This window comes from Cyprinodon tularosa, unplaced genomic scaffold (assembly GCF_016077235.1).
Source record: "Cyprinodon tularosa strain WSP-4 unplaced genomic scaffold, ASM1607723v1 ctg41, whole genome shotgun sequence".
Lineage (NCBI taxonomy): Eukaryota > Metazoa > Chordata > Actinopteri > Cyprinodontiformes > Cyprinodontidae > Cyprinodon > Cyprinodon tularosa.
The window spans coordinates 229404-291995 of NW_024039130.1; the positions used below are offsets into that span (position 1 = coordinate 229404).

General features: G+C 37.4%; 2 protein-coding genes across 3 annotated transcripts; one reads left to right on the top strand and one right to left on the bottom strand.

The window, feature by feature from the left end:
* The first annotated feature begins 10193 nt into the window (after window positions 1-10193).
* On the top strand, window positions 10194-51696 carry ptgir (prostaglandin I2 receptor). Its single transcript, XM_038298596.1, has 3 exons — window positions 10194-10390; window positions 10543-11548; window positions 49182-51696. Exons 2-3 carry the CDS (start codon window positions 10739-10741, stop codon window positions 49422-49424), a joined length of 1053 nt encoding a protein of 350 aa, XP_038154524.1. The 5' UTR covers window positions 10194-10390; window positions 10543-10738; the 3' UTR covers window positions 49425-51696.
* Window positions 51697-52738: 1042 nt separating this feature from the next.
* On the bottom strand, window positions 52739-59960 carry LOC119792114 (4F2 cell-surface antigen heavy chain). 2 transcript variants are annotated; one of them, XM_038298594.1, is made up of 9 exons: window positions 59821-59960; window positions 58659-59035; window positions 57174-57329; window positions 57004-57098; window positions 56853-56930; window positions 56713-56768; window positions 56429-56624; window positions 54676-54780; window positions 52739-54518 (listed from the first exon to the last, which is right to left on the bottom strand). In XM_038298594.1, exons 2-9 carry the CDS (start codon window positions 59023-59025, stop codon window positions 54129-54131), a joined length of 1443 nt encoding a protein of 480 aa, XP_038154522.1. In that variant the 5' UTR covers window positions 59026-59035; window positions 59821-59960; the 3' UTR covers window positions 52739-54128. The 2 variants fall into 2 exon arrangements, with proteins under 2 accessions (XP_038154522.1, XP_038154523.1); XM_038298595.1 differs by lacking the exon at window positions 59821-59960 and adding an exon at window positions 59121-59188.
* Window positions 59961-62592: the final 2632 nt, after the last annotated feature.

The window sequence follows — 62592 nt, forward strand, 5'->3', positions numbered from 1 at the left end:
ATGTGAGGCAGAGGAAAGTGTCCCCTGATTTCTTGTTTTAGAACTGTTTCTGGCACGAATTCTATTATCCAATCTAATAGTCAAACGAATTAATTCTTCGAGAGTTGCTGGTTCGTCGAGGGTTGCGAGCTCATCCTTAATGTGCTCATTTAAAGCCATGAAATAGGCTCCCTTCAGAGCGCTTTGGTTCCATCCGGAAGCTGCCGCTTTAACCCGGAAGTTGATGGAAAATTCTGCCACAGAAGAATTTCCCTGTTTTAAACTGAAAAGAGCTCGAGAGTCAATAGTTTGATCAGTTTCCTGATTGAAAACTTGAGTAAATTCGGAGATGAAATCAGAGTAATAGCAATTAAGGCTATCGTCGGTGGCAAATCTTGCCTGAGCCCACTCCAAGGCTCTTCCTGTTAGCTGAGAAAGGATGAAGGTTATCTTTTTGTAATCCGTGGAAAGGCTGCCTGGAGAGTTCTGGAAAATCAAACGACACTGAAATAAAAATCCTTTGCAATCTTTCATGTTACCAGAAAATCTCTCTGGAAGACTTGGGCGGAACTCGGATGACGTCACCGCTGGTGACCTCGGATGTGGAACTGGACCCGGAAATGGTTGAGGTGCCGGTGCAGCATTAGCGCTGTTCAGGTAGTTAGCATAGCTCTGAAGCATATGGTTATGAGTATCAACCAAGCGGTATAACTCACGGAGCGTTTGGGTTTGTCCTTGAATTTGGGCATCCTGCTCCTCCAATCGACGGGTGAGATGATCTGCTGGGCCTTGAGTTTGGCCGCAGTGTTCTTTTCATGATGGGTACTCTAAGAGCGACCCAATTATGCAGAACACCACTGACGGACACAGGAATAAAAGTTCAACAAGTTTATTTGAACACAAGCACACTGATAATTCTGGTTCTGGTTCGGGCCTGGATACTGGTTCACCGGAGTCTTGAGGGTTCTTGAGGTTAGCTTTGGGAGGGTCACTGTTGGATCTGGAGAGGAGTTGATCAACAGAGTCCGCTTGCTGCTTCAGCGTCTTACGTCTAGAACTGAGCAGACCTTGGTTTTGGGTTTTCCAGCTCTTAGTCCTGAGCTGCATGGAAGTTCACTGTGGTTCTTCGGGTTTGGCTCTGAGGGTCGGCTCGGCAGGTTTGCTCTTCCAGAGCTTCACAGAGGAGACACTGGTTTCCTGGAAGATAGAGACAACGGTTAGAATCCAGGCTGGATTCAAAGTCACAAAGATACACTGAGAGTCTAGGCTTAGGCGCTGACCAACTGGATCAACACTGCGGCGTTGAGGCAAGGTCTGAAGACAGCTTATATAGTGGATCCTCTGATGATCTTGATGGGCTGCAGCTGTGCAGGGGGCTCACTCAGAAGGATCCACGGCGGACTCTGCTGGAGAAAGATGGAACTTCTCCAGCTCCCAACAAATATGATCAAATGAGGCTGCCTGTAAGCAAAGAAAGTATGGAAAGGTGTTGAAATGTCCTTTGGAATTTGGCAAGATTTTAAAATTCAAATAACCTTACTGGTATTCTTCATAGTAGCTTTGTTGCAATTAAAACCTAGTGTTAGCAAAACATTTGTGTGTGTGTGTGTGTGTGGGGTGGGGGTGGGGGGCGTGGGTGGATGGTTGAGTGGGGGGTTGGAGAATGTAACCCTCCAGGACATTGTGATATGCAAGACTGAAAAAAAAAATACATCTCTAATAAAATCATTTAGTCACTAACATTCTGATATAATTCCCATAGTTGATGCATTCAGTGTAATTGGAAACAGAGAATAAACAACAGACAAAGTGCTTGAAAAATAAAGTAACTCTTTTGCAGTGAAGCCCTAAGCGATGGCGTTGACCTAGACAATTCTCGTCCAAAACAAACATACAGCAAACAGAATTCCTCAGTTTCACTGTAAGACAATTCTCAGTGGATCCATATCCATCCAATATCATTACAAACACTCTGAAAAAAAAGAGACTCAGTATATTACACAACCCGGGTCTCGACCTACTGATATCACTGCACCACCATAGTAATTATGACTTATAAAGAAAAACAAGATGTGGAGACTCTTCCTGAAAATGATTCTGACATCATAAATTCCCTTCCCTCCGGCTCCCATTGCTCATGTTCACAGCCCTCCATGCATGATTTAAATGGCAGATTTCATGGGGAATGGATAGAAGCCCAGTTAGTTCTGACACTCACATAAAAGAGGAAATGATGCACACCAGACCATGAGTTTCCATCAGATGACGAGAAAAATTCGACTCATGACTGGTGTCATTTTTCGAATCTCCTTTGAAGTAGCAGTGTGATTTGCGACAACTGTATTTAATACCTACAAAATCTAAAAGCCAAAATGCTGTCCAAACGCCATTCATCTTGACTAAGATTTTGTATTAGCTCTCACTGTCGGGACACATCAAAGGAATCAATACATTTTTAGATCAAAGATTCTGATACTCACTGCGGTTCTTAAACCTCTGATTTAAAGTAAGTCTTCGGCATCTCATATTCAGGTCAAGGGTTTGAAAAAATTTTTCTATTTTTTCACCCTTTTATGTTTGACTTACTTAAATCCACATCAGGGCCAATGTATTTTATGGTCCCAATGAGGCAAGTAAGAATTTAAATTCATCCCAAATAACATACTTTATACACACATCTTTTATTGTAAGGTAGCAATTTGTCAAACACCATTTTCTCCCATCAACAAATTAAACATTTGTATTTCAGGCGCCTCCATTATCTTTGGCCTGATTTTCCATATGGATGTTATTTTGAAAAGTGTTTTATGACAGCTTTTAAATGCTTTCATTTTGCTTAAGGTGCAAGAGTGTCTTTATTTTTCCCTTAAGTGATCTGATTATTATTTGCCAGGCTCTCTAAATCTCTTTCAAAGATGTCCTTTGGACTTTGCCATCCACTTCTCTTATTTTATTATGTTCAGACACTAAACTCCCTCAAATCATTTTGTGATGAAAATAATGGTTGTGCTGCTTTTTATTGAAAACCCCTAATACGGTAATAACAGTGTGATTACATTTTATTGAATAATAAGTGTACAACATGAAGCGGTTTTATAGAAAATTGTATTGTAGAAATGAAAGGGTGATTACCAAACAGTATTTAGCTAAAACGGGTTTTGTAAACTTTTTCCGGTCAAACCTCCACACTTTTTTGAGCCATTTTTTTTAATAAAGTGAATCCAGAAAAGTTCAAAAACAATCAACTGGACTAATTTTCCAAGGTTGAAGACATTAGGCTTCCCATCCAGGAAGCTTTTTCAACTCAAAATGTCAGAATTACCATTGAGTTCGAGACTTTTTAGAGTGGACCATAAAAAAAGTCTTGTTTTGACATAAAAAAAAAACATGCAAATTTAACCTGAGGAATGGATCAGCCTCTTACGAATTGGGAGTCGTTTTGATTCTTTGTTGGCCTGCAATGCTAGATACTGGTCTATGCCTCTTAAAGGGGTATTCGTTAGGGTAAGCCTGGCTGAACAGGCGAGATGTTCTGGTCTCCTGTATGGGGGGTTGCGATGATAGCGATAAGGAACCAACTCTATTGCTGCATTGTAGGTTTTTGAAAGCTGAAACCTGAGTCAATCCCTCTATCTAAGGTTGTTTTTCTCTCTTAACATAAATGGCTTCCTTCACACCCCTTTCAAACCAAATGTCTTCTTTGTCAAAAATGTGAACATTCTGGTTCTCAAAATAATCTCTTTTGTCCATAAGTTGTAGATGTGTCGCAGAGTCTTGTCCGGGGAGGCCGCTCTTCTGTGTTGGGCCATGCGTCTGTTTGGTTTCTCCAATATAAAGATCAGATCATTCCTCACTGCATCGTACTGCATTCACCACTCCGCTCATATTTGGTCCGGGGTTTTTTTGCTTAGGTTGCACTAGCTTCTGTCTAAGGGTCTTGATTGGTTTGAAATGTACTAGGATTTTGTGTTTGGAGAAAATCCTTGAGTTTTTCAGAGACTACAGTAACGTATGGGATGGCGATGTTTTTGCATTTAGTTTTCTCACCGTTATGTTCTACTGCGTGTCCTTTGGATTTCCTTGCTGATTTGACAAATGCCCAGTTTTGGTATCCACAGGTTTGGAGAGCATCTTTGATGTGTTTCTGTTCTTTGTGCTTCCCTTCTGTTTTTGTAGGAACAAGCTCGCCCTGATGTTGTAAGGTTCTGCTGACAGAAAGTTCGTGTTCCAGTGGGTGGTGTGAGTCAAAAAGAGGATACTGTGTCATCTTAAGTGAATGTAAATTTTAGATATCCTATAATTGTTCAGCCTATTACAATGGAACCAGGGAAAAAAAGAAATGGAGAGGTGGAATAATAGATAGTGACTGTCCCCCCCGCACATATCCACTTGGTGCAAAATGTAGCTGCACGCCTTTTCACTGGAGTACCTAAGAGGGAGCACATAACTCCCAGATTCTTTAATTTGTTTTTAGGTCTTTAACTGTCTGGGCCCCTCCCTACCTCTCTGAGCTTCTCCACCCCTATGCTCCCACTTGGTGCTTTAGGTCAGCTGCTCCTGGAGGTACCGAAATCCAAACGGAAGCTCAGAGGAGACAGAACTTTTTCACCTCATGCTCCAAAATTGTTGAATGCTCCCCCTCCTCATTAGACAATCTTCTTCACCGTCTATTTTTAAAATTTTGTATTAAAACCTATTTTTATTCTTTGGTTTTTAAAACAGAATGAGAGTCGATTTTTTTTTTTTTTTTTTTTTTGATGTTTTATTGGGTTAAATTAATTGATTTTATTAAATGTGTTTTATTCCTTTGAAGTTCTATGCTGTTTTTATAGAATTGTAACTTTACCTGATATGTACAGCACTTTGTTTTTAAGGGCTTTATAAAGAAAATTGGGTTAAGTTGAGTAACATGAATGGCTGGCTGAATGGATGGTCAGTTACAAAATTTGACAGAAAGGTAAAAAGAAAAACTTTTATTACCAAGTAAAAATCCTTTAAAAAATACAAGAAAGCCTTACAGTGATAAACGAGGGCCAAGTCAACACGTTTGCACATTTATATTTACACCAATATTTTATAAATCCTTACCATCCATACATGGATTACTTTGCTATTCATTCTCCATCTCTATCATTAAGTAACCTAATTCACCCGAACAGCAGGTTTGACCGCAAGACAAACAGCACTGCCTTTCTCATGTACAGAAATTCCATTGTTTTGCTTTAAAGCAAGCTTTCCATGCATCATAATGGGAGCTTGTGTAAATTTACTAAGCGTCATGATCCCTTTCCTCATTTGGTATGCTCACAAATAGATCTACTGCTTGGGGGAATAAGTGTGCTCATGGCAATATTTGTTTTGAGCTCCTGTGTCTGCCGCTTATTTAAATGTGCCACCTTGGTTTGTTTTATGGGCAGTGAATATGTAAACTCCCTGTGTGGCATCCTCATCTTAGAAGCGCCTGTAGTATTTAAAAGTAAATTAGAATCATGCCTACCAGACAGGGAAAGGCAAATAGTGCAACTGACCAACATTAATTATTGTAACCGACAATACGTTTGAAATGTTGAGATATTTTGTTATTCACTTCACTTATGGCAGAATAAACCAAAACAGCTGTATTTTTAATTCTATACTTTTGTTTATTTGTTTTTTTTGTTTGTTTTTTCAGAAGGAGCAGAAAAATAAAAAGGCTGGCTGCAGAGCTCTAATGCAAAGTATGAATCAAAAACATTCAAACATACTAAGAAAAACAAAGCAAAGAATCACAGAGCCCTGATGGATTTAAACAGCAATTCAAAAAGGAATGAAGAATAACACAAACCCCGCTTTCATAGAAGTAAGCAAGGATAATTGGCCGTAATTAGATTTATATTTAATCAAGTGTGCTGTCTCTTTTCTAAGCTGAGATGTTGGAAAAAGTAGACTGAAAGGTAAACCAACGAGATCAGTTTGGAAATGAAAGGAGATGTTGCCAAACAAATGCAGCTTAAAAGGCCTAACTGCTTTATATTTTTTTCCTCTTTTAGTCAATACTTTCAAACTTTCATTTAAAAAAATATTTTTTTTTTTACTCAGTTATGTGCTCCAGAGGCTGCACAATGCTGCAGTGGGTAGCAAAGCCACCTTGAAGCAAGAAGGTTCCTGGTCTGATATCTGGCCCGGGGTCTTTGGGGCGACAGTGGCGTCGGATGTAGGAGTTTGCCCTGAAATCGAAGGATTGACGGTTCAAGCCCCGGCTCTGACTTTTAGTGTCATTGTGTCCTTGGGCAAGAAACTTCACCTGCATTATCTACTGATGTTGACTAAATGTAGTGTCGAGTCTCCTGACTTGAATATATAAGTACAAACCATTTACCATGTTCTTCCTGTGCATGCGTGGGTTCTCTCCGGTTACTTCATTAGCTTACTTAGGTGTGAGTTTGTGTGTGAATGTTTGTTAGTCCTGTTTATCTCTGTGTTGCCCAGTGACCTGTCCAGGTTGTACCCCGCCTCTCACTCATTGACAGCTGGAGAAAAGCACCAGCAGGTATGGAAGAAGGATGGACTTTCCCAAGTACTTATTTGCTTTGAAAATATGTTATATAATCTTTTTATGATACTGTGGCTTATTATCTACCTTTATGCAGCAAACATATGCATATAAATTACAAGGTTTGTAAATGTATACATGCGCTAATGAAGGGGAGCAAAGGGAGAAAATATCTTCAACCACAGTATTTTATTACAAAATAGGATAATATGAACAAAATGTTGATTAATTCCAATCAAAATTTTATTGACATTTTTAAATTTTATGATTTATTAAAACCCCAACTCCAAATGAATTTAAGGTGACCTGTGAATACCTTGTAATTGGTTGATGGACCGGTGCCCATATGGTTAGGTTTTTTTAGAAAGAGGTGTCAGAGGTTGTTCCTGGAATCTGCTGCAACCACTTCCTTGGTTCTGGGGTCAAACCCTGCAGTGCACAGATGACAACTTGCACCATGAGGCCTTGAACTGCCCCCATTTCTATTTCCTTCTCATGGAGTCCTTGGTATTTCTGGAGCTTGTCGTGTTCCTTCTTTTTAATGTTGCTATCCTATGGGATTACAAAAGTTCGATAAATACTCCAAAAAAATATACAACTTTGTTCTTTTTGTCAGGGCCACTACACCTTCTTTTATATTCAACTCTTGACAAGAACCCAAGTGTAGAACTCCTTAGAAGTCTCCCACTGCTCCACACCCACTTCATATCTTTTAAGCACAGTGTAAGAAAAAATCTTCTGCCCAGAATATTTGTGAGTGACATGCAACATGATATCCCAAGCCAGAAAAGAAGAAAGGGAGAGGCAAAAAAGGCTCCTTCAGTCTCAACTAATGGCCTACAGAATAAATGACTTGTTACCACAGAGTAAGACGAGGTAAATTTCCTGTTGGGCAAAACAAATGAGCACTCTCAAGACAAATGAAAGATAAGTCTTGCAAAATTTGCCAATGTTATTGGATACAGAACAATCTTTGAAGCAGTGACCACTGATGGGGCTAATAACTATTTAAAAAGAATGTTGATAAACCCCAGCCATGAGAAGATGTTCAACGCCTGAGTAGTGAAAATGATTTTCAGGAAAGTTGACAAGGGGAGGGTTCATGGAGAGATTTAAGAAGATCTGGAATTAGTAGAAACAACACTTGCATGGAAAACAATATCTAATGGATTATACCACCATGACCTGTATGCTCATTCACCACACTGCTGAGGAAGAAGCATGCTAAAGCACATTTTATAAACTACTTTTAGAAAGCCTATAAAATATTGTCAAAAAATGAGGTATTTGATTGCCTTAATATACACTATGTTGAGGAAGATAAAAGGGATGAACTACACCCCTAAACCACAATCCCAACAGCTAAACTTAAAGGTGGAAACATCATGGAATGGGGCTTGTTTCAGCCATTAACAATATATACCTAGACGCTAATCTACTTCACCGCCATATTGGATGGGTCTCCCAAAGCAGGGAGAGAACAGCTCTCCCTGTATTTTGCGTAGTTTCAGCTGTGATAATCGGTGCAGTATGGAAAGTAGACCACATGAGATTACCTTCCACAAGACACTGCAAAAAATAAAATCTAAATAAGTCATGTTTTCTTAAAATAAGTGCATTTTTTTCAATCCTTAATTCAAGAAAAAACACACTTATTTTAACTTACTTATTTTTTCAAGAAAAAAATGCAGTTATTTTCTTAAAATAAGTGCGTTTTTTCTTGAATTAAGGATTGAAGTGAGACACTTTGCCAATGGAACAAGACAATTTACACTTTAAACAAGGAAAAAACAATTGCATTGTCTTATTTCAAGTGCATAATATCTAGGTACCTTATTTTAAGAGTAAAAATACTAATTCCATTGGCAAATCATCTTATTTACCTGCTCAAATTAAGGGTAAATATACTTAATTTAAGACATTTGTACTCATTTTGAGATTGTTTTTGCAGTGAAAGACTTAACAATAATTTAGGACATTTGGCAAACCATAATATCATGTCATCGTAGCTCAGATTATTTGGCAATGGATGAAATACCAACAGCAGGAGCTGGGTCTCTCTCTCTCTTCTGCTCGTCTCGATTCTTTCTTTGTATTTCTCCAGTTTCCCAGTTATATAGAAAATTGTTGGTCATAGGGTTTTTGTTGTTACAGTCTTCTTGTCATACTCCTAGGTCTGGGTGCAGGCTGTTTTTTTCCTTACTCTCTCCTCAGCAAGGCTGGACGGGCAGGTGCTTTTCATCTGAGTTGATTACCGCCCTTCATAAGGAGCTGGAACCAGGAGGAGGGTGTCAGTTCATTAGTGCTTCTGCGTGGTACAGACTGATCCTTTTCCTAGCCTTGCTTCCTCATTTAACCAGATCCTAACCCCACTCTCTGTTTGCTCCTTCATAGAACCCTGGATTCCAAGCCTGAGATGATTCCTCAGAATCACTTCACTCAGAACACTCGCCAGAGACGCTCCCAGTCTTCCTCCAGGAATTCATGAGGCCACAGGTCTCTTTTCTGCTTAAAGCCCTTACAGAGATTTCTGTAATTCATATGTAAAGGAAGGAAGTTTACATCAAACTTTATCAAATATGTTTTTACCATCTGATCAGAGTCTACAGCAGGATAAGCTGGATGCAAAGAAAAGAGCAAAGAGCCTCATGAGCAGAGGTGTCAAGTAACCAAGTACGAATACTTTGTTACTGTATTCAAGCACACTTTTTAGATATCTGTACTTTACTCCATTACTTATTGTTCTTCCTACTTCTGTATTCTACTCATTACATTTTCACACAAGTATCTGTTCTTTCTATTCCTTACATTTTTAACACAAACGTTACTCGTTGCTCTTTGCTTTGGTTTAATGTTTATAAATATTTACCAATGCAGATCATTGGCTCCATCCACATCTAGTGAAAACTAGTGTAATTGGATGAGTCATATAACGCAAACACTGATTGGTTAGCTAAAGGAAATCATCAGAAGCAAGCAGATGTTCTCCAAACTGCAAAGCGAATTGTCTATGCCATGCTACAATGTGGGATTCAGAAAAAAATGTTGAAATGTCTGAGAGGTCAGACACAGGTGATGGAGACCAACAAGACCTCCCTCATCCTTGGTCCTATCTCAAAGAATTTTTCGAAATAGTCGCAAAATTGAGCTTTCAATTCATACAGTGGCATCTGGCTGTTGTTTTTTAAAGGTTACTTTATACTTTTATACTTTAAGTAGTTTTTGGAGCACATTCTTTTTCACTTTTACTTGAGTAAAGAGGTCAAGTTGATACTTCAACTTTTACTAGAGTGTTTTTAAACTGCAGTTTCTATACTTCTATTTAAGTAACAAATGTGTGTAATTTTGACACCACTGCTTATAAAGGATCTAAAGTGAAATATATTTTTTTATATCTCTCTCTCTATATATATAGACAGACATATATGTAGATAATGAATACTTGTTCCTCTGCATTTTCCAGTATTAGCAATTGCCATTTATTTTAACTATACTGTATGTTTAGCCTACAAAAGTTTTCATGTTGATCTGCTCTTTTGAACAATTCACTCTGAGACAGGTATAATCCACTGCATTGTGTGAAGATGTTGTTTAGTGGGAGGAGCTTTGTATCGATCAAAAACAGACTGGGAGGCGCGCTGCAGTGAACTTAGAGGAAGAAGAAAAGCTTTATACAATCAGTTGTGCTCTCCGCCTGGAAAGTCAGCAACAACCTGCCGACAGCGCTACTTTTAAACTCCGCATCTGAGGATAATTGTTTGTTTTTTCTTTTTCATTTTCTCTGATGGATAAAATGGGAACAACGAGTGAGGAAAAATGAGAAGGCTGGGAGTAAGAAAAGAACTGAAACTTCATAGTTTTTTATGTATAGCTGGTTCGGTGAGTATTCATTATTCATTTTAAGTGTTTGTATAGTTATTTAGACTCTTTTCATATAATTTTGATAGGAATAATGAGAATCTCTATAAATCCTGATGTGCCACTCTGCCAGGGTAGGTTATAGTTTTCTGAAATTGTCATTTGCTCCACAGAAGCTGCAGGAAACCAGTAGTGAACCTGGAGCGCCTTAATGCAAGGCAGCATCATGTCCCCAGCCGTGCATCCTCATTGTGCGACGTGCCAAGTGATTATCACCAGAAAACAGGATTTTAACTTGCGTGGAGATTTGGATTATTTTTTATTGCTCCAAGTATTCTAGAAAAAATATCTCCTGAAAAAAGCTTTAACATGAACACCTCGGAGTGCCACAACACCTCCTCCATTGTGACCAATGTTGACAAACTTTTAACAAGCGCCTTCATGTTTTTCGCTGGAGTAGTGGGGAACCTGCTGGCTCTCTTCATCCTCGGGGTGCACCGGAAGGAGCACCGCTCCAGGTCCTCGGTCTTCTGCGTCCTGGTGACGGGTCTGGCCCTTACTGACCTGCTGGGAACCTGCCTCCTCAGCCCACCTGTGTTCACCTGCTACGCCCTCGACAAGTCGCTGATAAGCCTGGGTGGTGATGCGCTCTGCAACGTGTTTGGCGCAGCGGTCATCTTCTTTGCGCTGGCACCGACTCTCATACTGTGCGCCATGGCGCTGGAGCGCTGCTTGGCCATCAGCCACCCATACTTCTACTCAGTACATATTCGGCGCAACCTTGCCAAAGTCACCCTTTTCTTTATTTACATTTTCTCCCTGGCATTTTGCCTCCTACCATACAGCGGCTATGGTCAGTTCAGACAGTACTGCCCCGGGACGTGGTGTTTCGTTAAAATGGAAGCAGGCAGAGATGGCTTGGTTCTAGCCTTCTCTCTATCCTACTCTTCACTCATGGCGCTGCTGATCTTCATTGTGTTCGTCTGCAACGGCTCGGTGATCGTCAGTCTGTGCCAGATGCGCAGGAGCCACCTGAATCGCCGCGGATCCGTGGTGTCTGTGGCGCGGAAGAAAAGATTTAACCTGGCCTGGTTCGGGCGCGGGGAAGAGGAGATGGACCACCTGGTCCTGCTGGCTCTCATCACTGTCATCTTTGTGGTGTGCTCCCTGCCTCTCACCGTGAGTATTAAACATACCCATCTGTGTTCTAACCAGAGGCGTAGCCAGAAAATCTGAATAGGGGTGGCCGAAAGGCACCAGAACCTCAGGGTCATTCTACACTGACAAACTATCCTTTCCTGCAGCCTCTGCTAATAAATAGAGGCATGTATTTAACCTCTTAACATCCACCTCATTTTGGGAAATCTTCACCTATTTTGCATACCCAAATGGAAAAGCGCCAAATTACATGTGCAATACATTATTTGAAAGCTAACTCCTTAAATTTGGGTATAAAAAAAAATTGGGTGACTGGAACGCAGACCAAACTGCATCAGTTCAAACATCACTCAAAGTTGTTGTTTTTTTATTCTCAGAATTGATAGGTCTTTTTTGAACAGCAGTAATAAAGACATTCTTGAGAAAAGGCAAGTTGTATTGCATTATATTTGTTCTACATCATGTCAACCACAAATACAGAAAATTCCAGACCTCTAGCTATAACAGTTCCAGAGCTGTGGGGTATGGCACATTTGGTGTCAGCTTGGAGTGTCCCGCAATGGCTCCACCTGCTGGTAGAAATTTTACCGGTGGAATTTTATGCATTCTGAATTATTACCCCCACTTAAGGTCCAACAGGTTGCCAGCGACCTGGTTAGTTTTAAGAGGTTAAACATCTATGCTGTCTAAATTAAAGGTATATTGGACAAAATTCTTTCAGGTTTGAGTTCTGGGGCGAACATATTTTACATAGTAAAATACTTTTATCAATAATCTTTCTGCAAAAAATTATATTTAAGTCTACTGATATCCACATTTAATGAATTTTGAAGTTATTGTTAAAGTATTTATCTCTGAAGACTCCTAGATGACTTTATAGGTATATAATTTTATCTTCACCCCAAATAATTCAAAATGTATTTCTGAAAAGGGCACAAATGCTGTATCTAACATCTTTAATGTTTGTATATTGATGTGCATAATTAACCACAGTGTTTCTGTTGTCCAGTAGTTAATATATGAAAAATGTAAATGTTTAATAAGTTTGAAGATTCCCCGTCATTCTCCCTGGTTCTAACGTAGAGCCTGATTTATTGCAGAATTGATGATTTTCAGTACCAGTACTACACTGCAAAAAATGTTAATCTAAGTAAGTCAGTTCTTCTTAAAATAAGTGTATTTTTCTGCAATTAAGCAGGTAAGTTAGACACTTTGTCAACGGCACCACACAATTTACATTTAGAATAAGAAAAAACAACAACAGTCTCTTATTTCAAGTGCATAATGTCTAATTATCTTATTTTAAGGGTAAAAATACTAATTCCATTGGCATATCATCTTATTTTCCATACTCAAATTAAGGGTAAATACACTTATTTTAAGAAATGTTTACTCATTTTCGGAATGTTTTTTGCAATGTATAGGTTAAGTAAATTAGAAGTGAGGGGGAAAACAGAAAAGATTTTTTTATTCTACGTGGTTTAAAACTTATTGTGTATTACAGTATTGTTTGAAAATCTTTAATGTGTTTGTTGCAAATTATATTCAATATGTGAACTTCAGCTGCTACATAGGGAAGTCTTTCTTGATCTCACCATATTTGTGATGTGCAATTCTACTCTGGGGTTAAACCTGATTCTTTTATGGAAAGATACATTTATAAAGAAAAGCTGAACAAGATGAAAATGGTCAATTGCTTTCACTTGTTTCAGAAAGTGAATTTGATTAATTTAACGCCTTTTATTTCCTGAAATTTTAATAATTATGACTCACAGAGAATGAAAACCTCAAATCCAGTGTCTCATAGAACCAAAATTAGTTATAATATTGGAAACTAATGGTGTCAGTTTGTGATGAGTTAACTTACATTTAGAGTTTCAAGATTTCCTCACCCACCACCCTGAGACCTTGCCTCAGTCAGCAACACAGTCATCAGGCAGACTGCTGATGTCCACAGAAAAATCATCAACAGCCTCTTTATGGAGGATAAACCACTAAAGGTTATGGCTGAGGAAGTTGGTTCATCACAGAGTGCTGTAGCCAAGTATATTCATAGAGGATTAAGGAAAGGAAATCTAAAAGGTGTGATCTAAAAGGATTAATCATGAAAAGGGATAAAATCAGCCATGAGAAGATTGCCAAGCAAAATTAATTAATAATCAATAATACAGGGAAGCTTCCAGGGGGAGTAGACTTAGTCTTTGGCAGCAAACAATGAGTCCAAGATGCTAAAGGTCAGTGAAAGCAATGATTTTACAATGATTTTCACCCAATATCTTGTAAAGCCCTTCACAGCTATTGATTTTTTGAAGAAAAGGTTACTCTATTTGTGGAGAGGGGGGGCACTGTTATGACTAATAAATTGCTTTTATTTGTTTATTATTATTCATAAAAACAATACAGAAAACCAACTATTTTGCACAACATTGTTATGTTAGACAAATGACTGTATATCATAGTATCTAATTGAACTTTTGTAATGACGGTGTTCAGTTGATGATCCAGCAATCAGCAGCAGGCCAATAGACTCATGTAGACCTTTGGGAAAAATTAAGGGCTCACAGATGGATTAAAACCGTCTGTTTTCCCACCTGACTTGTTTGTTGTCATGGTAGGCCAATCAATTTTCAGCTTGAAAATCCAGTAAATCAGAACACCTCTCTGTGATATCTGCTTCTGTAAATAGATAATTTCCATATTTGGGAAACATCCATTCATATTATAAGCTAACAATTCAGGGCCCCATCATGTTCTTTCCGATGCATTAGCCATGTTGATCACAAGTCACTATAACAGAATTAGAATATTTCTAAAAAGTCAACACCTTGGTTTGTTTAAACCAGGCGTCCAAATTGTCGTACAAACAAGTTTAGACATGTCTGATCTCAAGATGAAAGAAATGAGTTGTATTGACAGTAGGTTTTGCTTTTGTAAGGGTTACAATGAGAGGAGATGGATATCACCTTCTGTCTTCCCTAAGGGAATCATCAGGTTTATATGAACGTTCAGTGGGCATGGTGACTGTTGTGGAATGTCTTTGTATGCACTGTTTAAGCCTCCTTAACGGTTGTGTTCTGTTCTTCTGGCTCAGCATTGAGGTGTGTCTGATGTGTGAATTCGTCTTGAGCAGCTGTCTCTCTAGCCTCATACTTGGTCCTATTTTAGAGAAGTTTACCTAACCTGAAAACCCTGGAGGACTGGTCTAGCCCTGCCTCTCCCTCACGGTAGAGGGTTGCTTCCTGTCAGTTGAAATCTAAGACAAACTCTGTTCCACTAAACATTGCAAGGCTAACTAAATAAGGGCTTTAAAGTATGTGATAAATGCAGATTTTGTAATAAGGATTTGGTTCCTGTGGTATATGATTGCCATCTTCTTAGAAATAAAGTGCTTTTTTAAGCTATAAAAAGGGTTGTGTTCTCACCATTTAGTCATTTGCAGTCTGTCTGGATGCTTTCTGGTAACATGAGGGCCGAATATTTGACTCACCTGTGGTTCATGATGAAATATGACCCAAATCGTAGCTGAAAAAAAAAAAAAAACCTGCGGAAACACAACCATGACAAAGTGTTTTTCATGTCTGTCTCAGTAAGACTCCAGGAAACATCCGCTTTGCTGCTTACAGACATACTGCATGTGTATTCTAGACAAGCAATGAGGCTGAGTGAAGTTGTTTCAGTTTCGAAAGAATCAGGATTGAAGATATCCAAAATATGATCTTATTTGTGCCTGATTTAGATTTCAAATGTATAGGAATAGGGTTTTAGGGTTAGAGTCACTGTCAGTCAAGATCACACTAAACTCTCCTTCTTTAAGAATGACAGATGTTTTTTGTTTTTTTAAGTCTTTCACTTGGAAGAATTATGCCTCATTCTTTGCACAATGATTTTTATTAATCCACGCCTAAGGGTTTCCAAGCATTGTTTGCTTGTTTAACGTGTAAAAACATATCAGTCATATTAAACTACAGGTTTTGACTCATCTTATGCTTTTTTTGTTTAACTATGTTTTTACCCATTTAGCTGCAGACTTGCTGGTGTGCCTCAGACCATTGTCCTTCTGTACAATCTGAAGGCTTTTAAGCTTAATGCCATAAAATGATGGCCAAACATTTTCCTTCTAGGTTTTCTGATTGCATTGCTTTTTTGGTTTGAAAGTTATTAAATTCAGGAGCTAGTATTTTAGCAGCTTTCTGGGTCACAGTAAATACAGATATGAAGAATGTCTAAACAATAGTCTCTCTTACATTCAAAATATGATTGTAGATGGTAATAAAATGCTTAAATTCTTATTTATGACAGGCTTTTCATAGTAATTTGCCTGTTATTCACAGGCTGTGAATGTTATGAGTTGGCTCTACAATGTGCTGTCATATGCTACGAGGATAAAACATAAATATCTCTAAATTACATGTTGATTTGAGTCATGCAAAGTTCTTAAAATATTTAAAGAAATTATTAAATGAGCAATAACTGGTGCAGACTTAAATTTTCTATACATGCTGTTTGCTATCTTAATCACTTTAATCCTGTGGTGCTTTGCCTAGAGACATTTTTTACAGTTTTTTGTGTCTGTTTTTAAAGCTTTGTGGTTGTAACATTCATCATCCTGTGAAGCCTGATACAGCATGCATAAGCAACTGTAACCTTTTTCCCGACAGATGTGTGTCTGTGATTAACACTGGTTGGTTTGGCTCACAGCACAACAGATGCCAGAAAGGAAGGCAGAAAGAGGTCTGATTCAGTCTGCTGCACTGTTGTTAATGTGTTGCTCACATTTGATATATTCTGAAAAGATTTATTGTGGACATGCACAGGAAGGGAATGACTGACTGCATTTTTATTTCTTTTAGTTTTAGTGAGCATAAGAGGAAACCACAAAAAAAAAAAACATGGTGCTACCATATGTTCCCCATTATTCTTAAACTAGTTAAAGCAATGTTATGTAACACAATACACCTCAGAGAGCCAATGTTAGAATTATTTCAGTCTGAAGAATTGGATCTGTACCAGCAGTGTCGCCATATTAATGGAATTGAAGAAAAAAGTCAGGGAATGGAAGAGTAAGAAAAGCTTGACCGGGATTATTAAATGTATGATAAAAAAAAAAAAAACATTTATTATATTGTACACGTTTTGGATCTCATCTATGAATAAAGTCACATTAGTTATAGTGCTCAGGTCTCAAAAGGTCTTTATTTACTTGCTGGCTTTTGGAAACAAGGAGACATCTCTAAGGCGTGCCTGTTTTATCGCAGTTGGGGAAGTGTTGTAACTGTTAGAGAACTAAAACTGCATGTCTTATGATGATGCCTTCAAAAAGTAGTGTAAGAAAGTGACAGTGGTTGTGAAGCAAGGGGGTGTATTGGAACACGCAGTCTAGAATCCATTCCTCCAGCTTCTCAGGCTTAGTGTATGTTACATTTACAGTTGCTTGCCATGTCTGAGTGCAATTGAGCAGTAAAAGTTGATATGTTAATTGTATTACATGAGCTGTTCTGTGAAAATGCGCTTAATTTGTCTATTGCCGGATGAACTCATTTAGGTCATGTAATTAAGTTATTGAAAATGCATTACCAGAGGTACTATGTAGCCACTGCATATTACATTTTTTCAAACTTATAGCTTTAAGGTCAATCTCCAACTGCAGCAGATTTAATAAAAGATTTCCCTCGATGCAAATGTGTCATTTAAGAAAGATTGTTCTGACAGTTTAGGACAAATAACTTCTGCATAAATAAAATTCTTTGTTTCTGTCTTTTATGCAAAGTTAAAGCAAATATTAGAAGTTGTAAACCAGCAAAACTAAAAAAAAATCCTCTGGTCTTTGTTCTCAGCCTTACCTTTTGCATGTGAACCACAGAGCTCCCAATGGGACATAAATGGGTGATCAATGCCAGGATAGATGCAATGTTCAGTTGCCTGACTTCCCTTTGGGAAGATACTAGAATTGAGCTCTTGCTTTTCCAAAGCCACGAAAGGAAAGACATAGAATTGTGACTTTTTAGCTAATCTTGATCCCACATATGGTTTAAATATTCATAAAAGGTTTCCATTAGTGTGTATTTAAGTTCTTCAACAGACATACTATACTGACCGGTGTGCAAGTCAGCTCAAATGTCAGGAAGGCTCATATTGAACCATAAACTAAATACTACTTCACTGGCTTAAAAGGGAAAGTATAACGTGGATAAGAATAGCCTTAACACTTCCATTACCCTGTAATGCTATTTGAGTATGAGCATTCACACACAGAGCAGCTTCTGAGACACATTACTTCAACTCTTTATAGGTTTAATTTAGATATGAATTTGATCTGATTTACAACCAAAGTGCAGAAGCAGCAACTTTGGAGCCCTGTGGTCATGAAAGGGGGGATGTGGTGAACTTTTATTTACTCTACTTACCTCTGTGCTGGTGATTCTCAGTCATCCAGGTCAAAGTAATTCCAAAAAAGATAGTAAGCAAACAACTGGACTTTGTTTTCCAAGTTTGAAGAGGTTTTGCTTCCCATCCAGGAAAGTTTCTTAATTCAAAATGTTGAGATTAGCTCAACAAAGCCTTGTCTGTTAACTCTGTTTTACTACCAGCTAATATCAAAGCAATGGATAAAGTTTGTAAGGATTAAGGGTTAGTTTGTTAGCCAGCACACACACACAAATTGTGCATTTCTCTTTGCCATGGCCTCTTCCATCATATTTACAATCTGGGCAGGTTTACTTATTTTTTCTTCATTTCCCTTTTTGACAAAACACTGTATCAATGGCACAGCCAAAGGATGACGAGGCTGGAGTCGCCGAGTCTAGACTATAGCTACCAAATCCATTCAGGCATTGGAATGTGGAGAAGATATAATGAAGTTCAAATGGAGCGAAATAAGTGACCATATGGCAGGGATGTTGTTGCCAAGGAGGTTAATCTGAGTATTTTAGAAACTAGTGCTCTACTCTCACTTTTTATGTATAACTATTTGATGAACATTGTTTGGACGGAAAAGGGGGGAACAATCCAGGGCCCAAAAAAAACTGAGGTTAAGATTTAGTCACTTCTAGGAGGGTCCAGCAGCATACTCGCCAGAAAGTGTTTTTAATTCTATTATTTAAATCTGACAGTTTTCAGAGTCTGAAGGAGCAAAAGCAAGATCATTAATACTTTTGAATAGGCTAGGCAGTGCATTTCTCTGTTCCTCTTTCTCTGCCAGGCATTTCAGGCATTATAAACTTGACTTTTATGTCATCTTTATTTTTAAGCTTCTATCTAAGCAGTTAGTAATGTTTCATAAAAGACATGCCAGAATAATTAAAATGAGATGCTTTAAATTAAAATGAGAGGGGGGGACAAACGGGTCATTTGTCCCAGGCCCGGGACTGAGGGGGGCCCAAAATTGACACTCTGACAATTAAAAATACAGGCAGAAGTAATTTTTCACAACACATTTGTGATAAAAATATTTGATATTAGAGAAAATATATAAATATATCTGCATTTGGTATATGTAATATGTTTTCTTTAAATAAGGGGCCATTACAACTAGGGGTGGGTATTGCCAAAGAAGTCACGATTCGATTCGAATCACGATTCACAGGCCACGATGCGATGCATCATGATACTTGAATTATTGCGATGCATTGCAATATTTTCTCCTCCATGTTTTGTTTTTGAATGACTCGGCACAGTATCCCGCGGCCGGAAATGCTTGTGACACAAGGCAGCGTGCGTCAACACATTTGCAGCGACATCTACTGGACTGAAAGTTGTATTACACTTGTTTTTAGCTGATGTTCGCCAACCATTCATGCAATTTTATTTATTCATTTTTTTTAATTAATAATCGATTCTTGGCATCAAGAATCGATGCAGTAGATCACGAAAATTAGAATCACGATGCATCATCATCACGATTATTTTGCACACCCCTAATTACAACTCCCCCCACTCAACATAAAATGGTTTGACCAGGACAACGGCGGGCTGCAATTTTTTAAGTTTGTTTCGCTGCAAAATAAGAATGTCAGGTTTTCACAAGTCCGGCACACAGATGAGAAAAGAGGGAAAGGGAAGATGAGACCAAAAGGCTTGAGGGATTTTAGGTGTGAATATTAAAAATAAACTGAGGATGAGTCAGGAACAAGTCCAGGAACGGAATTGCAAAAGAATGATGCCCATTCAGAGCGAGGTAAGAAACAATGCAGTATCAATGTGATTGTAAAGTATAGCAACTGCTAGCTAGTGTAAGGGAGAAAAAAAACTTTTCTTCTACAGGAATACTGGAGCTTAGCGCTAAAAGAGCAGAAAGATGGCAGAGGTCTTGGTGCAGTTTGAAAGACAGAGCGGAGCAGGAGAGGCAGCTGAGGCGTTGCAGCTTTGGGGGGCGAAAACAGAAAAACAAAAAGCAATCCCTTCTTTGTTTAATCGTTTAGTGAATGATTGAATGATATGCCAAACATTATAGTCACATACAGTATCATGTAGTTAAAGATGTTTCATGAACATATTTTCAAAAAGATACATCTTCAAAGGGCCCAAAAAATACTGAGGTCAAGAATCAGTTCTCTGGCTATTTTCTGAGTCTTAAGAAACAAAGGAGAGACCATTATGACTTTTAAATTGGCTAGGCAGTGTATTTCTCTGTTCTCCCTTCCCTGCCAGGCATTTCAGGCATTATAAACTTATAAAGTTGATTTTTATGTCATCTCTCATTTGAAGCTTCTATCAAAGCAGTTAGAAATGTGTCATAACAGACATTCCAGTATAATTTAAATAAGTTACTTCATATTTACTTCAGTATTTAAAAGTTATGTTGATGATAGTGTCTAATCTGTTCACTCTTGGTAAGGAGAGCCAACTTTTGAACATATTTCATATATTATAATCTGACACAATACTTTGAGGATCACGAAATAAACATTTGACTTAAAACATATACAGTTCTGATGCAGTATCTTCCTTTTATAGTAGGGTACCCGCTCTCCTTCTATCTCTATCTTCACTGCTCCTCTTGCTCCTTGGCTCAAAGAGGAGGTTATTTTTACTCAGCATTTTCCTCCCTATCCTGTTTTTCCTTTATTAAACAATATCCACACCGTTAAATACTAAAATGATAGAAATGAGAAGAATGTGCATTTTAACATCATATTTCAAGGAGTTTATTAGTAATTTCAACACGTTAACATGAAAGGAAATAAGTTTTGCGGGTTCCAGAGCAGCACAATATCAAAGTATAAAATAGTAAAATAGCTATAAAAATGTAAAGTATAAAAATGAAATAAACAAGATACAAAATGCACATTTAAGCAATTACTATATATAAAATAAATAAATATAGGAGCCTACAACATTGCAATAGTGGTAAATAAAATGGGGCATTCTGAGGCTTTTTGATGGACCATTAGGGTGACTCCTGAAGTAAGGTCAAGTTACTACAGAAAATTAATTATTTTGAAAATTAACCAGATGGTTAATTTTGTTTCTGTGCACGACCTCCTGTCCCAAGCAATCTGCTCTGTTCCATCTTGGTGCGTTGTGCTTCAGCATCCAGTAGGCATATAAAACAGTTCAGTAAATTTTGGTTCGATGTTCCTTTGCTGTCTGAGCAGCTCACTGGGCTGAAATGTTTCCGCATAAAAATGCATGTTTTTCTCACAGTCACCTACAACTTAAACTGCTCTCCACCTGCATTTGTGGCTTGATGTGCTCCTCTTCCAGGGCCTGCCGTCACTATCACACTCACTAACAGCATCTGTAGCCTGTGTGTGGCAGTTACTATTGCTACAGTGCGTGTTGACTATGAGCTGCAGCACGTATGCCCAAACCCTCAAGCTACTTTTTTTTTGGTACTCGCGCTTCTCTTGGTTGTCCAAATATAAAACACCTCACAGTTGGGAGACCTAGATCATCGTCCTACAGTCAGGTTCAGTGTAACTTTAGTTTATATATTCCAATCTTAAAATATAGATAAAAAAAAAAAAAATACAGAGGACATGACCTCAGTGCCGTCAGTGATAGTTACGGCCCTGGATTAATCTATTTAAGAGTAGATGTGTTGATAAAAACTCTTTTTGATATCATGGCTTGAACATGATGAATATTTGTTTTTTCCTGTTGTATTTTGAAATGGATAAACCAAAGAACGAAACATACACAGAGTATGACAATATAAATCTATCGGTATTAAAATTGAGACTGGCCTAAACACCTCAGTAATGTTACTCAGCAGTTTACCACTTTCACTTTATCCAGTTAAAGTTTATCCAGCTTCTGATGGCTTATTCCAACAGGATCATACAACATGAAAACAGTTTAGATAATCTCAAACTGTTTTCCGCATATGAGAAAATGTGTTTACTCTACTCCAATGGCGTCAGTATTCACCGGATTTTAAACCAGTTGATCACCTTTGTTATGTAGTGTAATGGAAAATTAAAGCTAATCTAAACCAGACACACATAGCAGAAAGATTTTCTGCATATTTGCTCTCAGGGTTGATCTGTGTAGCTAAAAATAAATAAAAATTATTTTCTTATATTGTTGTTCTGCTAAACACTACCGAACCTGTTATCAACATGTTATTAAGGTGCTTACTCTAAATGGCTATAAGCCATTATTTGAATGATACAGTTTTCCCATTAAAATCAGAGCTATCCTTGCATGAGTGCACCACACACATTGAAACAAACAATGCACTCAAAAGGTAAACAAATTGACCACTACTGTAAAAAATCCCTGGAAGTAGTAAAACACTTTAAATTACTGTCAAAAGATATGAGTGATGGCTACAGGAAGTACATTTTAAGATTGCTGTCAAATGTATTTCTAAATATTTTAATTCATATACCAAACAAACCAACATTAATAACTATTATATAAGCAAGAAGCAAACCAATTCCAGGAGTTCTTAGCACACTGGGTAAAAGTGGACAGCTTCTGAGAGCAACATAATAACCAACATGCCATTCTGACACTTTTACATTCACAGGACAATGCTTTTACAAGGTTAAGCAAACAAGAAATAAAAACATGTAGAGGAAAGATGTCTGGGACAAGAAAAAGCAAGAGATTGAAATGCCTGTGTGTAATTAATTACCTCTGAGACTATAGTACCGGCTAGAGATGCAGCTTCTAGATCCAGTTGTACTTTGTTTATACAAACGAGCATTTGTTTCCCTGTTAACCAAGCACATGTATTTATCATTACAATAGTTCAAGCAGGGCCAGGATCTTTTAAACCCCATTAACACTGAACTCCCCCACTAAATGCCAGTGGAAATGAAGAGTCACTGGATGACAGCACCGACAGTCAACTGGAACCAGATCAAGTGAAGGAGTGCAGATAAAAGAGGGGGACTCTTCAAATCCCGGAAAAATCTAAGATGAATCAGGACTCAAAATACTCTAATTGTTGCCAAAAATGACTGAACATGTGTCAGTATTTGGACTGAAATTGTGGAAAAAAAGACTTGTGAGACATTACTAAATAAATGAGGTAAAATTCAGAAAAACATCCCGTCAAAAACAAGTACAGACATTTGGAATCTGTCAACAACTTGCATTCAATTCATGGGGGAAATAAAAGAAAACAAGGGAGTTTTAGATATTCAAAGAAAAGCCTAAATGTTTGCAAATGTGTTCGGCAGCTGAGATTGTTTTTTAAAGGCATGTTTTGAGTAATAACTGTATGTTGGACTATAGCGGTGTATTTTGAGATTTAATGAGTTAGAAAACTATGAATGAAAGAGAAAACCTTTTCTGGGGTTCAGCGGCGTGCTCCCCAGAAAATGTTTCTTAAATCTGGCAATTTTCTGAGTCTTAAGAAGCAATAGCCAGACCATTAGGACTTTTGAATTGGCTAGGCAGTGCATTTCTCTGTTCTCCCTTCCCTGCAGGCATTTCAGGCAATATAAACTTGTAAGCTAGATTTTCATGTCATCTTTCATTTGAAGCTTCGATCCAATCAGTTAGAAATGTGTCACAACAGACATTCCAGTATAATTTAAATAAGTTGCTTCATATTTACTTCAGTACTTAAAAGTTATGTTGATGATAGTGACTAATCTGTTCACTCTTGGTAAGGAAAGCCAGCTTTTGAACATATTTCTATTATAATCTTACACAATACTTCAGGTATCATGGAATAAACATTTGACTTAAAACATATACAGTTCTGGCGCAGTATCTTTTTTATAGTAAAGTACCTGCTCTCCAATCTCTATCTTCACTGCGCTTCTTGCTCCTTTCTCAAAAGAGGAGGTTATTTTTACTCAGCCTTTTCCTCCCTATCATTTTTTCCCTTTATTAAGGAATATCAACACAGTTAAATACTAAAATGACAGAAATGAAAAAATTGTGCATTTTAACATCATATTTAAAGGATTTTTATTAGTTATTTCAACACATTAAAACAAAATTTGATGAAATAAGTTTTGTGGGCTCCAGAGCAGCCCAATATCAAAGTATAAAATAGTAAAAAGTGTTATAAGTAAGTTGAGAATAAATAAGCTCTACACTACACTACAAAAAAATGCATGTGCAAGAGAATGCACAAGCCATTTTCTACTCTTGCACAAACTGTTTTAAAGTTGCTCTCACAGCTCATGCATGCTTACTGTGCCTTAACATCTGCTCTAACCCCAAAATCCCTCAATCACTATATAGAGCGGGGACTATATCGTAAAGTCAGATTTACAGTTCGGACAGATGATCACTTCCCTATTGGTCCATCGCCATCTCAGCCAAATCCCATAATGATTTGCGAGGAGAGCTCTCCGCTCAGAGCATTCCAGGCCATTCATGACTGTAAATGATTTCCTTAATCAGCCCCATAGGACCTCGGCATCTTCCATATATTGAAAGACTGGAGCATTCATATTGACGCAGGATGGATAGCTAAATTTAGCTCTCAGAAGAGGGAGCACAATGGAAATTGAAACCTGTCACATTGGTGGAGAGTATCCCATGACCCTTGTTTCTGCTGTAGGTTTTGGATATCTCTGTACACCGTGGGAGTGGTCCAGCGTGCAGGTTAGTTATTCGCGCATGATGTGACTGCTTTGTGTTCCAGTTGGGTTTTATGCTCCAGGTGCTGCTGCGAGTTAAACCCTCAGTTAGCTTCCATGGAAATATAATGCCCAACAATTGGCAGCTTGCTTTGTGAAAGTGAATAATAAGAGTTCATTTTCCTAATGAATGGAGGCACAATCCTGAATATGTTTGTGTTTCACGCTCATGATTAGACATACTCTGGCTGTCGTCAGGTTACAGAGGTGCTAGTTTTTGTTTTGGTTATAATATATTTAGTTTTTTTGTCTTTGTATTTCACTGGTTTAAAGCAATACATTAGAAAATGGACAATATTTTGTGCCTGGTTTCTACTCTCAGGGTTTTGATATAGGTTTTGGCTAATTCTGATTTCTCTTCGAAGACTAGGCTGTATAAACAATAAAAAAATAAACTTTAAGGAATGAGAGAACATGCCTTTGGATTTCAATCATTGTGCAGTTCAACTATGATGTGTATAGTTGGTCAACAAGGTAAAGCAATGGAGACAAGCAAGTGTGGCATAGTTGTAAAAAAAAAAGGTCAAAGAAAAATTGTAAAAATTGTCAAGAAGATGTTTTATCTAAAGGGATAAAACATGAGTAGAGCTGGGAAAATAGTTTGAGTGTAAAGTACACAAAGCTCCAGCTGTTTATATGTAAAAAAGAAAAAAGAGTCCCTTCTTTACGTATTCTTTTGGTAAATGGTTGAATGCTTTACCAAAGTGGAAGGTGTTACATGAACAGATATTTAAACAGATGCACCTCCCCCTGTAACTGCTTGTTTCTATGGTGTTTAGAGCACATAAACATTAGGCCGGTCATGACTGTAAATGATTTCCATAATCAGCCCCATAGGACCTCAGCATCTTCCATATATTGAACGACTGGCGCATCCTTATTAACGCAGGATGGTTAGCTAAATTTAGCTCTCGGAAGAGGGAGCACAATGGAAATTGAATCCTCTCATATTGGTGGAGAGTATCCCATGACCCTTGCCTCTGCTGTAGCTTGGGACTGCTTTGTGTTCCAGTAAGGTTTTGTGCTCCAGGTGGTGCTGCAAGTTAAACCCTCAGTTAGGCTTCCAGTGAAATATAATACTCAACAATCAGCAGCTTGCTTTGTGAAAGGCAATAATAAGAGTTTATTTTCCTAATAGATGGAGGCACAATCCTGAATGTCTTTGTCTAAATGTTCATTCTCATGTTTAGACATATTTTGGTTGTTGTCAGGTTACAGTAGCGGTAGTTTTTGTTATGTTTATGATCTATTGAGTTTCATTTGGCCTTATATTTCAGTTGTTTAAAGCCATACATCAGAAAATGGACAATATTTTGTGCCTGGTTTTAGGGCTGGGCAATTAATTGCATTTGCAATATATAATCACAATTTAACAAAACACAATATCAAGTCACAGACGCACTGATTTTTAATCACACTATATTTTACAAGAGTAAGACACTAAATTTCTTCCTCCAACCCTTTAGGTGGGGGTTTTACCACCACATAGAAAGGTGCAGCCAGTTTGCAGATCCATGCATGCAAGTAGAAGTAAACACTTTTTCACACAATGACTACAGTGATGTCCTGTATCAATGGACTCTTGACGAGCAAGCTTTCAAAAACTGAAAGCCTTGAGTGAAGCATCTACAAGTTTGGGGTTTGTGCAAAGGAAAATCGAATGCAATTTTGCTGAAAAATAATTGCAGTTTAGACTTTTAGCAATTTATTTTTTAGCCCTATCTGGATGTACCCTCAGGGTTTTGATACAGCTTTTTACTAATTCTGATTTTTCTTCCAAGACTTGATTATAAGAACAATAAAAAAACTTAAAGGAATAAGATAGAATGCCTTTAGGTTTCAGGCAATGTACAATAAAGAAAGCAACAAAGTGACAAAAGTACAGCAAAGACAGATTGGCAAAGTGCGATCCAAAAAATTACAACAGCTCAGGTGTATAATTTTATTGTTATATAGCTGGAACAAAAAGTAAAAAAATGCCCGTGTGATTTGCCATAAAATGCTAGAAAAAACACTGGTGTTTTATTAGTGTTCTGAAGTTTTTAATAGGGATGCACGATATTGGGATTTTGGCCGATATCCGATATGCCGATATTTAAAAACTCATGTAGCCGATAACCGATATCGATACTGATGTTAAAGCTGGACAAAAATAAGTAGTCATTGAAAATAGCAGTTTTGTTATACATTTCTGACACTTTGAAAAATAATATACTCAAATATATTTTCATATGCTGATATCAAATTGATTTTTAAAAACGCGGTATCGATCTATTTTACTTTCAAAATCTCGTGAAATTTCATCGTTCTGTTACAAACTCTCGTGATATTTTGCAAATTCTTGTGAGATTTTGTTAGTAAAATAGATAGATACCGCGTCAATATATCAACGTATAAAAATATGGCAAAATTTTGTGAATTTTCGGGGGATTTCGTAGCATAACGATGACATATAGCAATATTTCATTGGTAAAAGAGATTGATATGGTGTTTTTAAATGGCAATATATCAGCATATGATGATATTGTGATATTTTAATGTATCAATATTTTTTCCTTCGTCTTTAGAAGTTTTTAAGTCTGTAAAAAAGAAGTTTTTGAGGAAGAAGAAGAAGTAGTATTATTCTTTTTTTTAGACTTTAGAAACTCAGAAGCTGATCAAATATCGGGTTAAATATCGGTGGGGTGGCCGATGTCCGATATTCAGTTTTAAGGCCGATACAGGCCGATACCGATAGGAGGCCGATTATATCGTGCATCCCTAGTTTTTAAAATGTTATTTTATTGTTATATATTGTTATATATTTTCAAAATGCTGCAATGATTTAAACTAATCTGATTGCAGTTTCTAGAGAATGTGCCAAAGTACTTGTGTTGTTTCAACCTACGCATCACCATCCCTTCTCCTCTGGCTTTAAGAAGATTGCCTTGCTTTTCCATTGCTTACGACAAAGACTGTATAAAAAGTTGAAATTTGTACTTGTGAAGAACAAAGATGAGGTAAAAAGGAAAGTTCTGACATCCATCGCTCCCATCAACATGTTATAAAACTATACTAAGCAAGCTTAGTGCAGCATGTGTGCAGATGGCAGAGAAACCCAGTAGATAGCCTGACAATGTAGTGTTTGAAAAAATTGTATGGAAACAGTATAACTGTAGAGTATTCCAACAACATTTTATAAATAACCAGTACTGTTAAAGTCTGGGCTCTTATTTGGACTTATTGATTGGGATCCACGTGGCTTAAATCATATATAGAAATTAGAACTACTTGTAAACCCTGCAGCAACCAACAATTTAACATCTAAAAACTTAATATCTGCTAGTAAAGTAATAGTTGTGACCATTTTCAAAGTAATGACACCAGTAATATTATAACTTGCTTACTTAGTTGGATAGGTTTATAAACAGTATATAATAACCTATAGGCCTATGTATCTTTTAATCAATATAAGGTCTATGCCACCCTTTACGTCTTGAAACAAACATTGTCATGTTTGTTTCAAGCTCCACCTCAGCAGCTGAACATTTGTGAGCTCATAAAACTGTGAAATATAACGTCAACGTAATAAAAAAACATATATATGGCAGAGTGTAATAATCATCTGTCCAGGTGTCTAAGGTTACACTAAAAAAGGAAAATAGTCATCACTGATGTAATAAAACTCTGATATTAAGAAATCATTTTCAAACTTGAGACTTTAGATGATATTCTGTTATTTTTTTATTTATATATTTCATTAGAAAGCATGAAAAAAGCCTTTAGTATAAAAATTCCACCAGTTTCAGTTCAGTAACACTAATTGTGCAACAGATCGCAAAAAGGAAGACGGATGTTTGCACTGCAGCATAAATATTGTCCCTTGTTTTACAAGTAGGGAGTGACATTGTGGGAGAGGTTAATGCTTTAAAAGTATCTTATCCAAATTGTGTGTTTTTTCAGCATGTATTATTTGTTTTGGGGGGATGGGGAGGTCTGGTGCATTCATATTTTTCTAAAACGTTTTGAGTTGGCGCACAACACACATTCTTGTTTCAAAGAGCCCAAGCAGAATGTAGACAACAACAGGGATTTGACCAAATTAAAAAGATAATTACTACCAGACACAGTTGTGGGTCTGGGAATTTAAGGACCATGTGCAAAATAAAAGTTGTTTACTAGAAATGATGGGAAGAAGTTTCCATTGTATTTCCTTTGCTCTGAGTGACCGCTATCCTCTGCTAAAAATAAATTAAATCTGACTGAACCTGAGAGTGAACTGATTTCTTTTTAGGTGGTTTAAGATTTTTCCAATGCTTTTTAAATTTAGATTTTAAGAGACAGTTATTTGAAAACATTTTACATATTTATAAAAAAGATATGCATTTAATCTTCATGAAGGACGGTGATTTGACAATAAAGACTGAACTATATATATATATATATATATATATATATATATATATATATATATATATATATATATATATATATATATATATATATATATATATATATATATATATATATATATATATTCTTTGGAAAATGCTAAAACAAGAAAATATTCTATCCTTAACATATTTAGGGACACAATAATGGTAGAATACAAAGACTATTGAGTATACTTTTAGAATAAATTGATTTTTTATTAATTCCACTTATGTCAGGCATTGTTTTCTGGTTTGTTTAAAAACTCAAAATGTAAAATCCTCTTTAGGAGGCAATTTGTTGTCATATATTTAGAAGGATATGTCTTAGGTTTGCTTAAAAAAAAAAATATATATATATATATATGAATCCTATGTTGATCGCTTGCTTTAGCCCATTAGAAACTTTCATTAGGAACTTTGATTATAATATAGTATCTATAAAACTGAGTCTTTTATTTTGAAGAGTATCTGTTCATTCAATTTTTAATGCACTCCCTATATATTTCCAATACATTCATACCACAGGCTCTAATTTCAATATAAAGGATTGTGATAAAAAGGTAGATGATTTTATATTTTCTCTTTAGATCACGCTGAGAACTTCTGTTTTACGCTCTTTTTTTCCCCTATTTTTTTCTGTTGCTTCAAAATAATAATGCAGTAAGAGTGCATTTTTCTAGGGTGTTGTTTAATGATTTTAAATCATAGTACAGTTTTTAAGTCTGATGGTAAATGTAATTAGAATTTTGAGGATTAAATGTTATTTTGGAACAAGCTCAACATGTTTCACAAAGGAAAAGAAATGTATTAAAAACTTGGATTTGTTGCATGTATTGTAGATATTTGTTTTTAGGAAAATTATTAACTGGTATTTTACAGTAAAGAGGCTGTGTTTTATGAAACACAGAATTCATCCAATGTGTTACAGTGTTAAACTGGAGCACTGACATTGATGACTGAAGAAACATAAAATGTTTTTCAGTTTACTTTATACATTTTTTCTTCTTCCTCTAGTTGATAATTTTTATTTTTGAGTGATCTCTATCAGGATTTTTTTTAAGTTTCTTACATCATGTTCTTTTTAAAGATTGGTTATTATCTCACTTCATGACAACTTTTCTATTTTGTGTCTTAAAAATATGCAGAGGAACAACGCTCTTAATTTCAACTCAGAAAATATAGTTTTTCCTGCACAGATGTTTAATTGATCTCTTTACTCCTAGTTCCATGCCATGAAGACATTTTTCCATTATGTCTCCATGGTCTGCATTTGACGTATCTCTTCCTAAGCATCATCCCAGTCATTAGCTGAAAACTTGCCATACAATAGAACATCTATTAAAGCCAGGCATACACTGTATGATATTTTTTAATAATTGCACGCAGCTACAGCTCAAACTGTACAACAAAACTGCAGGCTTTAACAGTTCACAGCTCACGATGTATGTTCTTACACTGTACAGACTGAAGCTCTGAAGTGATCTAACTGCTCATACTGCATGTCCAAAAACCACACGTCGGACTCGCCGGGAGATGGTCGGACTCATCAATCTGGAAGAAGTTGTTTACGCATGCGTAGTACTCGAGGCTCTGGTAAATCAGCTGGTTGACTCTAAGAGCTCTGCTTCACAGCAAGATTTGTTGACGAACACCTCAGAAGGGCCGAATTAATTTCAAACATGTTGGATTTTCTCCCGATCATACTATTCCTGATCGGGTGGTGGTGTTGAGAGGCTAATCACCTCCATCACGATTGGAGAAATTCATACAGTGTATGCCCAGCTTTAGATATCACGCAACACTCAGGTCCTGTGTTAGATCTTTTCTAAATTTTAATGCCTTAATTGCTTTTTTTCCATCCTCCACTCACCCACCTCAAGGTGGACTTTTGATAATTAATTTGTCGTTTTTCTTTGTTGATCATAACAATTTACTGAAAAATATCAAGAAAATGTCAAAAACATCAGAACTCTGTGTTTTATGGAAATGTTCCAGAGGCTTGTTTTAAACTGCAACCAAAACATGTAAGAAGAATTCAACATTTGCCCAGTTGCCTTATTTCAGATCAAATATATATCTGGATATCAGGGTAATGATATTAGTTTTGTTTTTGTGCCTATTGATGGCTATGTTTTAGCAGAGATAAATCGCTATTGTCTGTATTCGTCTTTGTTATTATGCTGTTTGCTTCCAATGTTGTTTGGTGCTGTTCTCCAGCTGATGCCCCACGATTTTTTAACCCGTGACACAGATCTGTGGCTCAGATCACAGAGAAAAATTCTAAATTAAATCCACTACTTTGGAGGTTGAAGAAACAAAAAGAACATCTGACAAAGATAATATAATGTTAATTAACGATCTGGATGCAATTTCAAAAATGTATTTAATTAGACGGCCTGTCCAGGGTGTAACCCGCCTCTCGCCCATAGACCTCCCTTACCCTGACAAGGACTAAGCAAGAGAAAATATATGGATGGATGGATGGATGGATGGATGGATGGATGGATGGATGGATGGATGGATGGATGGATGGATGGATGGATGGATGGATGGATGGATGGATGGATGGATTTAATTAGATTTGTGATTGTTTTAGTACTTTTAAAAGTTTTTTTTATGACTATGTCATATGAATAAAGAGAAATTGATTGATGATTCAACAAAATGTTTGAAACGATAATTACGTATATATATAGAATTAAGCAGAAAACGGTCACTTGTGAAATAACTCAAAATATATTTATATTTAACAAGACAGCTCCCTTCGTTTAGTGTACTTCTTTATCTATTCTCGGGATTCATGCTATGAGCCTTATGAAGAAATCCTCCTGCCAAATTAAAAATGGATTATTACTTATTGTTTTATTTCAGAGAAATCTGCTTTTTTTACTTGTCAGACGCTTTTATCCACTTTAACAATCATGTTGAACACAGCTTCATACTGGTTGAGGTTTGCTTTACTGCGCAATAGATTAGAGTTTATCAGATAGTTTGACCCTTTGTCTTGCCTGCCAAGCAGAAACATTTATCACACATGTAATCACATCCTTAAAAACTCACAGGTTGTTTTTCATGACCGAAATGATTGATAAATGTGGGGAAGTAGGAGCTGTGTGCAACATAGTTGTTTAAACTAGATATTATTTTTTGTCAGTAAAAACAAAAGACACAGTTTTTTATGTTTAAATACGTCAAGCTTTTTGCAAATAAGACGATAAAGTGTGCACTTGGCAGACATCTAGATGGCTTTCTTTGAGAATGTGAATCTTAACAAAAAAAAAATTCTAATTTTAGTTAACTCCAATAGTACCATTAAAAACACAGACTGGCAAGCATTAAATACACATTTGCATTGCTTGCCAAGTTGTTTTTTTATCTGACACTATCGTAAGGTTTGTACTGCATGAAGACGTTTCACCGCAACACATGATAAAGGAACAGCAAGCACTTTTTTTAACATATTTCACAACACACTCAACTAGCTATGTGTTGGCTCACATCTCCATCAAAAGTTGTGTCTTGACTCCTTGACATTAAGTTCTCCTTCCTTCTCCTTGCAGCTTCTTGCTTTCTATTTGTTTCCCCTTTTGTCAGCAGTTTCTTTCTCTACTAACAAAGGAAAACACGTCCTACTGCTTCTTATCATATGCATGTTTATGGAACTAACCATGCCTTCAAATTGTTAAATACTCACCAGAAAACACATTGCTGCTAATTATATATTCTATGAAAGTGTATTTAGACAAATATATATAAAAAAACATATATGTGCATGTATCAGTAAGCATAATCTAGAATGGCTGCACTTATATTTACAGTTATTTAAGTGGCCTGAGTGGCCACAACTCTGTACTTCTCCCTGAAATCCATTTTGTACATCCTTTTTAAATTGATCTAATAGCTAAAGAAAAACCCACTGCCGACTTGTGCTTTTCTTTGAGGTGAAAGTCACTAATGGACTTTCAAACTATGTAATTCCCTCAGTAGAACTTGTCCAAAGATAACCAGAGACTGCCTTTTAATACATTTGCTTTTCCTTTATTAAGGCTTGATTTGCTGCACTCTTTTACATACAGTGTAAAAGGTAGAAATTAATAGAGAAATCTATCAGCAATATGCCAGATCTCTAAAACAGCCACTAGAACCTAAAGATAAAATAATCAGGAAACCCAGTCACTGCTTGCGTCTGTTTTTTTCCTACACCTCAAACCGTCTTTGCAGCAACTTCCCGCACGTAGTGTTAGCAGTGAAGAAAATTCCCCTTCAGAAACTTCCATTTAATGTTGATGTTTAGTATAATTCTTGCTATGCATTGCTCCACCTTCATGATTACCAGATCGTTTAAGGGCTCAGTCTGCAGTAGAGATCAGCTTCACGGGGAGATGTATGAGTGAAAAGTGTGTTGCTGAAAACACCTGATTGCCTTGTGGAAATGCACTTAAATGCTTATGTAACTCTACATTGTATCAAGCTGAAAGTAAATCTGCATCTTGGATTTTGTTTTCAACATCAGGAGGTCCCTATGCTATTGCATTTGACACCAGGAAGCATACTGCTTCCTTGTCCTACTGCCAACACTATTTGGATAGCAGTTATGGCGACTGCGGATGAAAAGGCACTGTGGTTTGAGTGTCTTTACCTATTTCAGGTATTCGGATCAAGACCAGGTTTAGAGAAGACAAATCCAAACTGTGTGTCTTCTTCATTCAATCCAGCCCCAGGGGGCTCAATAGGTGAAATAAAGGGTATTAGCTCCATAATTTGGTCCAAATAAATGGTACCATCCAAAATGGCCTGTTTTTCCATGGTTACCCATGGTCTCCTTATTTGAGATGCAACACTAATGAGCTGAACCTGTCTTAAATTAGTGGCGTCCTTTTTTGTGAAACCCAGTAAAACATTTTGTGCTGAAGTTGAGTCAGAATTGGATCTCCCACGTCTGACTTTTTGGAGTGAGATTTATGAAATACCCCACTGGTGATTTTATGATCTTAAACATGCTGTGTTGGACTTATGCTGGGCTGGCAGTGCATCTTGTACTTGCATGCATGAATATTTGAATTGGGAACCTAAAATAAGGGGATGATATAAAGGTTTTTGATAGATTTTTAAATCAGGTCTACAGTTTGGAATGCACGTGCACTCTAGTCAGTTTTAGCAGCATAGCCTTTTCTGAGTCTTTCTGAACAGAGATGCGTTTTTCATCCATGTAGCAAGTGACATATTACAGTTACAATATTTTTGAAGGCATGAGCTTCAAAAAATGTTTTCATTTAACAACATCAACTGCCCATTTATTTTATGAAAAAGCTGTGGTTTCTCACTTGCAACATTTTAACAAAGTATTTCAATGGAGAGACAGCAATTGCTTACAGGCCCACTTAAGCTGGGTTCACACCAAACGCAGCAGGAACAGCAAAAATGTGTCTGCTGCTTCATTTTTGATGCTTGTACAAGTTTAGTTTTGACGCGCAGCTGAAACAGCTTTGCTGCTCCGGCTGTGTGATCGAAAAGTGGGTCTGATTCTGACGCACGTTGGGTGGAGCTACTCTATCCTTTCTTTGCCCTGCAGCTGTATTTTCTGTGATCAGTGGGAATAAAGTAGTTTTAATATGTTTTTAAATGGGAAAATCCACCTGAAAACTTAATCAGTGTAGTAAGTTCATGCAGATTACCATCCTGCCTTTAAATATTATTTCTCTGTCGCTCAGACCATCACATACCGACGGTGCGCTGTCAGTAGGATTCCCATTCAACAGCACCCTCTGCCCCGGTCGCCTCCACACGGTCTGCCACGGCGGCTGGAAAGCAGTTGTCATGTTTGTAATCCAAACTGCAGGCACCAGGATAATAAAAGTGAACATGTTTTGTCGGCAGGTTTCAGCCTTTTAAGTTAATTTAGGCGTTAATAAACTGTTTCAGAGGAGTGATCATAGCGCTCTGCATCATCAGCGATGTGCATGTCTCGTTGCCAGCTCCCAGATCAGCGTCTCTAATTGGTTGGTGTGGCGCTTCGAGCAGCAAAAGTTAAATTTTCCCATCTCGAGCAGCAGCGCGTTTGCGCAGCTGAAGCCCGAGTGCTTCAGCTGCTCAGACGTGATGCGCCTGCTGCTTAAAATGCGCTGCGGGACATTTTGCTGCGCCTTGACGCACGTCGACTTTGCATGTAAACTAGTTGCTCCTGCTGCCTCTGCTGCGTTTGGTGCAAACGCAGCTTTAGGGGCCCCATCACTGACACCTGGGAGGCTCCCTATGCTATTGTAGACTAGAAGGTCTATTTGCACATGTAATGGTGTGAAAAAAATTCCTCTTAAATGCACCTGATACTGAAGTGACTGACTGCACCGAGCACGCTTGATCCTTCTCAAATCATGGGGAGTTATTTTGCGTCTTCTTTTTTCAACATGCCTTTTGCACCCCTATTGGCTATTTGCCATGAACAGCTTGATTGTACAATGATCCCACTTCAAAAGCTTGGCAATTTCCAAACTGCTGCACCCCTCTGAAAGACATTTTTTGACTTTTAAGAGTCTGTTAAATCTCTTTTCTGACCCATTTTGTTAAAGGAAAGGAAGTTGCCTAATAACTAAGCACACCTTATATACAGTAGGGTGTTGATGTCATTAGGCCACACCCCTTATCATTACAGAGATGCACACCACCTGATTTACTTAATGGGTAGTTGGCTTTCAAGCCTATACAGCTTGGAGTAGGACAAAATTTATGAAAGGATGATGTGGTTGAAATACTTATTTGCCAAATAATTCTGCACACAGTGTATGTTTCAAACCGCAATAAAGATCTTAAAAGAACAATGTGTTTGAGTATTTTATTTTTTTAACTACAACTTGGAATTCAATCTGAAAAACTCACACGAAGAGAAAAGACAACTAAGAGAGATTTATTGATACAATACCTTTGTCTTTGGTGCTCAGACCTCGGCAGGAAACATAGCGTTTAATTTTGATAGATATGCATGAACAGGAGCAAAGAATAGGGCTGTTTCCCCCCCAAAAATTGTGAGGTTGAGGCCGATATGTCTGCATGCTCAGAAGATTAAAAGCTAAGAAAAGTAGAACAGCAGGAGGAGTAACAGAGGAGATGAGCCGCGAAGGCTTACCAAAAGAGGGCCAGGGCCAGTTGCTGCAAAGGCCTACCAGAAGAGGGCCAGGGCCAGTTGCCGCGAAGGCCTACCAGAAGAGGGCCAGGGCCAGTTGCCGCGAAGGCCTACCAAAAGTTTTTAAACCTCACTAAGCAGATAATTAGAAATGATTAGGAGAGCAGCCATGAACTGCGGACCAGCTATTTGAAAGAACCCCCCCAAAACCCTATGGATGGGGCATGTGCAGTGAGTTTCTTCAGTTGAACTTCCCCCTAGGCTCCATTTATGGGTAACCCAGAGGGTAGATTAAAACCATAACATACCATACGTACAATGTGTTAGTGACGACGGATACCAAAAAGAGGTACTTAAGCGAAAAAGGAAAGAAGAGCTGCTGGAAGAACTGAAAAATCTTCCCAAAATAAATACGTTCTTTCAAATAACTGAAGAGGGAGAGGTGGATGTTGCTGCTACAGCGAGTAAAGATTGGACCAGGAGATGAATGGAGAGCGTGGGGATGTTTGGAACTTGGTATGTCTGTAACATGTGGTGGTGCGCTGTCACCAATGGTTCCATTCAAGATGCACTGTTACTATTTTTCTGTGTGTGATGTGTGATCATATACTGCTGAGAATTGCCTAATTGTATCTTGGCCGATTTATGGAACTGTCACTGTAAAAATTTTCATTTGAGAAAACTTACGTTTCATTTAGGGCTGCAGCTAAAATTTATTTAATTGAGTAAGTGGTCTAAAACAGTCATTCTGAAGTGCTGGTGTCTCCTGTTGGTATGCAGGTAACCCAAGGCTTTTTTCAGTTTTTTTTATAAAAACAAGTTTTCTAATGTAGTGTGTGTGTGAATGGTTGGTTTTCCTGTTTCTTTTCTTTGTTGCCCTGCGATGGACTGGCAACCTGTCCAGGGTGTACCCCGACCCTCACCCGTAGACAGCTGGAGATAGGCACCCCGATTGGGATGATGGAAATTGATGGAAGTTTTCTGTTGTGTGGCAGCCTATTTTGGCAAGATTGACATTTTATGGTATTTATTGTTTTTGTGCCAAGACGTCTTAGACGGTCTGTTATCAGTTGAATCAAGGTGCAACTTGCCAACTTAGTGACTTGCTATATTTAGCTGATTTTTGGACCCTTTTATGACTAGAGATACATTTTTTGGCTTTTTACTGTTTTTTGGGAAACGTTGGCAGCAGAGGGCACTGATTGCTCTTGCATTTCTGTATTAAGCTCACTATTCTGCACTGCTGTGTGCAGAAAAATACAAATTTACTTCATACTGAAAAGACAAAGTGAGTAAGCCTTTTCTACAAAAGCTCAGCACTCTCTGTTTCCTTTCTTAACAACATATCTAGGCAAGAAAGGGTTCTCAGAGTGTGTATAGATTTCTAGCCCAAGGCTCATATGTCGATTGTTGATTTTTAACCTTCTGTGATTGTTTCTTAGGGATAATTAAAGGTGAGGCCAACCTAGCTTCTTTAGACTTTCCTTATAAAAAAAAAGAGCTAGTAGCCAGTAGCCATTTGTTCAATTTTGTCAAGCAAATGTAATAAGTATATCAGGAAACACATAAAAGATTATATGTGTTTGAATCCTTAATGGAAGCTCTTTCCCTATCTTTGTCAGAACCTCTCTTCTGTAACCTCTGTTGATCTCTGTTTTGGAAAAATGACACATCTTTGGTTTTCAGCAAAGCTTAGCATGTCAGGCCTGCAGTAGGGAAGCTACAGTAAGGATCTCCAGTGTCTAGCATCTCAAAGTTTCCTGCAAACTCAGAGAGAGATATTACAGAAAGTCTGTTTTGCAGAGTTTATTTCAGAGATTACCATCAGGCCCAATTAACTTTAGCAGTTAGAAGGTTCTGATTGGAGCTTTAATGTGGTTACACTTGTAAAGTAGATAATAAGTTAGATGTTTAGTTGTAGCACACACATCTGGGCAGGATAGACCTGCATGTGATTTAATTGGATGTTCCTTGCATGTGTAGTTAGTGTCACAAACCCTGAGGCTTATCTTAAATATATCAAATACAATGCCCACAATTCAAGTGATTTGGTTGGGTTTGGCGGCCTTTACGTCCCCAGGACAGGTAGGATTTTCTGGGCCCGGTATATACTCTACTTTTCATCCCTTGATTAAATGTTAACAGAGAAACAGGTGAAATGTAGAAGATGAGCTCAAAATGAAACCAGATTTTTCAAAACAATGTTCAAAGAGTCAAGCATGCTCTTAATGAATGAAAATATTCCTGCCTCCAACTTTTTTAATATGATGGTCAGAGCTGCTACTATTGTAAACAATTGTTAATGACTCAGACCAGTATTTTTTTTTATTTATTTTTTTTTGCAGTGTAGTTCATATTATTTTAAATACTAACATTCTGTCACTATAGTCATTGTCTACTGTACAGTGTGGTTATTTGTGCACTGCATTTGTAAATGGCCTCATGTTTTTCTTTGAACAAAAATTATTTGTGGTTGTAAAGTAGTGCTGTGAACAATATCTATGTTATTTATATACTTCAAACCTAAAATATGTGTAGCTGTGAAAGTACAAAAATAATGAACAGCATTTAAAGTATGCACAATAAACTGTTTACCTATTGCAAACTATTCCTGTAGAAAATAAATGTGTATTGCACTATTTTATGTATTTCTGTTATCAGCCCCCCCTCTATATTCGACTTAATAGTTCATTGTAATGAACAAGGTAGGTTTAGCGACCTAGGCTGCCACTCTGCCTCTCCCGGGGTGCATAGTTGTGCCCTAGTTGCCACGTAGGCTGAAATATTTTTTAGGCCCGTTTTTCCGCCATTCCATGGGTCAGAGTTGATGGGAGTGACACCATGTTTGCAATCTAAGTTTGTTTTTGGTAGATCATGATTCTTTCCATGGATTCTTTCCATGGAAGTATCTTATGCAACTTTCAGTCCTCATTTGCAGTTTGATAAATTAGATTCATGAAGATTATCAAAACATATTTAACAAAAAAACAAAATTGTTGCTGTTGAAAAAATAATTGGATTTAGTGTGGAAGGGACCAAGTAAATGCATGATTAATTATAGATTCTTTGAATTGACAGACATATAGTCAGCTTATATGACTTTTTTAATTTTTAGATCACTAACTCATAAAATGTTTTTCAGTCAGATTACTGTCTACTGGTGGTTTATGATTTGCTATTTTTGTTTGTTACGCTTTGCTTTTCACTCCATTTCTTTGTAAAATAAATTCTTTTTTGTGTGTATTTGCAATAAAAACACGCTTCACCAGAGATACGATACTGCGCATGCTTACAATGCGTAAACAAGAAAGTAACGGTGCCAGGCCAGCTCGCACCTCCCAACAGAGATGTTGAAAATAATGAGAAGTATAAGACGGAGTGTAAGAAACTGCCAAAAAATATTTGTTTCCAAAAGGGAATAAGACTGGAATAGCGCTCTGAATACAGTATGAACATTGATGTTAAATGAAGTATGAGCTAAAGGGATTGAAAAGTTGATGGTGCATGAATACATGTCCTTATCAATACTGGTCCTCATGATGGCGATGCTATTTTTAATCTCTAAAGTCTAATAAATGACATTTAAAACTGGTTGATTGATTCACTGAACTAAATAAGTACAAATGCTTTAACAGCTGGTAGAATATCTAAGACTACTCAATATTAGATTTAATTCAGGGCTCATCAACAGTGCACTCACTAGAAAAAAAAGAATTTTAATGAATTTAATTTGCATTCATTCTAGTGAAATTGTTGTAGCCAATGACTTTATTTAATTAGCTGAAATGTTTCTTACCTTGATGCTTTGTCCCGGTTTGCATTCAGTAGGGAGAGGGTTTCCTTTTTCCTCGATGTTATGAAGCAGGCACTAGGAGACATTCACTAGAATTCAGAGCTGCTGTAGATTTGTTTGTTTAATTAATATTGATTGGAGCTCGAACACGCCAATCTGTCGCTGATGTGCACCCTATCTACAGGTGGACCCCCTCTGGTAGATATTTGCTGTTGTCTAGCACGGCAAATAAAAATACACAAAGGGTCAAATAATATTTTGACACTCATGACTTAAGGCTGATCTATACTCAGAAACCAGGTTGTCTGCGTGTGTGTCGCAGTGAATGCAAATGTGCCCCCGCTCCTGCCGCAGACATGAGGCCTCTGATTGGTCAGATCTACACCTGCTCTACACTTTCCATATTTCCTGTTCGGTACCTTAAAGGCTTGTTTTGTTAGTATGACCGCCATTGCAGAAAACGACTCATAAAGTTGGACCAGCTAGAAGAGCGAGGTGCGCGAGAACGCTGGACCTTTTTCCACCTGGATCTCCGCTCTTTTTCGCCCTCATGTCCCTCCGTTGTCGGACAAACTTGCCCCCACTACCTCATCGCCTCGGCCGTATCTAGACCCACAGCTTGTCCATGATTGTCCCTCTTGCATTATGGTGTGGAATTACATAGCGCAGACCACGCTTTAAAATTGGGCATAAATCAAAAAAATCTGTGACAAGCTCACTGAGACACACTGCTGCTGGGAGTATAACCAGCCCTTTACTGTAGGTCAAGCCACAATCTTTGTTGTGTTTTCTAGTTGTACTAAAAACAACATTAGGACTTCACCTGATAACTGAGGCACTTATTGTTTGACATGGAGACCTTTATTTGTTTTGCAGTTTCTCTGAGGTTTTTATGGTCTGATAACGGGGTGAGCCTACCAAGAATTTTGGAATACAACAATTCTTTGTCTGGTTCATTCCTCCTTTGTTCCATAAAAGTTTAAAAAATACAATCCACTGGACTTTGTTTCCAAGGTTTGAAGACGTTTCGCTTCCCCTCCAGGAAGCCTTCTCAATTCAAATGTCTGGATCCACTGTGAGTTTGAGGCTTTATATAGACAAGGCCTTGTGTTGCTTGGAATCTGGAGTCCACCACCTCTGTTTAAAGTTGTTTTTTCTCTCTTAACATAGATGGCTTCCTTCACGCCCCTCTCAAACCACCTATTTTCTTCATCCAAAATGTGAACATTCTGGTCCTCAAAACAATGTCGTCTGTCCATAAGGTGTAGATGTACTGCGGAGTCTTGTCCAGAGGAGGCCGCTCTTCTGTGTTGGGCCATGCGTCTGTGGAGAGGTTTGGTTTCTCCAATATAAAGATCATAGCATTCCTCGCTGCACTGAACAGCATATACCACTCTGCTCATATTCGGTCTGGGGTTTTAATCTTTAGGATGCACTAGCCTCTGTTTAAGGGGTTTGTTTGGCTTGAAATGTACTGGGATTTTGTGTTTGGAGAAAATCCTCTTGAGTTTTTCAGAGACTCCAGCAACATAAGGGATTGTGATGTTTTTGCATTTAATTTTCTCACCGCTATCTTCTGCTGCGTGTCTTTTGGATTTCCTTGCTGATTTGATAAACGCCCAGTTTGGGTATCCACAGGTTTGGAGAGCATCTTTGATGTGTTTCTGTTCTTTGTGCTTCCCTTCTGTTTTAGTAGGGACATGTTCTGCCCGGTGTTATAAGGTTTCTTCAAACCTTGGAAACCAAGTCCAGTGGATTGTTTTTTAAACTTTTACGGAATGACTATGACCTGGATGACTGAGAATCTTCATCAGCATATTCCTCCTTAGAACTGATTTAACACACATGAATGATCCACTTTTACAACCTGCCTAAACTGTTGTTTTTCTATAGGTGGTTGTTTACTTTAATCCAATAAGCTTGTATACCATTTCCAGTTAGAAACTACTGAAAGAGATACCCTTTCTTTTCGGTTGATTAAACTGTATTTACCCATTTATCACTTGCATTTGGTCCAACATTTTATCATTTAGAACCCAAAAAACGGTATAAGGAGATAAAAGGTATAAGGAGATGAAGAACTTGTTCAGTATTCTTCTCCATTGTCTCTGATAGTTTAGCTGTTTGCACCCTGCCTCCCCCCAATCCCTGGTTAATGATCCGACACTGCAACCGAAACAGGAAGAGAGCAAGAGAGGGAGAGTTAGAAAGAGTCCACAAGGGCTATTGGATGGAAAGTAATGGGTCGCAGAATGTTGGCATCCATTATGTGGTCTGTTTCCTGAAGCATGCAGCGGTTATCTGCCTCAAATAGCATCTTATGTGTCTCTGACAGGATGTGCTCATTTACACCAGACAAACTGGGTCCTTGTATGAATACAGATTCAATTGGCTTGGGGGAAGTAAAAAGATACATTTTTGTTTTGATAAACAGTTTAACTTGAATAATGCAGTCTACAAATACTGTGATAAAATAAAGAAAAACGTCATTATTTTCTTTCTCGATATAAAAACATTCCTATTTTTACAAGGCAGAAAAAGAGAAGGTAGTTTCAGCGCATGGGACTTGGACAGCAAAATGATTCAAGAATGGTATAATGAATTTTCTATTTATTTTCTGCAGTTTTATCATTAGGCTTCAAATTATTTCAAACTATTTATTCTAGAAAACTTTTTTGTTTTATACTACAATTATTTCAAACAGCTCTATAATAAAGCAAACGATAACACTTATAGAGCAGGTATCAATAAGCCCTCATGTATATTTTTGTTCACCTATTTTTACATAATAACCTGTAAAGATGTCTGCAACCTAAATTGATTAAGAATTTTTGCCAAGTCCTCAATATTTTTGTTGACATAATTCCCTTTTGCCCAGTTTCACTGAGCTTTGGCTATTCTTAAAGTAATTGCAGCAATTCATCATAATTACAGGAAAAGGAAGTTAATGACTACCGTAATAGGAACTAAGGAATACAAATTTGTCTCAGTTTTACTATATTCTTCTTTGAAAGAATAATTTATAATTTTTGTCAAATAATTCATGTAATGACCAGAAATGAAAGACCCAGAATTCAACCAGAGGCAACAGTAAACGTTAAACAGTTTAAAATATGAAACTGCTGCAGGCCGAGAGGGATTCACCAGAGTCAGCAACCAGAGCTACTGGAAGGAGATTGGACTGTTGAGTGACCTGATAGAAACAGACAGAAATGTCTCCAGTGACTAATTCTGATTCACCATCCATCTCAGAGTTCGGGGACGAACAGAGTTTCTGAGGAAGTCTGACCCTGTGCTTTCCCCTGGATTAACGAGCACAGAGTCAGATTCATGAGAGCACAGACAGGCAGAATGATCAAGGGGGCGAACCAGAGCACGGAATCTGTGAGCCACTCCAGAGTCAGAGCCAAGTGATCCAAAATCTAATGATGTAAGGAGATGAGGAAGCTTCGAGGTTTTGAGCAGTGGAGGTGGCATTTCCGCAACGCGTTTATCGAGGCTTGCTTCATGTAGGAGCAACATTAAGCAAGTTGCACAGTTACTTTCACCATCTTCTTTAGCTCATCTCACTAAAATGACAGAAAACCAAACGTGTACCTTAAGACTGTTTTCTAAGAAATCTTACACACACAAATCCATGCACAATATATAATGCACACCAATCATAAACAATTTTAAAGAAAACAAGAAATATTATTTCAAACTTCACAGATTATATTTTTACCTATAGTTATGAACTGGGCCAGTAGCTATTGACAAGCTCCATGAAATGTGTGGTTGGTTGAAGCAATTTGCCCAAACGTTTCCAGGCCTCATGGGGCTCCATCTCACCATCACTACTGAAATCCAGACACGATCCAGGAGCGAGGTCAGGGCACAGAAAACAGATCAGAGATCCAAAACACACTATGACAGATCCGATAGGGTTCAGGGAGCCTCAGAGAATCAGGAGGCAGAAGCGGATCAAAATCAGGCAGGCAAACATATAACAGAAATGCTGGATTAAACTCTCCAATGGGTTTTAATAATCTGGCACTAGTGACTGGCGTTAATTCTGGTTATATATTCAGGAGAATATGTGGAGCTGATGAAGGCTGATTGGGAAATGGGCTGAGCTGACAGGTGTGTTATATGATGAATTAAACCTGCAATAGTGCCAAGAATCATGACAATTAATCATCATTCGGTACTTTGTATTGGTCTATTACATGAAAAAATAATGAAACAAGTACATTGAATTGCTAATTGTTTTTTTATGGAGACCTTTCTAAACCTTTGGTAAAGTCATCTTTAACTCTGAGGTTTTCATATGAAAAAGCGGAATACGCTTGCACATAGTTTGCAACTGTCTGTTTAAATTATTTACATAGTATGCATGTAAACTTAATTGCCTTTGCAGGTCTAATATATCCATAAGCAATTTATAATATGGACATTTAAAGGACACCTCCATGACCCTGCTTTCTTTTCTGTTGCGCTCTGTTTCTGTTCTGCTCTTTAACCACTCAGTGATACATTATTATGCTCCCGTTTAAGGAGATCTTGACATGTCATAAGTCTTGGCCCCACAGCCTAGAGTGCTTGGCAAGAGAGCAGCCTGTGATTTATTTTCCCTTTCCATGGGACCTAAAGTCTGCCGAGAGCACCATAAGAGGCAGGGTGGCATGTAGGAACAGAAGCAAGACTGAGGGTGGTAAAAAGAAAGTGAGGCAGTAACGACGAGGATGAGGGCAGAGCGCTTGAGCCTGCGTGTGTGTTTGAAATGTTTTTGGCAATGCCATGTGATGAATTAGGTGGGATGATAACTTTGTGTGGAAATTACTAATCGTTGAACAAGAGCAGGTTCTTGATCAAAAGCCAAAGCTGTTAAGGGATTACTCACTTTTGTCCCCGAGGACATCTTAGATTTTTAATATCAGATTTAATGTGGCTAAGTCTTTTTGGCTTTCTTTTAATCAAGTATTTGCACCATGCTTTTGTTCAAAAGGAGAACTTATAAAAGCTGCTTTGTTGCTCAATCTATTCAGTGAAACTTTACTCCCCTTCTCCATTTTCTAGCAAAGGGCAGGAATGTTTTTTTTGCTTTGTTTCTGTATTATTCTCAGTCACCCCTAAAAGGGAGCCCGTAGAATTTGATGGCAGCAGTCAAAGCAAATCATGTAAAAAGATTGTGCTTAGCAAACATTATAAATTTTAGCTGCACTTTCACCTTTCAAGGTTTGTTGAAACCAAGAAGGTATCATTGAAATTAGCTGGTTAGTTACACCATTAGCTCTAGTAATTCATCTGCGACTTTACTGTTGTGGAAAGCATGTTTGTTTCATAATCCTTTTAATGCTTTATCCTTGAGGTGATTTTAAAAGTGTCAAAAATATTACTTAGCATTAGATCACCACTGAACTACTGGTAAACTGATTTTCCTGTTGGATATCCTATTATTAATTTTATCTTAAATTTACAACAGAGCAAAAATAAAACAAATTTTGAGTACTTTCCTTCTTAGTTTCTTCAAACGCACTATGATTTAAAATTCAGTTTTAGATTAAAAAAATGGGAGGCAAGATTTAATTATTTCAAGGAGATATTTTTTTCATAACTCCAGGCATAAAGTGTCTACTGAATGTTGTATATAAATGCAAACAATATGTATTTCTTGCCCTTAAGTGTTTTCACAGTATTTGCACAACTACAAATCTTAGCTCATGATAGTAAGCTGAGAATTTAACTTGCATTCAGTTATTTCACAATTTCATTGTATCATTAGCTATTTATATATTATTTATTCAAAGATCTATTTGTTTAATTTTAAACATTTTATAATTTCATTGATTTAAAGTAATGTTAAGCTTGCAGTTGTGCTTTTTGAACTTCTGCATGGTTTTCAAAGCTTTAGAAAGATTTTAAACTAATCTTGGATCTGCGGGTAATGGTTTCTCTGTTGTAGTTTTTAAACAATAATGAATTTTACTGAGAAATGTCAAAGGAAAGGATGCTAAATGCAAAGTAATGGATAAGTTTATATCATATGAATTAGAAAACCATGTATCTGTTTTTTTCAACCAAGAAATTATAAACGTCTGTACATTAACATTTCTATTTGAAGCATTACAAAGTATAAATACCACTTATTTGTTGAACCTTTTTATTTATTTATTTATTTTTTCAGTTGTTGGGGATTTTGGCCACCAAAATATATTCTGTAAACTATGAAGCAGCAAAAATATGACTTGCTTAATATTTATTTCTAGAAGCTAATTATAACAGTAAATACAGGAACTGAGTGAAAAAAACATCTTCAGCTATAACCGGCTAACTTGGCTTGTTTTTTTAAAGTTTTTCTTTGAAATCATGAATTAAAAATGGAAGCATGTTATGTTGTGCAAAGCTTGACATGCATACTTCATCTCTCAAGTGTGTTAGGTAATCTCACTGATGCAATGTTGTTTTTGCAATTTAAAAAAATTCCACAGTCACACTTTTGTGTTAACAACATTTGTACATTGTTTTTGTTTTACTATATGCAGTGAATATTCTCATCTTTTATGTGAGATTGTGCCAAAGGTTGAACTAAAAAAAGCTTTGAATCCATATGCAGTTCTGTATTAACATGATTTCAATCTAAACTGAACTAGGTCTAGGGGTGGAACGGTTAACAAAATTCACGGTGTTCGGTTCGGTATATGTTTATTGCTACACCAAAAAATAATAAAAATTAATGAAATTAATGAAAAAATCTAAAAAAAAAATTATGAATTGTAATTATTTTAAATGATCCGCGGAAACCCTGGATCATTTCCGTATGTTTTGCTGCTTTGAATTTAATCATCTCGCGCATGCCCTCTACGATCTCCAAGGAACTCAGAGCGGAGCGGACGGCAGCCTCAGTGGAGGCTGTAGGCTTTGCTTTGCGCAGGCGGTCTGGAGCACAGCGGGGCGGAGCGCTGACGGAGTATGTGGGATTTCGGGGTTAGCATGACATGTTGGTCATGTTGTTGTTAGCATAAACAAAACGTGTTGCACAATGCTTGCACACTGTGTCACTTTTATTCACAACTTTCTTTCCGCCGTCATCGTAGGTGTCTCTGAATGCAAAGTGGTCCCATACAGCAGACCTATAAAGTGCTGCTGGCGCGTCTTCCAACTCCTGTTCTTTCCCACTCGCCATACCCACACAATTCTCCACAACAACTAATTTTTTTCTGCTACACCCGGCTACGCTGCTTCGCTTCTTCTTCTTCTTGTTTACTACTGGTGTTTGGCTTTGGTCGCAGTACCGCCACCTTCTGCTCTGGAGTGTACACGCTTCTCCTATGAGAATAAGGAGCCGCGCATGAACCGAACCCAACACATGCGAACCGAACCGAAACAGTCGAACCGAGCGGTTCGGACGTTTTTCATAAACCATTCCATCCCTAACTAGGTCCTATTTTTTCTGAAGTTATTCTTCATCCCATCCACTCTGTGAGCCACCATGCACTCAAAAAGGCAGCTACATTTTTGCATCTTCCTATATGATGATGTCAAGACTTGTTTGACATCCTTTTAAATATCACTATGATCCATGTAGCTTAAATGGAGGCTGATCTCCTGCAGCTGTCTCTGTGGGTCAATGCAAACTGTTTTCTCTGTTTGAGACTTACTGTATTTGAGGTAATGGACACTGTCAGGTCTGTGTCTTGTCCCTCCGGTAGTTTCATTTGTTCTCAGTCTGGACTCTCTCCCTGTGGCCTCTTACACATTGTCTTCAGCTTATTAGATTTCAGTCCAGGCCCTAGCAACAACAAAACATTTACACCAAGGCACAAGGGCTTTCAATCAGCACAGGCCATTCATTAGCCTACTGTTTGTTGGATATTTCATGGAGAAAATGGAGAATTGTTGATAGAGAAGAGGAGCAAGGTGACAAGCATCCTGAGCCAGCTGCTGCTTCTCTGTCTGCCCACCAGGATTCAACACCCAGCCTCTGCTATCTGGGCTAGCTGTTTGCAGACTGTCAAACTTCATTATTAATACAAAAAGACACAATGGAATGAAATCATGTTAGTCTGCCTTCAGGGCATTTTCTGGTCGGGAAAATGTTTTCTTACAATGTGCATTTTGTTATGCAATAGTGTTGTTCTGCATGTGAATTAGGTTAACCACAACCTGAGGTCTCACACATCTTAAACAAGCAGTCATGATATCTTGCAACAGTGTGGTATTATTTTTTCATTGTTGAAGGTCGGCTCTGATCAATAAAATCTGGAAAGTTTGGCATGCATTTGTATCCAGCCTGCCTGATTTAATAGTTTTCTTTATCTCCCAGTAATGTTCTGTATTAAATGCAATCCATCCGCCAATTAACTCTGTGCAGTTTAACAATTCAAGATGAAGAAAATCATTTCCACAGCAGGAGCATTGTGTTTCACTGTGGGTTTTGTTTTTAGAGTGTTACTTTTCTGCAGCACATAGTTTCATGTAGGTCAAAAGGTACATTGTTGGTCTCCTCTGACCAGTTCTCTTTACATGATGCTTGTTGTGTCCAGCAAACCACTTGTGACAAATTCAAAAGGAGATGTCCTTTAGTTTTAACTTAACAATTACACTCTTTGAACTATAAGACTCTTGTTGTTTCTTTTAGAGGTCAGTTTTGGGAAAAGCATAACTCATAGCTGGCCTGTTCATCTCTGCTCAAGAGTTAGCATAAACAGGACATATATGTCTATTATCATATTTTTACATATTTTGCATATGCTCATTGCAATTTTAATTTCAAAGAGCACTAAGCCAAAAAAAGGAAAACTTATTTACAACACATAATATCTAATTTTGGGTAGAGCTCTGCACAACTGTAAACCATGTTGCAGGACATAATAAAAATGATTATACATTATACATATGGATGGATGGATGGATGGATGGATGGATGGATGGATGGATGGATGGATGGATGGATGGATGGATGGATGGATGGATGGATGGATGGATGGATAGATAGATAGATAGATAGATAGATAGATAGATAGATAGAGTTTAAGTCTATATTTTAAAATCTACCACTTACAATTATTTATTTAACCAATCTATTCAGTCATGAGTCTCATTTACTGTTATTTTAATGCTTAGATGATAAAACGTTTGGGAACCTTTGAGATAAGAAGTATGACAGCAGCTAAAATTGTTGTGTTAAAAAAAAAACACCTGTTAAGAGCAGTTTGACCGCAGTGGAAGTCTGTGAGAACTTTTTGTTGTAGCTAGATAATGTGGTAAACTGGCAATAATTATGACCTTCTTTTCTCCTCAGATTGCTGGATTTATTAACGCCATCGATCCATTCCCTGAAGGAGACGAAAAAAACCTGTTTGCTTTCCGCTTTTACTCTTTAAATGCAATCATGGATCCCTGGGTTTTTATTATTTGCCGTAAGTCTGTGTTTCGTCACCTTTGTTCTCTGCTGAGCTGCAGATTTGGCAAAGGAGCCATGAAGACAACGACACACTGTGCTTTGTCTCTACCGCTTGATAACTCCATAGCTCGCAACCCGTAAATAAAGGAGCTGTACTTAATGGCAAAATGGACGCCTTACCACAAGCCAGAGGACTCCTTAGCTGGAAGGATGAAGAACTACAGAAGGAGAGACTATCTTATCCAAATAAATGGTTTAACTAATCTCTGAATTTAAAGGGATCATGAATGTACAGTTTGTATTCAAAGTCAAATGATATTCTAAATGTGTTTCAACATCCTTTAACACTGCAAAAGGAAGTTGTGCCATACAGCAAAGCCCAATACATTTGTTTAGTTATGCTTCTAACCATATCAAAGGTGCACTTAAAAAAGCAGCGTGGAGACTTAACTTGCATGGCTGTATACCATTGGTCTCCTCACAACCAGCCATTTCCTGAACACACACACAGTAAGTAAATTATGCATAATATCAGTTAAGGGTCAATTGAAGCATTTTACCTCATAATCTAGCCATCATCAGGGATCAGTGACTTTCGCCTTAAGAGTTTAAAATGTCTTAACCCAAAATCAAAGCTCAATTCTGCTTTAGTTCATATAATCTGCTGTAGGCTATGTCAGATTCTGTGTGTTTATGTTGCACCAAATGACAAATAATATCACTTCATGAAACCTGAAGAGAAAGGTAAAATTAATTCAACCATCTAAATTCAGTCAGATTTGGTTATATACCATAGCTTATGGCATAACTGCTTTTTGCAAGCCTGTTCTCTTCTGACCACAGAGGCTAATAGGGTCACGCTTGGTTAGCACATGAATGAGACCACCTTGGATGCCAAGTACTGTACATACAATCCACATTGATCTTAGCTTTAATGGACTGCAGACTCATTCCGTGTATAAAGGGTTTTTCTATTAAATTAACCTCGTCTGATTACGTCCTGTGGTTAAGAGTGAAAAGCTTAACTTGTGCTTTTGGCCATATACTAGTATCAGTATGGGCTGTAGTAATATTTTGGAGCGAGTGTTAATCTTACATTTCTTCAGGGTCAGAATAAATTACGCTGTTTACAGAGATATTACTTCATTAGATCTACTTCTAAGGTTTGATCATGAACTTAAATGTTTACTGAATTTGTATTTTAAAATGGTACCTACCTTAGAAATTGCATACCATTCAATGTAATCACCTTTTTGTTCATCTCACAAAGTTTACTCATTGAACATCCATCAATTTCATCTTTTGTGCTTGTAAAAAATTTTTTACCATTTCAAAGCTTCAAATATTTAAAAAAAACTGTGATAACAACAGTTAATTACCATTAATTATTTACTTTAGGGACAAAATGTGATGTTTTTCAGGATTAAACAATTTCAATGCTAAAACATAGGAATTAATGATTCAAATTATTTTTATCATTGGGAATAATTTACCTGGGTGTCATTGGTAACAAGCTCTGTTTTTTTTTTTTTTCAGGGCATAGTTAGTTAACTATTTATAGTTAAATCAAAGATATATAAGTCAATCTAATATGTCCAATACCTGCTTTCAAAAAATAAACTATACTGAAACCATTTCAACATAAAACAAGTTGATCTCCACATTTCATTCTTTGACTCTTGTTGAAAAGTCAACTGTCTAATGAAAATAATGTACAAATGTTTTGGTACTGCTGTTAATCTCTGGTCCTTTTCCAGCCTTGCTTGTCAGTTCCAGTTGTTTAAAACTTGTTAGTTCCTGATCTGACTGTAGATGTTGTCAAATGTGGTTGATTAATTAATACCTTCTAGTCTTTCCCTGACTTACAAAAGTCAACCCACTTCTACCTTTCTGAATTGGGTTTGTTTTCCTGATTTTCCCATTCTGAATAGTTTCTATGGGTAGAAATTGGCCTCTGTGTTATATCCCTATCCCATGAAAACAGGAAGATATGGATTTTAATTATGATAAAATCCTTATTTCAGATTACTCTTTTCAACTTGGAACAATAAAATACAATTTACAGGAGAACGTATGTAACAGCTTCCCAGGAATTGTTAAGGGTGTTAATACCCTGGGGTCATAATTTTTTAGATAACTATTTCCTAATATTAAAATAATACACTGAAGAAATTTTCTCCTTAGTTTATCCTTAGGTGATTGTTAGGTTTTGTTGATAAAATATATAAGTTGCTTCAAACATAGGTGAGTAAACCTTTTAAACTTTTCAGTTTAAGAGTTTTTACACCTGTATAAGGTATGAGGCCCTTTTTTTTTACTGATTGAACATAAGAACAGTGTTTGACAAACTAGCATGATTAAAAAAATGTTTTAATAAATAATTTGAACCACTTTCTGCATATAATTTTGAAAAAAAAAAAACTGAAAAAAATCCTGAATGAAAAACTGAAAAAGTTGGTGTACAGAAATAGATCATTAGTATTTAGTCATACAGCCTCTACAGGCAGTGAATAATTATTGTATTAGAAAACGTTGCAGAAAATTTTAATCTTTTCTCTTGCAGCAAAAAGGCCCTGGGTTTAAATACTGGCTGTAGGCATCTCTGTGAAGTTTGCATGTTCTCTTAATGAATTAATGGGGTTCCCTTAAGGTCGTCTGCCTGGTATCCTCATACCATCAGAAAAATCTATGGTATGTTAGCCTAACAGGCTGCTCTGAATTTCTATTTGGTGACATGTTTGCATATTTGTGTGTTTGTTGCCATCTAACCGACTGATGACTTGCTACAATTAGGCAGGTATACAAATTAGAGTAACACACTAGTGCATTTTTTTTTACTGATGCAGAGTAAATCCCAACTAATAAACAAAGTTTTTTTATGTCCCTGGTAATGTAGTGAAATTTGTTTTGATGCCATCTTGGTGAATTACCACTGTAGAGGAAATGTAGTGTAACACATAGTATGGCCATTGTATTAAATGCACAGTATTTCACTTTACCCTTTCACTGATTTTAAAGCTACCTAAAATGATTGGGGAAATCTGCTGCTTTTTCATGCACTGTGACAATTGATCATTTGTGGAATTTATGTTTTTTTATTTATTGTTCATCGTGCTGTCATAAGTCATGTTTTTGATTAATTCAGCATTCAGACACCTATTGCTTTTGCCCAGTCATGCATGACATTTGAAATTTGTAAATATATACATTCTATTGCACATTTTCATCTTGAAGTGTAATTTGTTCAGTTCACAAAAATAAATGGAGCATTGCAAAAAATGTATTTGCACTTTTTTTTTCATTCTTGTGGAATAAAAAAATGCTCATGAATAATGTCCTGAGTTTTCTTTTATAATGGCTTTGGAACCATAGAAGTGTTGCCAGAAAGACCAACATTCTTTATATGCATGTTTATGAGTGTTGTAAATCAGGTTCTTTGTTATCCAAGACAAGTATGCAATAACTTCAGTTTTATTTGACAAACACTTTACAAAACCATAACTAATGTTTCAGGAATTCTTAAAAAGTCAAACACTCTACACCTCATCTTTTAACTAATGCAATCTTGTCCTAAACATCAGATCAGTAACAGAACAAAAGAATAACTGTTAAACTTGACAGTATCTCCTTCAAATGCATCACATTGTGTTGCCCATGCAGAGGTAGCTGGTAGAGCTGTAGCACCACCAAGTGGTAAACCAATGTAGACATGAAGTCTCAAGCTTTGAATTAGAGGGGATCATAAATAATAGAATCCCATGCTAAATCGTTTGCACCAATTTAAATTCTTTACAGATGTTTCTTTGCATTTTTCTTGAGATAAAGTCAAAATGACAATTCTGAACTAAATGGGTAAAAATATATGTGATTGTTTTCAATCTTTTTATTATGAAACCCATTAGGAGCCAACAGATTAGTAAACATATTCGCTGTTTGCAGCTTAATCCCAGCATAAATAGAGCCATTAGGTGAAGACCTAATATTTTTCGGAAGATTAGAGTTATGTAGGAAATATGTGCACTGGTCAAATGAAGCTAAGATGAACCATTCTAAGAGTTAAGGTACTGTCAGGAGGAACAAGTTCTATAGGCCTATATCCTTATGGCACATGGTAATGGCAGCATCATGCTGTAGAGTTACATTAGGGGAAGGAAAATTAAATACCAAAAGAAAGTTTTGTTTTCCTCTTCCACTTAATTTGCTTTAATGGACTTTTGCAGGGTTTGTATTTTACCTTTAGACAAAATAGAGATGGGTAGAAAAAAACGCAACACAAATCAGTTGCAAGAATTTAATTGGTGACCAACATCACATTGAGGATTAGAAGTAGTTATATCTAAGTCAAATATGGAAGAATGTGATTTGTTAAAACTAGCTGAGGGAGATAAACTCTGATCTAAAGCCAAATGAAAACATTCAGCAATATTTCAAACAATACTGAAGTATGATTACTATGATTCATAGACCTGCATATTAATTCACACGTCATGATTTCAGGTTTGGCAAGATCTTTTCTTGGTTGCTTGCACTAATCTCAGACCACCAAAAGAGCTGAATGCGACCCCATTTTTTTTTTTCTTAGAAATATGCACAGAATTTATTTCCATGAGAACTATCAGCATAGCTGTGTTTACATGCACAAAAATATTCACATGACATTTACTTCTTTGACTTCCTCAATCTTTTTTTATAAATAAGTCATTAATAGATTAACTTTAGGAGGTGAAGAAACAACTAGACACTCAACATGACGCAGATACCACAGCACTTGTTCCAGAGGTTTAAAAATCCTCCATTTGCCCATGACGACATTCCTGATCATTTTATCTCAACACTGCTAAAGTGCTACGAATATCCTCCTGGTCTAAACAGCTTGATGACTAGAGCTTCGTAAGGCAGCAGTTTGACAGAGTACAGAGAGGTCGACCCCATGTGGTTCATTCCTGTGCTAGCCACATAGACCCCCTTTTCAGGCAGGCTGGCAGCCCAGGACGGGTCCAAGGATTGAGGCTCAGGCCAGACATTGAGCAGAACAAGAAACTGCACACAACCCGAGGAGCGCAAGAAGGCCAAGATGGGAGGGGAGGAATCAGAGGAGTTGGAAAGTGAGCTTGAGGAAAAGTTGGTGGTTGTATTAAAGGGGAGGAAGCTTAAGCTGCCAAAAAGGAGGGCTTCTTCTCTGGATTTGGAGTGGCTGAGTGTAGAAAAAAGGGCAACATCGGAGTGTTTCTCATCCTGAAGGTGGAATGAAGGAGACACATGGTAAAACATCAGAAAAATCAGGATATTACAAAGGATTCTGGAAAAACAGTCTCTTTGCGCTGGAGGCATAAGAATTCGCCTCTTTCCATTAGCATTATTCTGTTTTACATCCTTTGACTCAAAATCTTACCAAGGTTTGCTCCATCTCCTTATACTTGAAAGCAGGTGATCCTGGTAGAGTCATCATTAGCACCAGGACTAACCTCTTCAGCTCCTCAGATACTTCACCTCCAACCTGCAGGCAATAATGAGGGTTATTGTACACCAAATTCAAAGGACTTAGAAATCCTAGTTTCCTAAACAAATTTTACATCCCTTTTAAAGGTCATTACAGTCATTAAATTTGTGAGGTGGAATAAGTTTAAGTTAAAATACAAGGAAAGACAAATAGGTTTTGTTTGCCTTTTTTTATTACATGGACACAAAGCATCCGAGGCTAAAATAATCTGCAGTCTTTGGAAAATACTTAATATAATTTTTTCCTCCGTTTGCAGCATCAACCAACTTGGCCTGCATCCTCAAAGCAACCATGCTTAACAGCTTTTCATTACACAGATTCAGATTAGATATTTGCATTTCAAACATATTTAAATTAGCATCCTTTCTCAGCTGTTTTGTTTGCAGTTTAGAAAAGTTTATCCCATCTTTGATAGCTGGATTAGAAAAGAATTATGATAAACATTTCAGGTTGGACCACGCTAGAGCCGTTACCCCAACTGTCTGATGTTGGTCCTGAGAATCCTTTAATATGAGGAGTTACTAATTGGTCAGGTTTGGAGCTCATGACCACAAATCAGCCCAAACCATACACTTTCTGCCACCGTGCTCAACAGGTGAATATTAAACACTTGTGATGTCTTCCATTCTGACATTTCTGTGCACCAGCAGGTGTATCTGAATAACACTTTATATAAACAGGTCCTACCCAATATAGCTAGGATCTTCTCTGGTGCAACAGTGGATGATTGGATTATAGCTTTAGTTTCCCCACCAGAACCATTAAACTAGGAAAGGGTTCTCCAACTGCAAATAACTGAAATCTAATGTATTTTTTTCTTAAAATAAGTGAATTTTTTTCCTTGAATAGAGGAGGTAAATGATACACTTTGCCAATGGAACAAGACAATTTACATTTAAAGAAAAAAAAAACAATTGCAATTCTAATTGAAATTCTTATTTCAAATGCATATTATCTAATTATCTTATTTTAAGAGTAAAAACACTCATTCCATTGGCAAATCATCTTATTTAACTACTCAAATTAAGGGTAAATACGCTTGATTTAAGAAATTTTTACTTATTTCTATATTGTTTTTGCAGTGCAGGAGATTCACTGCCCTGGTACTTTTTGGTACATCCCTGCTTCAACACAGATTTAAATGACTGATCATTTCCTTATGTCATTAGGTTTGATAAAAGCCTGGCAGCAAGCCATCCGTTTGATCGTGGTTTGCTGGAGTAGAAAAGCATCCAAACTGCAGAGCAGTAGATCGAGAACTGGAGTTAAAGACCCCAGGACAGAGAGCTAATATATGCATTCACTGTGTCCCAAACTACTGTGGTTAATTCAAAAAAACTATGCAAATCTGGTCCTCTGTGAGGTAATAATACTTGGGCTATGTTTAACCTATCCTATCGGCTACAGCTGCAAAGACTTAAAAGACATTTCAGTGCACCAGCTACCCAAACACACAGAAAAAAAGTTTTTAAAGCTACCATACACCAGAGCATTTCCCTGCAACTTTCAGATGTCTTAACAGTACCTCATTGTATTCAGGTGTGTTAGGACAGACATCTAAACATTTTAGCTCTGAAGGACTGAAACTGTATTTACCAGACCTAAAGACACAGAATTTTAATAAAAAAAAAAAAAAAAGTCTTACAGTCCAGCTGATCCAGACGTCTTCCTGCCACGTTTGCAACTTCGTCTCTATAGCTTCAGCTACTTCCTCAGAAGACAGAACCTGCTGCGACTTTGGCAAGATGGTCTTGAGGACCACATTTACCAGCGTGCCATTGCTTTGAGTTGAGACATTCAGTGGATGCAGAACATCTAACGTCTGTCTTAGCAACAATATCCTGCAGGGAAATATGGATTTGCATATTCATTTACTTACATATTTGCCATTTAAAAAGAAAATGCATAGAAGTGGGAAACAAATTTTACCTTTCATCCTGCGGAGTACTGAATTCCTCAAACACTCCTCTCCATTCTAGTAGTGTCTAAAATAATTAAAAGGGACACATAAAATGAAGAAAACAATGCTTTTATAAAGAATATAAAGATAGATAAACATGCACATTTACCTCTACTGAATATGCTGGATCAGTGTCGCAGATAACAAATCCTGCAACACCTTCATCCAACCAGAACCTTAAAACATCCTGGGGAAAAATGTTAAATAGTTTCGTATATTGGTTACACAACTCATTACATGAGCATTACTGTCACACATACAGTAGCTGAACAGTTTGATGAGGTGTTTAAGTTTCTGAACATCTCCGACTGCCCCGGCAGATTCACTTCACATATGTCCAACACCACTCTTAGATCTGAAACACCAATTCTTATTGTTAAAATGTTAAAACTTCAGATACAGTGAACAGAAATTGTGTATCCCCCCTCACCTGATTTTTTACTTTCTGCAAGCAGATGTTGAACCTGAGCCTTTGTTTCCAGGTTTTCAGTGAGGTTTTCTGGAGATGCATTTACATGAAACGCACCCTGCAGGATTAGAGCTCCTACACCCAAAGACCTGAGGTAGGGGAGGCGCTCACACGCTTCTACAGACAAGACAAAGACATGCTAATCATTACCCAAAACAGAACTGCTGTGTCCAACAGTCTTAGAATGTTTATATCGAGTAGTGAAACAACAAAGGTTTGCTTGTCAGTTAAATTTAAGTAGACATTTAGCCTCATTCACTGTAAAAAGGACACCCTATATGCATTCTGAAGTTATTTGATTGAATATTTAATATAACATAGCCAAAATTAGTTGGACTACAATCTATGAGATCTTATTTACCAAACTAAAGACAGAAGTCTCTAGTAGTTGGAGTAAACTACACATTTAGCAGGATCTTGAAGTAATCATCTAATCTCTAAACCTTATCGTTCTGAATCACACATCACTGTGCAGAACTTTGACCCACTTTTGTAGAAAACTTTGCCTTGGTTTGACAGGGTAGGGTTTTTTTTTTTTTAGATACACAGCTCTCATACAGAGCTCTCCCTACATTTCACTGAATAAGTTGTGATCATTTATTGCATTTTGGATTGCTTCAGAGTTTCTTTTAGCCATTCTATTGTAGATGCGCTTCATCTGAGCTCCAGTCTTTACACTTTAAGCCTTAAAACCAAGACCATTTTATCCCCTAAATGCATGGATTTTAAAACCATTCACACTAGAATAATACCGTAATTAGGTTTATGCAATCATCGCTGAATTGAATATAAATTTTAATTTTTACATTGGAGAAAATAAACCTGAAATGTAGTCAGGTTTAGAAACAACATGCATAAATGGATATATCTGAAATCTTTTCATTTTTGTAGATTTTTTTTTTTTCAGGCTACTGACACTTATCTGCTAAGAGTAGATTAGAGTCAGTCCTTTTTAGAACCTTTAAACTGATTTACAATATTTCTATAAATTTAATCCACCATTCAGACCCTTTAAACTATGCAACAATGTCCAAACATTAGATTACTAGAGGATGAAAAAATGTATTTGAATATTGAAGATCTCCAAGTAACTGAAATGGATTACCAATAATAGATGCAAAAAAAAAAAAAAAAAAAAAATTAACAAAAGTTTTAATATAATTCCGCAGAATGGAATAGTCAACTCAATTACTTTTTCTATGAGTAAAGTGTTTCTTTGTTTGGAGATGAACTATTCAGAAAATAAAATTATTTCATCTTACCTGAACTGGCCCCAAAAAGTTTGAAAGGGGCCCAATTTTTTTTCTCCATCACATCACTGAAGCCAACAATAATACATTGTTTTGTTGTCGTTGTTATTTTTCTGAATTCTAGTCAATTTTGTATTTTTCACTTATTTATTTGTTTTTATTCCATATTTACCTTGACTCATTCTCTAGCACTTACCATTGATGCCCTCGGACCTCTCAGCCTGCATGTCCGGGCTCATCTCAGGCTTAATGTGGTAAAACAGACATTTCTGCCACCATCTCAGTGACGTGGGAACCGGTTTCGGGCTCACGACCACGATGGCAACAGCAACCGCCAGCATGGCTATCCAGGCGAGCCAGAAGAGCAGCACCAGGTAACAACGTACAGCCTTCCAGCCTGACCCTCCAGCGACCGCCTGCAGCTGCTGCTTGTTCATAGGCTGCCACTCATAGACAGAGTCCGGGGCGAGCAGCGGATCCGTCTCCGAGGCGCCCTCACCGCCCGGCAGCCCGGCGCCCGGTACGCTGCCGTAACCCGCCTCTGCTCCAGCGTTCAGAGGCATGTTGACCGAGCTGCAGGTCGAAGACACAAAGAAAAAAATGACTGAATGAGATAATAGTTCACATAAACCCTCTGTGGGCCTGGGGCTTCCCTCACCTGCTTTCCACAGGTGATTTAATCAGTTAATTAACTCACTGAGCTGATCACATGATTCACACCAGTCCTGTTACCCCACTGACAAAACACTGCTTCAAGGTTAGTTCGCTCAGATTTAAAGAAAACAAAGTCTCACTTAGACTATTTATGCACCTTTGCATGTTTTACTTGATCAACTCAAAATTAGCAAAAATTTGAACAAAAAACAACAAAAAAGTTAAAACAATAACCATAAAGTCAAACTAAAATGGCCTAAAAACTTTCAATTTATCACAAATATGAAATAATTAAATAAAGTTGAAGGAATTTCAATAGGAAAATGTATTCAGCATTGATATTTTATTCATAAAACACTCTATGTGGAAGATAAAACTTCCAAAAAAAACATATAAGTAACCTATTAACTGAATATTAAAACAACATAAATAGATAAAACAAACTAAATGCTAAAGTATTTTAACTACTTGGTATTATTGTAAATAGATAATAACTGAAAAGTACATTGAATGTACCAATACTGTACTTTTCAGGTCACAAAGGCTCTCAGAACTGTAATATTAAAGTCATGCTGTTGACACAGTAAGTCTTTCAACACAGCCTCTCAGTTCAGCAGAAGTAGTGAAGATTTTGACCTTTTCTATCCTCTGCTAAATCAGCAAGCGCTGCATGTCTTAAAATAAAACATTTGAATAATACTTACATTTTTCTCCAAAACGTTCTTGTGCTTTCTTCTCCTTCCTGTTTGTTGTCCACTACACTGTTTCCAATTTTGCAGAACTTCACAGTTATCTTTATGATCTGACTGGTCAGGATTGTGAAAGGCAAGAGGAGGAGTTGTCAAATACAAGCTCAGTTAATTAATACAAAGGTGCAAAGCCTTCCTACACCACTGCAACACATTGTAAAGCCCTTGTGACTGTTAAACATAGCTCTCTGAAGACCATCACAGGCTGCAGATGGCTTTAAACAGCCCTGGTGTATTTCTAGCAGTGTACTGAGAAAAAAATTATATTAATTTGAAATATTTTTTCCATCTTATTTGGCTTTGCACGTTTTAGTTCAGGCTGTTTTGTATAGTTCATGTTCTGTGGTTGGAAATATAAATATATTCGTTTTGAGCATAAAACATGTGCTGCAATGTTTGCGTTTATTGCTGATGTTCTTTAATCCACATAGGGTTGTTTCTAAGAAATATTAAACATAGTTTCTTTTTTTCTTTTTTTAAGAATAGTTAGGGTGAGACTTCAGAACTTTAGAATATCATAACAGCTCTTAACCATGGTGGTGGCAGAATGATAATGTGGGATTTATTTTGTTTTTCCTCCAAATGCTGTACTGGTGTGTTGCATGAAGTGAGATGCATAATTAGACAGATGACCTACCCTCAAAATGAAGCCTTTTCTGTTATTGTTGTAAAAAAAAAAATACCTTAAAATCTGGTCTTGGAATGAATAAAGCAGGCCTATGTTAACTTTTTGCAGGCTTCTAACAGTGATGGGCTGTGACAGCATTTAAGGCCTTCACTGCTGGCCTAAAATCAAACAGAAACGCTAACCTACATTCACAACCTTAACTTTAATTTTCTTCTTTCCAACTTTATTAATTTATTCCACACAATCCATTCTATTAATTTTGTTGTGTTTTTCTTGGCTGCACTGCTTCCATTAGAGTTATGTGGTTGCTATATTTTTTTGTCCAATCAGATACCAGCCTCTTTGTGTTACTATGTCAATGGAATCTGCCCAGGGCCTTCAGAATCAGCCATGCTGGCTGATCTTACTTTAACAATACTTGTGAGAAACGTGTTGCAGAGCTGTGGTTATAAAGCCGAAGATTGTGGTTGTCTTAACTGGGCTTCTTGCTTAAAGGTAAAGTGGAGGATGTTCTTTTTTTCGTGTGAATCATCAAAATAAGCGGTCCTCCTAATTGTCAAACATTCTGGTCATATATTTAAATAAGGCCGTCCTACCTGCTCGTCCCCATTTTCACTTATAGGTTGTAAGTCTGAAGTAGCGAAAAAATAGAAAATCTTATATTGGAAAGTAAGCTTGTATGAGCGATGAAAACAATAACTTTTAAACAGAGAGTGCCAGAGGAGACATGGGCTAATGCATTCTCTGGCATGCATTCAATAGGCGTTTCCTCTCTGGAGCAGGTGCAGGGTTGTGCATGTCCACGTGGAGAGGGTGGATCCTTTCAGAAATTCTCGAAAATCCTCCACTAGACCTTTAATTGACCTCTGTATTCTCCCTCATACTAACATACTAATCTTCCTCTTTATTAACCCCTTGACACCCATCATTGCAATTTGGCCTTACATATATATGTGGTAATGTGGCCTTTTTGTTAAGTTTATTGCATGTATTCTAATTTTTGATTTTCTTTATTTTTGAACTTGTTTGCTGTTTTTTTAATTTTGTGTGTGCATGTTTTTTTTGGGGGATTTTGTTTGGAGGCCACATTGCCACTCACACCTGGACACGCCCACAGCAACGGCACAGGTGTTCCCAATCAACCAAGCAGCGTGCCGACTGGGACGCTGATTAAAAAGGCAGCTGTTTGGTTGGAGAGACAGACCCGGACATGGGAAGGTTTGGTTGGAGAGACACACCGGAGCGAGGTGCAGAGACACACCGGTATGGCAAGCCGAAAGGACCAATAATCGTCCGTACAATAACGCGCGGTTCCAACCCGTATTTATGGCAAGCCAAGAAGGTCACATTTAGCATTGAATTGTCGCGTTAAGATTGAAGTTAACCCGCAAAAAACGCGCGTTCTCCCGAGATTACGCCGCTTTTTACGCCGTCTTTAACCAACAAGCGCCGCCTTTTACGCGCGTCATGATAGCACCGCAAGACGCGCGTTGAATACGCGCGTTGTGTCGGTCAGAACGCGCGTATTTAACGCGCGTTTTCCTAATATGATAATGATGTCCTTCCTTCTTTTCCCACAGCCAATGCATTTGAACTGGTTGAACGGTTTGATTTGAACGTTTTTACATGAAAATAGGCATGGAATGGATTCAAAATAACAGCAAAGTGTATGTAGTGGATATATTCCTGACATTAAGGCTTTGTGAAAAGGCAATGCAGTGAATTTTGGCAATGCTGCAACATTGAGCTCTGTGCAGTTTTCCACAAAGCAGATCTGTGCTGAACTTTCTTGGTCTGGCTGCCTTGATCAGAGATTGGATGCAACCAGTTCAAATGCATTGGCTGTGGGAAAAGAAGGAAGGACATCATTATCATATTAGGAAAACGCGCGTTAAATACGCGCGTTGTGTCGGTCAGAACGCGCGTATTTAATGCGCGTCTTGCGGTACTCTCATGACGCGCGTAAAAAGGCGGCGCTTGTTGGTAAAAGACGGCGTAAAAAGCGGCGTAATCTCGGGAGAACGCGCGTTTTTTGCGGGTTAACTTCAATCTAACACGACAATTCAATGCGAAATATGACCTTCTTGGCTTGCCATAAT

What these genes read in the sequence shown, in the direction of transcription:
- LOC119792114 (XM_038298594.1), bottom strand. Translation starts at nt 59,025, where the DNA reads ATGCCTCTGAACGCTGGAGCAGAGGCGGGTTACGGCAGCGTACCGGGC. An exon ending in ATCCAGCATATTCAGTAGAG is followed by an intron (nt 56,769 to 56,852) that starts GTAAATGTGCAT and finishes TAATTATTTTAG; the next exon opens with ACACTACTAGAATGGAGAGG. An exon ending in AGTACTCCGCAGGATGAAAG is followed by an intron (nt 56,625 to 56,712) that starts GTAAAATTTGTT and finishes ATTTCCCTGCAG; the next exon opens with GATATTGTTGCTAAGACAGA.
- ptgir (XM_038298596.1), top strand. Translation starts at nt 10,739, where the DNA reads ATGAACACCTCGGAGTGCCACAACACCTCCTCCATTGTGACCAATGTT. An exon ending in TGTGCTCCCTGCCTCTCACC is followed by an intron (nt 11,549 to 49,181) that starts GTGAGTATTAAA and finishes TTTTCTCCTCAG; the next exon opens with ATTGCTGGATTTATTAACGC.